The following is a 60,948-nucleotide window of genomic DNA, read 5'->3' as shown; positions in this document are numbered from 1 at the left end:
GGACACAAGCTTATCCTCAGGGTTCTCATCCTCATTTTCTGCGAACAGGGGATGGGGTGTCCGTCTGAATCCTCAGCGTGGCCTATGCACCAGGGTTCCCCTTCCTGCTCGGCCACAGAGCCAGGTTGGCCCACAAGGAGCTGAGACGGTGATGGCTGAGGTGGGTGGCTCTCTGCAGTCACCTCCAGCACCGCCCTTCCTGGGGGCGGCGGGCAGGGTCAGGGGACAGGGAGGGGTGCTAAGGGGTTGGAGAGCACAGGCACAGGGGCGCCCAGGGTCTTCATTGCAGTGGGGACTGTCTTGTTGCCTCGAGACTCTGAATCTTCTCCTCGGAGGCCTTGTCGGGGAGCAGCACCTCCACAGTGTAGCTGACCTTCCTGGCATGCATCAGGCTGTAGGTGTTGTCAAAGCGCAGGACGTCTGCAAGGACGGAGAAGTAAGCAAGCAAAGCGAGCCTGGCACATCTACACGCCCAGTGCCCTTGGGAGTGGGCCGCCCAGAACTGTGGGTGGGGCTGGAGGGTCTGCCCCAGCCCATCACTCCCGACTATCTCCTTGGCCGATGCTTGTGCCAACCAAAGGAATAATGGTAACCACCAGCAGCGTGCATCAGCCCCGTCTACGGGCACTGCATCGGTGCTCACAGCTCCCTGAATCCTCAAAGCAATCCCACAGAAGGCACTATCACCCCCATTTTATGGATAAGGAAATGGGCTTAGAGGTTGGTTAGACTTATGATTCCAGAGCAAGGGAGGGGAGGGACTGGGATTCCCTTATCCTGATGTTCCAACCCAGAGGGGAGCCCTGCTTTCCCCAGAAGAGAGGGCTGAGTTCCATCAGCCACATTCTCATCATGCCTTTTTTAGAGGCATTTTGTTTGACACCAAGGTCCAACATGAATGCTGGGACGTGGTGACTCATCCAGATTTCTCTGTCTCCACCCTTCTAATTCTCCCTTTGCCACGAAGATGAACTAGATGTGGATGAACTAAAGCATTAGCAGAACTCATTCTCTTCTCCAGGGGAGATCAGCTTTGGGTTTCCCTTCTCCTAGCTCTGTTCCCCACAGAGGTGGGAGGTCAGCAGTGGTCCTGGGCAACGTCGCTTCTGCTAAAGTGGACCAAACTGCATCTGGCCTGGGAGGCCTGGGAATGGGGGAACAAAAACCTGGAAGAGTCATCTCCTCAGGATTCCCAAAGTGGGGTGGTCCACACATGTGGACAGGCTGGGAGCCCTGATGCTGAGCCCATGGCTGTTTTCCAGCTGTCTCTTACTTAGCCTGTTGAGTGCAGTGAGGGGGCTTTCCAGGAGCTGAGTCCGCGGCTGTGAACCGTGCTCTCCACCATGTGTCTCTGCCTTTGTATCCACACCTGGGGGCCACTCATAAGATCCAACACCTGAAACCAATGTCCCTGGTGCCTGTGGGATCTAGGAGCTAGCGCAGACTCCCACACCCTCCCTGAGATCTGGAAATAGGAACAAACAGAGAGGTCAGACTGGCAAGAGACGTCAGATCATTTCTCCGCCATGAGGAGGAAAATGACTCCAGCGAACCCTATAGATCTTACTGACGCCGGCCTGGAGGCAGGTGAGGCTCCCGTCCTCGGGCACCAGGTGGGTGTTGTAGCGCTGGCTGGGCAGAACCTCCATCATCTCCCCGGCCCACTGCCACTCCCCCATCTTGGTCTTCAGGAAAACCCCGAAGCCTATGTCCACCTCGTCCGATGCGAACTGCCACCTATAGGGGACAGGGCCCCACTGACAACCACCTGCCTGGGCTCCGGGCCCCTCCCAACCATGCCCAGGTGTGGAGTGGCCGCCATCCCTACCTGAGCACACAGCCTGGGAACAGGATCTCGTTCTCCACCTGCAGGGAGGAGCCTTGGCCCACGGTCACCTGGTGCTTGTACCGCACCCTCACCTGGTTGCGCAGGTAGTAGCTCCTGGGCACCTCGCCCCCGTAGTTGATCTGTGGGCGAGGGTGGGTGAGAGGGCACTAGACCATGGCTGTCTCCCCTCCCTCCCCATCCTCTGGGCACCTGTACCTTGGTCAGGCACTTGGGGTTGCCATCGGTGTCAGTCATGGTCCCCCCAAACTCCACAGGCAGCTGGTCGGGGCTGGTGAACTTAGGCAGCTCTTGCTTCCAGCTGTCTGTGGGGGCGAAAGTGGGGTTCCATGTGGGATCGGGGAGGCTCGACTGAGGGCAGTTGGGCCAAGCCCAGGGCTGTCCTGTGCCGTATGGCTCCCTCCCCCTATTTCCCACATCCTCCTGGTGCCCCCGGGGACGGACCCCTCCTGGCCCCTCTGCCCTCTGGCAGGTGGACTCATTGGCCTCAACGTTGATGCCATAATGGAGTGGGTCCTCCAGAGCAGTGGGTCTGGAGGAGTGGGTCCCCGAGCCTGGTGCCCTCAGATGCAGGAGCTGTCAGGTCTGCAGAGGGGCAGCCCCCAGCTCAGGCTCTGGGCTGCAGAGGAGGCCAGAGCTGCTCACTCATCTCCAGGAATCACCACCTTCCTGTGCATCTCCTCAGTTATGTACGGCTTGATCAGGTTGAAGGCCACTGGGAACAGCTTGGAAGCTGAGAAAGGCACTGTTTCAGGGTCTCCTGGGGTCTCAGTTCCCTGCCTTGTTGCCTCCACATCCCCTGCCCCCCACTCAGCATATCCCGGGCTGGTTCACTCACCTCTCACAACAATTATATTCCTCAAAATCTCAGGGTAATTTGCCTCGAGTGCTGTGAGAAACTGTGAGGCCAAACTCAGGTCAGTGCACAAGCTACAGGTGCCTAAATGCTGCCCCCTTAAGGCTCCCAAGGCCCCCCAGACACCCAGAACCCACCCAGACAAGAGAAGCCGCTGCTTTCCAGTTTGTTGGGTCCCAGTCACAGACCCTCCTGAAGCCACTAGTGCAAAATTCTTGACAGATTTCAAGGGGGTGACCCCACCTACTGCAGAGTAAGAAAATCCCCCTCAGGACTCTGGAAGGTTCCCCTCCATGTGGTTTAGACAATAGTTCAGCTTCAGAAACAAAAACTTTTAGCATAAGAAAGATTCAAAGTTGTAAGACATACCTTTTTTTTCTTAATTGGGATAGAATTTACATACCATAAAGTTTACCCTTTCAAAGTGTACGATTCAGTAGTTTTCAGTATATTCACAGAGGTGTGCAGCCATCACCGCTGTCTAGTTTCAGAACATTCTCATCACCCCAAAAGGAAGCCCGTACCTGTTAGCAGTCACCACCCCCACCCTTTCCCTCTCCCTGCAGCCCTGGTTAACCACCAGTCTGCTTTCTGTCTCTATGGATTTATCTATTCCGGGTATTTCCTATCAATGGAATCACACCATATGTGGCCTTTTGTGTCTGGCTTCCTCAATTTAGTATGTTTTGATGATTGTTAAACTTTTTTAAAGTTTAGGTTCTCTGCTATTCTGGGTTGAGCAGAAAGAAAAGAAAAGGCAGGCTGGCTGCCCCGGGGGGCCCAGGTCTTGTCAGGGCCTCCCTTCCCTCCTTAGGGCTCTCAGAGCAGACTTGCTTCCAGCCGCCTCCCAGACAAAGCAGCAAATGGGATGGGGGGAGGGGCTCAAGCCAAGGGCAGCGGGTGGGGCCGGTAGGGAGGAGCGGGGAGGGAGTATGAGAGGGAAGGGCATCGACAGGGACCCTGGCAGGCCTGGTGACCATGTCCAGCAGGTCACCTGTTGTTGTGACCTGCTGGACTTGAAATGGTGACATTGGGGTGATGAGTATGATTTAGCACAGCCCCAAGAGATTGTGGGTTTGAAAATATCCCTGCAAACAGCAAGTAAGGAGCTGCAAACCTGTGGGCGGAGCGAGGACCCCCCCATACACACTCCACATCAGCAAGCGAGGGACAGAGGCCCAGGAGGGCGGACACCCTGCCCCCCTTGGTGGGGTTCCCTCACCTCCTGGGCAAACTCCACTCCTGGCTTCCACAGATGCCTCTGGCTCAGCCCCTCGAAATCGAAAACAGCTATGATTTTCTCCACTTTCTTCCCCAGGTGCAAGGGAATGATGGGAAGTGAGACCCCCATGAGGGTCAGTGCCCCCCACACCCCACCAGAGGTGGGGCCGGGCTTGAGCCCAGGGCACTGGCCTGGCTTATCCCGGCTCCGCCTGGCGTGGAGGTTTCACGCCAGGAAGCCAGGTGCAGGAGGATGGGGCCGTCCCAAGGGGCGCCCTTCCCACATCTGTCCATGGGAAGGCAGGTCGCCATGCCTCAGTTTCCTCCTCTGTCCAGTGCGGCTGAAATACCTGTCTTTCTCCATCAAATGAGGCCACAGAGAGCAGCGTGGCCTGGTGCGTGGAGCTGGGCTTTGGGGCAGTGAGCCCCAGTGTGGACCACTTAGCGGGTTACTGGCCTCTGAACCCTGTGTACGCTCAGAGGTGCTGGGAGGAGCCGAGGAGACCAGGGAGGTAGGTTCTGGGTGCCCAGTGCTGGGGGCTGCCTTGGAGGCTGCCAGGCTGTGGCTGCCCCGGGGGCTGGGAGGGCCCCGTGGGACCCTTGCCTCCTTGCTCCGCTGCTCGCACACTCCCTCAGGGACAGCCCACAGCTCTGGGACTTGGCCCTGAGCAGCTCTTGTCTGGAGATGGAGAGGAGGAGGCCCTTGAGGTCCAGGCCTCTGATGATGTGGTACCACATGGGGCTGCCCTCGTTGTTGTGGCCACAGGTGCCGTTGGCGTTGTATAGCCTGACAACCTGGATGCACGAGAGAGAGGGCTGGGGAGGGGGTGTGGGTTTGAGGGAGACCTGGGTTCCGAGGCGGCTGGGGGGCCGGGGATCTCACCTCTGGAGGCTGCCATGCAAGGTTGTTGTGCAGATCCTGTTGCTTCCGGAACTTCACCTGCTACAGAGACACGGGAGGAGCCGAAGACCCCCCCGAGCCAAAGGCCTCTGCAGGGACCCAGGGACACTTGGCCAGGCCCCTCTGCCTGCAACCACTGAGGGCCTGCCAGGGCATCTGGGGCTCCACGGGCACAGAACTGGGGATGTGGACAGGAGTGGGACAGAGGAGACGTGGGTCTGACATGGATGAGGAGGGAAAAAAATCTCAGAAAGGAACGGGTGAAGCCAACAGGTGCAGCTGCCTCTCCCTGCATCCTTCCACCTGCTTGCCACCCTCCATTCCCCACATGGTCTCCCAGGGAGTTCTGGGAGTCAGACTTCACCCCCTAGCTTCCAGTCCTCCTTAGTCAAAAACCTAGACTCCGATGGTGGCCTGCAGCCCCACCCCACTGCCACCACCATGGGCCTGCGCCACCCATGCAGCTGCATCTCTCCCCTTTCTCTCTACAACACAACCTCCTGTGCTCCTGGATTGCTCCAGCTTGCCTCCACCTCAGGGCTTTTGCACGGCTGTGCCCTCAGCCTCCGATCATCACCTGCCTGCCTCCTTTCAGGCATTCGTGACACAGCCAAAATGTCACCCTTCAGCAAGGAAGACCTCCCTGACCTCCCTCACTTCCTTCCATCCCACTGTCTTTGTTAAACTTTCCACTCTCAGGAAGCGTCTTGTTTACTTATTTATCTGGTTTCTTTTCTCTCTCTTTCTACCACTGCACTCTCCCCAGTGCCAGCACCAGCTAGACTCACCTTTGGGGCTCAATAAACAGTCATTGCATGAAAGAAAGAAAGAAAAAGAAAGGAAGGAAGGAAGGGAGGGAGGGAGAGAGGGAGGGAGCGAGGAAGGAGGGAAGACAGGAAGAAAGGAAGATCTCAGAAGACTTGGGGTAGGAAACAGGGCCGGTCAGGGAGGCGTTGCCCTCACCTTCCGCAGCATGTCATCGGATTTCTCCAGGTCAAAGCTCCGAGCTGCAACAAGGGGACAGGGTGTTGTTGTAGAATCCTGGGGGCCTGTTCCAGGTGTCTGAAGAAAGAGGCCCCACTCCACCCTCCCACCCGCTTTGCTCAGAGTGTTCCTTTCCTGACATGGGGAACCACAGTGTGGCTTGGGTAAGAGCTGAGGTACCCAGAGCCCCAGGAAGACTTGGGTATAGACCCCCTGAGTTCCTGGGCTGATGGCAGTGGGTGTGCCCCTGGGCGGGCCTTGGTGATGGTGGTAAGCAGAGAAAGAAGCCACCACCCAGGAGGGAGATAGGAAGAGAAGGTGTCCAGAGAAACAGCACATTGAGTCCCTGTCACACCCACGGCCACTACCAAGGCCTTGGGGACCCCAGCTGTGCCCGCGGCCCTTTTTCTGATGCTCCAAAAAAGTTGTTAAGAGATCAGACCCTGGGACTTCCCTGGTGGCGCAGTCGTTAAGAATCTGCCTACCAATGCAGGGGACACGGGTTCGAGCCCTGGTCAGGGAAGATCCCACATGCCGTGGAACAACTAAGCCCGTGTGCCGCAACTACTGAGCCTGTGCTCTAGAGCCTGCGAGCCACAACTACTGAGTCCGCATGCTACAACTACTGAAGCCTGCGCACCTAGAGCCCGTGCTCCGCAACAAGAGAAACCACTGCAATGAGAAGCCTGCGCACCACAACAAATAGTAGCCCCTGCTCGCCGCAACTAGAGAAAGCCCGCACGCAGCAACGAAGACCCAACGCAGCCAAAAATAAATAAATAAATAAATTTATTTAAAAAAATAATAAAAGTGCAAAAAAATCTCAGTGATCATTTTTATATTGATTACATGTTGCAGTGATACCAATTTGGCTCTGTCAGGTTAAATAAAATATATTATTGGGAATTCTCTGGTGGTCCGTTGGTTGGTACTCGGTACTTTCACTGCTATGGCCAGGATTCGATCTCTGGTTGGGGAACTAAGATCCCGCAAGCCGTGCTGCATGGCCAAAAAATAAATAAATAAAATATATGATCAAAATTGATTTTACTTGTTTCTTTTCCCTGTTCTCACGTGGCTACTAGAATATTTGAAATGACACATGTAGCTTGCATTTGTGGTTTGTGTTATGTTTCTATTGGACAGCGCCAGTGTGGACTCTGGCCACCAAGACCCTCAGAGCTGAGAAGCGACCCGGGAGTGCGGAGCTCAGAGGAACCTCAGGGGCCTTGGGGGCTACCTCTTCTGGGGCAGAAGGAGAAATTGAGGCAGGTGTAGGGCTCTCTCCCCCACCTCACCTGGGCTAGCATCCTCTCCTGCGATGGGCTCAGCTCACCCTCTTGCCCGCTCATTCTCCCTACAGTGGTGGGTATGGGGTCCAGCTGGCTGGTCCCGAGTGCAGGCCCCACTCTGTGGCTCCCTGCAGACCACCTGTCTTCTGCCCAGCTGGCAGCCCCGCCCATGCCTACCACTGCCCAGAAGCCCCGCCTCTTCCTGCCAGGCTTCTTGTCCCTACATGGCAAGGTCCATTCCTTGCTGGGTGCCTAAGGCACCAAACCTTGACCTGACTGGCCCAGATTCAAATCCTCATGTGTGAAATGAAGACAGCGATCTTTGCCCCACAGCATGTTGAAAGTGACACCGCCTGTTGTCACGCACACAGGGGCTGCTCTCTACCCTGCCTCTCAGTCCCCACCCTCTACTCCTGCAGTCCCATCAGATGCTTCCTTGAGCCAGGAAGGCCACCACTCATACCCAACAGAGGCTGAAACCACTGTCATTGTGCCCCGACATGTCCCAGGCTCCAATTACCACCCCACGTGTCTGGAGCAACTGCCCATGATTCATCACAGCCTTTAGGGCATGTGGCATCGGGGGTGAGGAGAGACTTCCCAGACCCAGACCCAGCAGGTGGATGGATGTGCAACCCTGAGCTGGGCCACACCCAGCCTTCAGGTGAGGGGTGACAGGAGACTCCTGGCTACAGTCAGCTCCCCCACCCCTGGACAAGCAGAAAGCCAGAGCCCAAGACGAGGACACGTGGGATCATGCTGCATGAAAGGGACCTGCACACAACAGGCACTTGTCTGAGATAAGCACTCCAGTGCAAGGAGCTTATTCCGGAGGTGATCCGGGGAAACACAAATAGGAGAGTGAGGAAGTGAGACAGAGGTGGGGAGGTGGCTGTACGGGGAAGTAATGAAGAAAATAAGGACAAGTCGATCCCAATGGAGATAATGGGAGACAGTGTGGAACGCTCACCTCAGAGTCCCGCCCAGGGTCTGAGGGTCTTTAGACACCTTTGCTTGAGGGCTGCTCCAGGGGCTGACGATCCTGCTGGCACCTGTGGCCCTGGAGGCTGGAGAAAGGCCTCGGGGGGTGGTGAGGTTGAGGGGATAAGGGCAGGGGACACGGGCAGGGCACCAGCAGCTTCACCTCTAATCTGGGACCACGTGTTGGGCTTTGTGCCTGCTTCTCGGACAAAGGCATCCCTGCTCTGTGAACCCCTTACTGTTCCTCCCGGAGCCTGGAAGATGGAAGTGGAGTGCCCGAGCCGTGCAGCAGTTGGGTGACAATCAGGACCGTCTGAACTTGGAGCTTACTCAGGACTCTGTCTCTCACATGCCGGCGCCAGGCAGAGCACACACCTGGGGCGCCTCGCTGAGCCCGAGATGCTCCCTCCTTAGCCTTGCACGGGAGTAACTGGAGTGGATCTGCCTCTCTTGTAGGGCGAGGTCTCCCTACAACCCCACAGACCCATAGGCTAGAGCTTTAGCCACAAGGGGCAAGTGTGGGCCACCCTCCCCTGCTCCTTCCCTGGCTCAGGCCCCCATTCCTCTCCCTGGTTCCCCACCCCAGCACCTCCGAAGCCCACCTTTGAGTAGTCCTGCGCCTCCTCCAAAGCCTCCCTTGGCTCCTTGTCACTCTCAGGAGAAACTGCAAACTCCGTAGCCTAGAGCGCAAGATCATTTGCTGTCCTTGCTGAGCGGATTTCTCCTGCTCTCCTCCTTATTCCAGCCCCCTTGCCTCTCCACTATTACCTGTCCAGTTTTTCTTATGCTGTTCCCTCTCCCTGGAATGCCCTTCCTTGCAACACCCTGCATCCAATCCCTGCCTCCCTCAAGGCCTATAATCAAAGCCCTCCTCTTCTGCAAGGTCTTTTCTAATTGGTTTTATTTGCTGGGAAGTGAGTCCCAGTCCAGTGAATGCGGTGGGCACGGGGCTTGCACACAGTAGGCACTTGTCTGAGAAAAGCACTCCCACTGTGGCACGCTGTACACAGTAGGTACTCAATAAGAGTTTGCCAAAGATGTGATGTCCAGGGAAGCTGGGAGTGGCCACCTCTCCTTTTTCAGTTCTTATATGGCTCTCTGTGCTCGTGGGTGCCCAGGGCCACCCACTCTCCAGACTCCCTGCCTCTACCTGCCCGTGTCAAGACTTACCTGACCTGTGTCCCGCCCCAGTGTCATGTGAGCCTTCAGCTAATGAACTCATTCCAGCACTTGTGTGCCTTGGCTAATCTATTATCTTTCTCAGGGACACAGGCCCCAGTCAGTTAGGACAAGTATGAAGAAGGCCCTCAAGGGCGAAATAGCTCCCTTTCTCCCCTCTGCCCTATTTTCACTCTCTCTTTTTTACCTGTTCCCTCCCTCTCTCCTTTCTTCTTTTCTCTCTTCCTTCCTTTTTTCCTTTCTCCCTATTTCCTTTTTTTCTGTCCTCTTTTTTTTTGGCCACACCACATGGCATGAGGGATCTTAGTTCCCCAACCAGGAGTGAGACCAGAGACCCCTACAGTGGAAGCACAGAGTCCTAATCACCGGACCACCAGGGAAGTCCCTTTCCTCTGTCTTTCAACATTTATTAAGAACTGACTGTGTGCCAGGCACTGGTCTGGGCACTGGAGGCCTATTGTTTCCATAAGACCCGGGCCGCATCCTGGAGGGCCTCTCAGACAAGCAAATCCACGGCTCTGGCCCTGGGCAAGCAGAGCTGAGATGGGGAGCCTGGTGGCCCTAAGCTAGCTTGCGGGCTGGGCTGTCAGGGAAGGACACCCAGAGGAAGAGGCAGAACTTGCTTTGAAAACACGTAGCAGTATTAGGCCTGCAAAAGTAAGGGGGCCTTATAGTAGAGGGAACAGCATGTGCGAAGCCCCAGAGGCATGCAGCTGCCTGGCTTTTCCTCAATGGAAAGGAGGATAGTGGAGGGCTTGGAGCAGAGGACAGCCTCTGGCTACAGGTGGAGGGTGGCTCCTAGGGGCGAGCCTGGGGGAGGGAGGAAAGGAGGGGTTCAGGTGAGGGGGAGATGCCTCACCCAGGAGAGTGTGTTAGTGTCCTGGGGCTGCTGTAACAAAGTACCACAAACTGGGTGGCTTAAAACAACAGTTTATTCTTTCACAGATCTGGAGGCTAGAAGTCTGAAATCAAGGTGTTGACAGTGTCACGTTCCCTCAAGCTCTGGATAGACTCCTTCATTGCCTCTTAGCTTCCGGAGGTGGCCATCACCCTTGGCGTTCCTTGGCTTGTTGCTATATCATGCCAACCTCTGCCTGTCTTCACATGGTTTTGTCCCTGTGTGTCTGTGCCTTCACATGGCATTTCCATCTCTTATCAGGACACCAGCCATATTGGATTAGGGCCCACTCCAATGACCTTGTCTTCACTTGATTATATGTACAAAGACCCTATATCCAGATAATGTCAGTCATAGGGGACTGAGGGTTAGGACGTCAATGCATCTTTTTAAGGGATACAGTTCAACCCATAACGGAGAGGAACATGTGGTTTCACTTAATTTCTCCCAGGGGGCAGCCTTGATCCCTGCCCTGGCTCTCATGTGTCCGGTCTACAGATGCCTGGTCACCATGGGCGCCCCCAGCTCCCACTGGCCAGGAAGGTCAGAACTAGGCAAGACCGAACTTGGTACCATGGCGCCTTCTGCTGCTCAGGTGTAGCAAGAGCAGTCTGGTTCCTGAAGGCTACCCCTGCAGAGCCCCTTGGAGACCTCATACTTCTTCAGCCATGGGACAGCCCTCAGTCCTGAGGCTGAGGTGGCCAACTGGAATGGCGCTGAAGGTCTGGAGGCCGCAAGCACCAGCCTCGGCATCTGACTGACCTAGGTTTGCATCCTGCCTCTATGGCTGATGGCTGGGTGACCCTGGGCTGGTTGCTCTGCCTCTCTGCATGTCAGTCACCTCCTTGGGGGAGCAAAGGGAATTGTGCATGTTCCCACATGGCACAGGGCTGAGCACAGAGTGGTTGCTCAGTACCTGGCAACTACTCATTATCAAAGTATTAATTACATTAATAAAGGAGTTAATAACTATAATGCTTTTAAAACAAACCAGGCAGATAGTAAATGCTGATGAAGTAATTTATGTTCTTAGCATCTACTAACTGCCAGAACTGTTCTCCTTGGATCTTGAAAGGACCTAAAAGGGCCAGTATTAATAATAATAAATAATGTAATTATATATAATATTATTATGGGCATTTCTAGGCCCTTAGGGGTCCAAGGAAATAGAATTATGGGGTTCCACAAACCCAGGAAGCTATCATATTGCACTGAGTCACGTCTCTCTTTGATTAATAAAAGGAGGGAGAATTCTCTAATAAATGTGGGGTCAGTTACATCTTTTCCTGCAAATAGTCTTAGATGTTGTCAGTTTTATTTTTGCTTATTTTTCTCCCTATGAATTAAATAAAGACTCCAAGGCTGTGCTAATTTCTTGCCACAAGGAATATTATGAGGGTGTAGGCAGTGGTCCCAGAGGGTTGGTGGGGTCAAACCTGTCCCATACTGACCAACTGTCTTAGTTGCCCAGGACTGAGGCACTTCCTTCAATGTGGGAACTTTCAGTGCTAAAACCGGGACAGTTCTAGAAAAGTGAAACAGTTGGTCACCCTAACTCCTTCCTACCCTCCTTGGACCAGAAGCTTCCTCCCAGGAGGAAGATTGACTCAAGCCCAGGGAGGTTGAGTGATCTGGCTGACTGATCTGACTTTGAATTCTGACCCTGGCCCTAATTAGCTGTGTGACCTTGGGTAGGTCACTCAACCTCTCTGAGCTTTGATCTATAAGCTAGGATGTTGTAGGTATTCAGATAAGTTATGTAAGCACTTGGCTTGGAACCTGGCACAAACAGGTCTCCAGTAAAGAATCTCCTGGCTGTGGTTTCTGCCTTTCATATCTGGCTGCTGGCTACTGGTTAGAGACTTGAGGAAGGGCCTCTGTTCCCCGGGGAGGCTGACGGAAGCAGATGGTTAGAGCTGACACACCCCTGCCATGGTTGATCATACCCGACATGCCTTGGTTGCTCTCTGGACATGAGCTCCAGGAGGGTCTAAGCCAACTTGCTGACTGCTGTCTGCTCAGGGCCAGCTCAAGGCTGGGGCGCACTACAGACATCTAATGAATATAAAATGTTTTTTGGATTAATTAAACTGAACTCCAGGGTGGAAGGGGAAAACCCAGGACTTAGGTAGGGTTAGAGCACAAGCAGATGGTGAGGCAGCCTGGAGTGGTCAGTAGGGGAAAGGGGGCAGGCAGGGATGGGTGAACAGACATTGGCTATGGAAAGGGTTTGGGTTCCCAGAGAGATGGCTTAGTACTGGGTCTGGTACATCTTGCAACATGACCTCAAGCATTTCCTTCCTGCTCTCAGAATGTCAAATCCCACATGTGTAATATGGGATGGTAATTGTGCCTACCTCAAAGGATTATTGTGAGGACTAATGAGATTGCACGAGGAACCGTTAGCCTGGGCCCTGGGCCTGCTGTTCACGGCTCCACCAAGTTCTCCCCACCTCCCTGTTACACACACACACACACACACACACACACAATCTTCCAGGTCTTGGTAGCTCATGGGACCCCTTCAACCACACAGGGCTTCAGCATGTGACAGATACACACCAAACCCTGCCATACCACTGGGCTCTGCCCCACAGACACGCTCAGGTGCCCATCATGCTCCCTTGGGTTCCCCCAATCCCGACCAGTCATCCCACACACACCAGGGCCCCGCCAGTCAGCACCACTGAGGCTGATTAACAAAAACACATCAAATTCTTTTACTTCTGAAGTCTCCCCTTTAAGGGGAGCCAGAAAATAGAACATTCTTTTTTGGAGGGAAGGGGATTTAATTTAAAAAACGAAAAACCAAAAACCAAAAACTATAATTAGTCAAATACTGATCTCAGGCCCTGTGTGCAGTGGGCCCAGTCCTTGGCTGGTCGCACCCCTGCAGTAGCCCCGCCTCACCCCAGGGGCTGGGGTGGCACCAGGAGGGCCGTGGGGGGAGGCCAGCGGGCCCCTGCTCAGCCCTCCTCCACGGGCGGGCGTCACCACTGCAGGAAGTCCCGGATGAGCTTCCAGAGCTTGGTGACCCACAGGTTGACGCCCAGGTCCATCAGGTACTGGATCTCGGGTGTGAGCATGCGCCGACAGAGCTGCGCGTGCCGCTGCCCAATGCTCTTCTTGAGGTTGTAGCCCAGGATGGATTTGGTGCCCAGCGGCTGCCAGGGCTGCATGGCCGAGTCCTGGATGGCGGTTGCGTCCACCGCGTGGCCGCCGTCTATGCAGATGCGGCGCATGCGCTCGTTGGCACGCCTCAGGGCGGCCACCTCGCGGGCCATGCGCTCGCGCCCAAAGGCCTCCACCTTGCGCCAGAAGCTGGCGTTGAAGTGGCGGTAGAGGCGGGCGTCCAGCACGTTCCAGGCTGTGGCGCGCCGGTACAGCTCGCCGGAGAGGCGCGGCACTGCCGAGGCGCGGCGGGCATTGAGCTTGAAGTAGAGCACGTCCTCCAGCTCCCAGCACAGCAGGTCCTTGAGCAGCACTAGCGACTCGTCGAAATACTCCTGCAGGAGCACGAGGTGGAAGCGGCGCTCCACCTCCAGGATGTGCTCCTGCACCTGCGGGCTGCCGGGGTCCAGGTCGCTGTCGTAGCCCAGGTCGAAGAAGAGCAGGTTGTGGAGGTAGTGGGCGTTGTAGCCGTGGGGGTCGTAGTAGCGGTCTGGGTCCTGCAGGAACTTGGCCAGCTTGTCGCGGCCCGAGAGTTTCCACGTGAAGGGCACCACGGAGCCAAAGTAGTGGAAGGAGGACTCGAAGAGGCGGGCGGGGTCACGGAGCACAGTGATGAAGGTGGCGTTGGGCGGCACCAGGCCCCGGACCTCGTCGTAGTGGAAGCGCATGTGGTTGCAGATGATGTTGAAGCAGGCCCCGGGCCGGTAGTCCTGCACCAGGCTGCGTGCGAAAAAGGCCGGGTAGTCGAAGTCGTTCCGGCCGTTGGGGAAGGCGAACTTGAGCCCGTGCTTCTGGCCGAAGCGGAACAGGATGTTGAGCAGCGTGCTGCTGGCCGTCTTGTGCGTCTTCATGAACACGATGTCGCGCCTCGGCTGGCAGCCTCCCACCGAGCCGTTGGCCGGGGTCAGTGCCTCTGGCTCACTCAGGGCCGGGGAGCAGGGTGCTGCGCCCTCGGGGGTCCTGCTTGGGATGGAGTGGTGGCAGAGCCTCAGGACTTAGCACCCTGGGCTCTGCTACCCCAGGTCTAGAGAGCGGGCTGCTGGGGGTGGGGTGTGTGGCAGGGGAGCCCAGGGACCAGATGGGCCTGCATTCAGGCTGCAAGGCCTAGGTCAGTTGTTTGGCTTCTCTGGCCTTAACTTTCCTCATCTGTGAAACGGGGACAATAAGCCTGTTCATGGTGTTGCTGTGAGGACAATAACACGTCTCATTCATGGCCACTGTTAAGTACATTTATCATGAATTAGCATTAGGTAGGACCACATGAAACTTTGCAGGCCGAAAATGGTCAGTTATTAGCAGTTTCCTCTAGTTCAACTTAATACCTCCAATTAAGGGCACAGGCTGTGCTGCGTCCTGGGCAGAACAGCCCTGTGGGGAGGTGGGGTGGACTCATGCTTAGGAGCCAGGCTTGGAGGCAGACAGACCCCAGTTTGAATCCAGGCCTGTGCCAGCTGTGTGCTCTTGGACAGGTCCTCCCCACCTCCTGGCCCCATTGGAGCCCACCGTGCAGATGGTGTTATTTGATTCTTATGCTCCATGTCAGGCTCTGTTACTATACCCACTTCACAGATGAGGACACTGAGGCCTAGGGTTCCACAGGGTGTTCTGCTCTCAGTGGGATTTCTGCCTGGCACAGCATGATGAAGGGCACAGGGTGGCCACCCAGGAGGTAACCGTGGTCACGGGGGCAGGAGCCAACCCTCCCCCACCCCCAGCCCTCAGCTGCCCAGCAGGGCCACTCACGTGGAGGCCAGGCCAGTGTGCAGCGGGGGGACGGCGTAGGAGTACAGCAGTAGCAGGAAGCTGGTGAAGAGTGCTCCCAGCACCAGCCCCTTGGCCATGGACTCCCAGCGCTTCTTCTGTGGCAGCGGCATCTCAGACACCTGTAGGGAGTACAGAGCAGGGAAAGCGTTAAGGGGCTGGCCGCAGGGAGCCCCCACCACCATCTCAGGCCTGGCTGGCTTGAGAGGCAGCCTTCAACATTGGGACCTGCCTTTGCCAGCCCTGTGGCCCCCCAGCAGGTCCAGACAGGGACAGAAAGACTCTCGGCTGCAGATGGACCCGCTGGGCAAAGCCAATGCAAAGAGAGGCTAGGGAGTGTGGCAGGGAGAAGGTTCTGCTGCCTGGTTCTGTTTTAACTTTTAAGCTGAGTGGTGGGTACGTGGGTGTTCATTAGTTTATTTTTTACACCTTTTGGGGCTTCATGATGAAATCATGTTGTAAGTAAAAAGGAAAAGAAGACCCTTTCCCAGTGCTCTGTCCCCCCAGGCCTGGGGCCAGGTTTGTCTACAGGGAGGGGCCTGAGCCCGAATCCCTCACCTTTCAGAAGGCCCAGCCAGCCCACCTGTCCCCCGTGCCACCCTTCCCAGCTTCCCAGTGAGGGGCCAAGGCTCCTCATCTCTCCTTACTGGCCCCCGTGCCCATGGGATCTGTAGGGGAGCCAGATGGAGAAACTGAGGCTCAGAGCGAGGAAGGAGAGGGCTCAGATCACACAGCCAGCCCGGCCTCTGCCCACATGCCCATCTTTTCTCCAACTGCCGGCAGGCAGGGTTAACCGGGTAAGTATGAATTTCAGATAAACAACGAATAGGGACTTCCCTGGTGGCGCAGTGGTTAACAATCCACCTGCCAATGCAGGGGACACGGGTTTGAGCACTAGTCTGAGAAGATCCCACATGCCATGGAGCAACTAAGCCCGTGCACCACAACTACTGAGCCTGCGCTCTAGAGCCTGCAAGCCACAACTACTGAGCCCGTGTGCCACAACTACTGAAGCCTGCGTGCCTGTAGCCCGTGCTCCACAGCAAGAGAAGCCACCGCAATGAGAAACCTGCACACCGCAATGAAGAGTAGCCCCTGCTCATGCGACTAGAGAAAGTCCATGTGCAGCAACAAAGACCCAAAGCAGCCAAAGATAAATAAAATTAAAAAAAAAACCCACAACAAATAAAACTTTTTTTAGTATACACGTGTCCCAAATATTGCCAGGGATATAGTTATACTAAAAATTATTCAATATGTCTCTGAATATCAAATTTAACTAGATGTCCTGGTTTTTTTGTTTGTTTTCAGTTTGGGGGGTAGTAGGTTTTAGGTCTAACTGTGGCAACCCTGTCGGCAGGGGGCTGAGGCCTGAGCTGTAATGGGGGCAGTTCAGGCTAAGCCATGGGGGGTCCAGGAGAGAGCTGGGACTTGGGAGCCTTCCCACTGCCCCTTAGCTACAAAGCCAAGGTCCAAAACTTTCCACTGCTGCTGTGGTGCATGCTGCACTAGGCCCTGGGCCCCAGAGGCCAAGAGAGATCACGCGTGCTGCCCCGTGATCACACGCATGGCACGTCACCACTGACCCTGCAGCCAGAGGTCAGCCAGTCAGCCTGGAGGAGGACCCTATGTAATTCCCCCTGGAAAAGTGACCGGAGGCACCCACAAACCTTTCCCAGAGAATGGGTACTCCAGGTCTGCCTGACTAGCCCCTGAGTTTTCCGCTTCTCATCTAGAAAGTTGTCCTCACAGGAAAGGACATGAAGAAGAAATTTGCAGAGGAAGGAACTATATAAGAGGGAATTTGGCTTCCCTGGTGACAATGACATATCTCTGTTCACTCTTAGGTGGGCAAGGTGGACAGGGTCAAGGGTGGACGAGAGTGTGAGAGAGTCTCCGGTACTCCTATCAAAGGAGGAAGGTACAAGCTCTTCCAATTCCAACTATTCTGCAAAAACACTTGGGCAAAGTCACCCATGCAAGGGTGTTCATGGCGGTTTGGTCAGAAAAAAGTTAGAAACAACCTCAGTGTCCATCAGTAGGGCATCTGTTCCACAAACCAAGGCCCCTTCCCAGATGGAGGCATCTGTACCCGCGTAACAAAAAAAAAAAAAAAAAAAAAAAGGAAAAGAAAAAGAAACAAGGTGGAGCTGAGTGGACTTGCTTGAAAACACACCATGATCTACTAATGTGGAAAAAGAAAGTTCTGGAACACTATGCCCCCAAATCCATATAGGCAATAGGTAAATATACATAGGCCCAGAAAGAAACCACTGTAGGGGCATATTCTAAGTTTTAACAGTGGTATTCTCTGCGTAGCTGGGGGAGGGGTATAAAAGGTAATCGTTTTCTATATTATGCATTTCTGTAAGGGTTGCATTTTTTTTAAGGAGCATGTATTACTTTTAATCAGAAAAAGGCAATAACACGTATTTACTATATTTAAATAGTAGATAAAGCTTGCGAGGTGGGTAAAGTCAGCTGGCGAAGGTCTGGTCACGAAGAGGCCTCAGGAGAGGGGAGGAGCCAACCTGGAAGCCCCGGGCCTGTGTTTCAATCACAGGAACCCCTTGGAGCCTCAGTTTCTCATCTGTTAAGTGGGGAAGCTGGTAGTGCTGGCTTTTCCTGCTGGCAAAACGACTAGCGCATAGTTACCGCTCAAAGAGCGTGGGGACCTGCTCTGGGTTCCTGTCTTTGTCGCCCTCAGGGTAGTCTCCCCCTGAACAAGGAGTGGCTGCCCCCAACCCGACCAAGCACAGACCTGCCCCCTGCCTCAAGTGACCCCACCAGCCTCCTGTTCCTCAGGGGTCCCAGCAAATATCAGGACAGAGCCCTGGGCCAGGCCAGAGGCTCAGATGTGAGCCCCAACCCTGAGTGGGGCCCTGGGCTTCGGTTTCTCTGACTTTAAAATGGGGAGGGATTCGGATTGTTGCCCTCTAAAAAACCCCGGGGCCCACCCCTGCCCCAGGAGCCCCACTCACCAGGACACTTTCTGGAACTCTGGGAGGCGGCTGGCAAGGCTCTGGGTGCAGGTCAGGCAGCAGGGGGCAGACCTGCCTCCCAGGACCACCAATCAGGCTCTGCCTGGCCCCGCCCAGGACCGCCCCCTCAACCCCCATCCCTGCTTCCCTCATTCATTTGTTCATTCCCCAACTTTGGCTTCCTCAAAACCAGCCAGGCCCTGCCCTGATAGGTGCTGGGCCCTGGGCCCTTTCCACCCTCTGATTTCACTTTTTTTTTTTTTTTTTTTTTTGCGGTACGCGGGCCTCTCACTGCTGTGGCCCCTCCCGTTGCGGAGCACAGGCTCCGGACGCGCAGGCTCAGCGGCCATGGCTCACGGGCCCAGCCGCTCCGCGGCACGTGGGATCCTCCCGGACCGGGGCACGAACCCGTGTCCCCTGCATCGGCAGGCGGACTCTCAACCACTGCGCCACCAGGGAAGCCCCTGATTTCACTTTTGAGCCCTGCTATGAGCCAGGCCCTGGGATGGGGTCTCCTCCAGAGCATCTCACTGACTCCACCCAGCTATCCTGGGAGGCAGACCCCACTGTCACATCTATTTTGCAGATGGGGAAACCGAGGCTCTGGGAGGTGATGTGACTTGCCCAGGGTAGCAAGGCAGCGGGCAGGGCTGGGATTCGAGTTCAGATCTGTTGGCCTGAAATGTGCATGTTCCTGTTTGTCCATGGCGGCCTCTGCCTGGCATGTCCCAGGCCCAGCCCAAGCCCGTGGGAAGGAGGGTGTGCACAGCTGGATGTTCCATCACAGAAGGCTGAGGCTTGCAGGCAGCTGACGGTCCCAGGTCTAAGTCCATGGGGTACCAAGGACAATCTCAGCCTGGCCCAAGCCTCACGGCCTGTAGCCTGGAAGACAGTGCAGCAAGGAGGCTGAGGCTCAGAAACGGCAGAGCCACCATCAAGGTCACACAGTGCAGCAGTAGCAAAGACAGGGCCAGAACCTGAGTCTCTTTCCTCTGCTATGGTGGTGACAGTCCCAGGCACTCAGGGCAGACCATCCCCCCTCCCTAGCTCACCCTATCTATTCCTCTCCTTCTGGGTTACCCTAGCCACATCACCCTCCGTCTGTGCCAATGGCTGGCTCCTGGCCAGGCCCAGCAATCCTCCTGTTTGGCTGGACCAGCACACTCCAGGGAACAAAGGAGAAACAGGACTCATCCCCCACAGCATGCACACGGGGAAACCGAGCCCGGGATGGTGAACCTTCTTGCCTAGAGCATCACCACCAGGCAGGCCTCAGTCCCAGGGTGTCCTGCTCCCCCCAGGGGCCTGTGCGCGAGACAGAGGAAGACACACTCACCTCCGGCCGTGTCTGGATGCCCCTTTCCTCTCCCTGACTGAGCCACATCTGACTCCCAGGCTGCCTCTGTGGTCACTGGGAAACAGGAACGCTCCAATGACACCCAGGAGTGTGCTGGCTGGCTCCCTCATGCTCTAGTGGGTGTGAATATTCATGAGTTCCCTCCCTGGGGAGAGCAGGTGGCATGTCCCTGTACCCTGCAGGTGCTGCCCTGGCCCTCTGCCCCCTGGGTGGTCCCCAAACCTCTCTGGACCTCAGCAGCCAGGCAGCTCCTTTATCCAATGGCTCAGCAAGGCCCCTGGCGTCCTTGGGCCAAGGACAAGCAGCCGCAGAGCCCGGCAGAGAGCCTGGGACCGGCTTGAAGGCCATGGGAGGGACAGGGAGGCAGGTGAGTTTGGGGGAGCTAATTTCTCCTCCAATCACATCTCATTTAAATCTCACAGCTACCCTATGAGTCAAGTACCATTGTTAGCCACTCCCCAGGTAAAGATACCAAAGCTCAGAGAGGTGAAATCACCTGTCCAAGGTCACACAGTTAGCAAAGAGCAGATAGAACCAGAGTCAAAACAGGGACTTCCCAAACTCTAGGGCTTAAAGATGCCAAGACACAACCTGAGACCAAGATTTGCCTAAAATCTGTGAGAGCCCAGAGAGCAAGCAACTCAACCTGGAAGGCCTGCTGGAGGAAGAGTACCTGACCAGGGCTGGGAGGTACTGAGTCTGATGAGATTCCACCTCTCTGACCTCCAAATCCTTTATCAAAGAAGTACAGTACGGAATCCTGCCTGTCCTGCCTCCACCCTGTGTGAGGGATGGTGGCACAGGACACCCTGGACCAGCCTTGAGGAATTTGGGCTGATCAGAGATGCTGATCCTTCCCAAGGTCTCCCTAGGAAGAGGCAGTTCTTGGGGCCAGAGGCCCTCGGGCTCAGCCCAGGCACTGGAATCTCTCGCATCCTGTTCTTTGCTGGGTTCAGGTCTGTTCTCGCTCAGCCTTGCCCATGGACAGAGGGTGCCCAGAAAAGCCCCCCACATCCTTCCGTCAGCACTGATGCCCAGAGCTCCCACCATGGCCCATGCGTGGGGCTCTAGGAACCCAGGTATCACCATCAGTTTTTTAATTAATTAATTAATTAAATTTTTAACATCTTTATTGGAATGTAATTGCTTTAAAATGTTGTGATAGTTTCTGCTGTATAACAAGGTGAATCAGCTATACATATACATACATCCCCATATCTCCTCCCTCTTACATCTACCTCCCACCCTCCTTTTTTTTCCTAACATCTTTATTGGAGTATAATTGCTCCAATTGTATAAAAGTATAATTGCTTTACGATGGTTAGTTTCTGCTTTATAACAAAGTGAATCAGTTATACATATACATATGTTCCCATATCTCTTCCCACTTGCGTCTCCCTCCCTCCCACCCTCCCTACTCTGACGGTCATTTATCCCACATCGAGCACTTTCATAGGATGAGCAGCTGCCAGTCCCTCCCAAGGAGCAGCAGGCATCTGACAGTGTGCTCTGAATGCTCTTTCCCCCAAAGCCCCACCCAGCCGGGGAGCAGCCCAGCAAGCACCCACGAAACAGGGGAGGCCCAGAGTCCTGATCTCCCTGAGTGCTGAACCAGGTCCAGGGCATGGGATAGAGATGTTTTATCTTTTCTGGGCTGAGCTAGCTTGAAGACGGATGCATGGGAGAAAGTTGGGGCAGAGCTGGCATCAAATAGCAGACATGCTGGTTTATGAGCGTGGACTCTGGACCACAGCCCAGTTCTGTGCTCAGGACTTCCCATGCATCACGCACCCTCATAATCTTTGCAGAGAGCCCTTTAGATCCCCCACTTTGTTGTATATAAGGAAGCTGAGGCACAGGGAGGGGACGTGACAAGCCCAGTGTCACAGAGGGGTAAGAACCTCGTCCATGTAGGAGTGGAGTGAAAGCTTTTGAGCAAGAGGTGAGATCGTGGGAAGAGTGGGAAGCTAGTAAAGAAGAGCCACATAAATATTTTATTGACACACATATATATCTGTAACAGTAATATATAGTTTTGAAAAAATTAAACATTGAAAGTTTCATATTTCTAAATATTGTTTTTGTCATAGTAGATCAAGGCCAACAATAAGGAAAAATCTATTTGTTGCTTCTGCTCTTAATATTTCTATTTGGAATTTGATCACTTCCTTTCCTCTTTGATAACAACCCTACTCTAGTAGCCAATGCATGCATTGCATTGTATACATTTTATTCAATTAATTTGATTCAACTGATTTTCATACAGTTCTTTATTAGCTGGCCTTTGGGGTTAGACTTACACAAGCACTAATGCTATGAAAACTTCATTTTAGAATGGCAAATGATCATCTAATAAGAGTTTTGCTAGGAAAATTATTTGAGGAATGCCAGAGGATGCCTAAGGAACATTCGGATCCAGTGACACTCAAAGTAAGAAGCGGAATATAAGATAAACTGGCAAAGATAGAGGGAAATTTCAGTGTAGCATAACATAGGCTTTTACTTTTTTATTATATATTCATTAACATCCAGAAAAACGAAGATGAAATTCTAAAGATGCAAATGCATACTAATGCTCTAATCCTATGTCAACACCAATTAATTTTGTATGCAATTTTTCTTCCAGAAATTTACATTTCCTCTCCCATAAAATTAGTCTAGAGGCTGGACAAGTTACTAGTAACTAGTTTTTCGATTATGATAAGTGACCATAGCCTAAAACTGGCTATAATACAGACATAACACTCTGAACAGCTTCCTATACACTACCAGTTGTAAGGCTTTGTACAGATATGCCTTACCATCTTACAGACATTCAGTTTTAAAATGTAAATGGTACAGGATATTGATAAACCAATTAGTGCTGATGCAAAGCAAATTCCTCTTTTATCTCAATTACAACATGATAATAGTTCAAGATAGTTTAAGTCTGAGACAAGGGCAACTCAATAAAACAACAGCATCTTGATACGGTAAAGAGGAAAATGTGACTCAATTACTGTTTTAAAAATATCTCAAGGGCTTCCCTGGCGGCGCAGTGGTTGAGAGTCCACCTGCCGATGCAGGGGACACGGGTTCGTGCCCCGGTCCGGGAATAACCCACATGCCGCGGAGCGGCTGGGCCCGTGAGCCATGGCCGCTGAGCCTGCGTGTCCGGAGCCTGTGCTCTGCAGCGGGAGAGGCCACAACAGTGAGAGGCCCGCGTAGCGCAAAAAAAAAATAATAAAAAAAAAATCTCAAGAACTTTGGCTCTTTTCATTGCTTTTATCAAAAGCTATGATATAAAACACTACTCTGATTTTTTACATATTTAGTAAGCAGTTTGGGGAAGTATGAAGAAAACACCTCAATAAAAGCATTTTCTAAAGTAAGAAATGTTTGGGATTAGAAGATGCAAACTATTATATATAGAATGAATAAACAACAAGGTCCTACTGTATAGCACAGGGAACTATATTCAATATCCTGTAATAAACCATAATGGAAAAAGAATATGAAAGGAATATATATATATATATATATATATATAACTGAATCACTTTGCTGTACACCAGAAACTCACACGACATTGTAAATCAACTATACTTCAATAAAATAAATTTAAAAAAGGAAAAGAAGAGCCACGTGAAGCCAAGCTTTCCAGAGTGGGAGCGTTGATTGCAGAACCTGCGCCTCCAGCCCTGCCAGAGGGGTCTCTTCCCCCAGTGTCAGTGACGTCGGCTCCGGCTGGTTCTGCCCCCACCGGAAAAAAATTGTTGTAATTATAAAAGCAGCACATGCTCAATGAAAAAAAGTTCAGACAATTACAGAAAAATATAAAGAGCTCCATCCCCAGAGGGCAGCACCCTTAAAGCTTCGGCACAAGCCTCCTCACATTTTTTCTATCAATAGAGGCAATAGGAGGTTTCTGTTGGGGAGCACATTTTGTTTTTTTCACATGTCAATAGATTATGGACATCGTTTTGTGATCACAATGAGTTTTAAATTGATCTGTTCTGCAGGTATTTACTGAGCACCTGCACTGTGCCCAGCACTGGGGTGCCTGATGCCCGGTGCACGGAGCTCGGGCTCTCAGTGCTGGACGTGAGAGAGGAGCAAGCTGACAGCTGCAGATGCTGTGATAGAGGACACACTGGCAGGGCTTCCTGGAGCACAGAGAAAACACCTGATCCAGCCTGGAGGCGGGAGGAGCGTGGCCAGGGAGACTTGCTGGGGTAGGGGGCCCCAGCGGCAGAAGCTACAGTGTGTTTTCCAATTTCCAAAGGCAGTTAGTTCCCTTTCTCCCTGGGTACATGGCTAAACTACATTTCCCATTCTCCCTTGCAGTTCAGTGTCCTCACGTGACTGAATTCTGGCCAGTGGAATATGAGCAGAATGAGCAGATAAAGGGCCTCCAAAGACATCGGCTACAGAATATTCTGTGGAACCACTGCTCCTGTGAACCATTCCCTGACTGATGGGCATCCATGCTGTTTGTTCAGTGCGCACACATAGGAACAGGGCTCTGGCAGAGATGGTGGTGGAGTGAGGGTGTCTTAGGGCTGTTTCCTGTGGCTGGAAGGGAATCTTACGGGGACAATGGAGGAGACTTTAAGAATAGAGCAGAAAGACTCTCCCTACAGTGCTTAGAATGCATATTTGACAGCAACTGTTATAGCTCTAAAAGTGTCCGTCCTCAGACCCAGCACTTCTACCTGTGGAAATTTGTTCAAAGAAGAAAATCTAACAAGAGATCTGAGACGGAGCATAAAGATGTTCATTGTAGTATTATTTAGCGAAGGGGAAAAATAGAAACAACTTAAGTGTCCAACAAGAGGGGATGGTTAAAAATATGTGACATTCATCCAAATGGTCTAATATGTCCTCATTAAAATGATGCCCATAATATATAATGAAGTAAAAAAACACATATATACACACATATATGTACACACATACACGCACATAAATATATACTTACACACATATAATTTTGTTTTACAAAGAGTCTGTATTACTTTGGAAAAAATTAAAATAACGATGTTTCCATTTTGAAAAACTGCAGTCTGGCTGGAGGAGGAGGGAAACGTGGCTAGTCTGAACCATGCCCCACCTTGTTGTGTGACCACGGCAGGCATGCTGCCCTCTCTGAACCTCAGTGTCCTAAAATGGGGAAGAGACAGCAAGGGTCTGGGACCAAGAAGAAGCTGGAAAGTGTGAGCTGCACAGTTGAAGGTGCAGATGGAGAGGTTGGCCCTCCATCCAGGAGCGCTGGGGGACTGACTTGCAAGAATCTGGAAGCTTCCCCCCTCTGAGACCCTCTGGAGGGGGTGCTGGAGTAGAGATGGGGAGGATCTCCCGAGGGGCACTTCAGCTTTCAGGACCACCTCCAAACTTGTCAAGGAGCCCTGACAGCTTGCTCCTACTGCCCCCTTGGCTGGGGGAATGGCTGCAGCTGGGTACCAGGCCTGGCAGCTGATTAAGAAGGCAGTGTTCTTTGATGACTAGAAAACTTTTTGATCTTGCAGGGTCAATCACCTATTTCCACGGTTCCAAATGGCAACCACACAGACACGCTTAGTGTCACCTGCTAGCTCATGTGACGGCGGGGACACCGAGGCTCAGAACTACGAGCAAGCCCACAGGTCTTGCCTCGCTGCTTTGTCCAGGCAAAATCACCACCCCTCCTGATGGCAGATTTGAGTCGCCCCAAAGTAGCTCTAACTGAAGAGTGGCAAAACACATGTTAAGCAAGTAGTCAGTCCCTTCTTTATTAGCTTCAAAATCACTGAGAAGCCCTCAGGTGAGTATGTGAGAGTTGGTAGTATCATTCTCCTTACCTTCTAGCATGACTGAAATGTTTTTTAAAGGGATATCATGCACTTGTTTGCATAAAAATATGTAAAATATAAAGGTTTTTTAAAAGGTGCTGAGCACTTGCTATGCACAATGCCCTGGATCTGCCCGCCCGCCTCACTAATCCTGGAGAGGTCTGCCTATAAATCCCAGCTCCCCAGCTGGGCGACCTTGGGCAGGTGACCTCCCCTCTCTGAGCCTTGGTTTCCTAACAAATGGGGATACTTCAACCTTCTCACGGGTTTGCTGTGAGGATCAAACGGGGTGAGGCATAAGGAGCCCTCTGCACACACCTCGGGTTATTATCATGACCCTTCTAGATCCACCTGGCAGGAGAGGCAGGACCCGCCAGTACCATCTCCTGGAGGGCCACCCTCCCCATCCAAGCACCCATACTTCCCATGCTCCAGACCCAAGGTCCCTGACTCCCAGATTTCACATCTGAGAAAATCAAGGCACAGAGAGAGAAGGACTTGCCTAGGGTCCCATGGCAAGTCTGGGCACCACTGGGATCAGATCTGGGGGTGCCCAAGCCACACCCCATCTCTGCCCTGGGGCTGGCAGGTAGGAAAGCATGTTTCCTCTGGAACCCCACTTCCTCTGAACCATCACTCCTCACCTGGCTATTCCCCTGACCCCAGCCTGCTGACCCCCATGGGCGCTCTGCTCCATCCTGCCCTCCCTGTCTGGAGTAGGACAGGGCTCCTAAACAGGGATGGTCCATATTCCTTGCTCAGTCTGAGGGAAGCAAGAAGCCCTTCACAAGCCTGTTGCCATGCCTGGAATTCCAACATCTGTGTATCGTTCTCCCAGGTTAATCATTGCCTCTTTCACCAGGGTGACACAATTAGTCCCTTAAAGCCTAGAGGGAAGGACACACTCCTCCCTTGCTGGATTGGACCCATGCCCTCAAATATCAGACCCATGCGCATCAGACAAGGGGATGCACAGGAGGCAGGCGTGCTTCTTTGTCCACAGGGATTCCTTCAGGCAGGGCTCTGCCCAAGTGAGAAGCAGGGAGGAAGCAGTCCGAGGTGGCAGCTGGGAACAGGGCTCTGTTGTCTCTGCTCCCAGGGTAGCAGCCTGCCCACCCCCGAGTGTCAGGCAGAGCTGGGAGCTAGGGAGGCAAGGGGGGAGGGGTCCTGAGCTGGGGGCTGGGGGCAGACATGGAAGGTCTAAGAGGCTAGGACCCCAGAAGGGCAGACAGATCTTGAGCAACGCTGGGGTCCTGAAATGGGGACTCGGGCAAGCCACTGAATTTGGAGTCAGTTTAGCCACATTTGAACTATGTGACCTTGGGCAAGTCACCGAATCCCCCTGAAACTCAGTTTCCCCCCTTGGATAATGGGTTAGTAACAATGCCTCCTCTGAGGGGCAAGGGACAATGCAGCAGCACATGGTCTGCTCCAGCTCAGGCCTGCCCATGGCCTTACCGTCTCTGGGCCTTATGTCACCCTCTTTGTGAAGGCAGAGGTTGGATTCTGGAACTGGACTGTCCTCCTGAGGATTTCCATGGCACCTGTCACCGGGGCAACCCAGGTGATCAGGTGTCAGGTCTGCCACCCTCTCTCCCTCCCTCCCACTGGTGTGGGTTACTGCAGCCAGATGTGTGCCCATCACCTCTCCTGCTCTAGGCAGGTGGGAGGGGGTCCCTGCTGGGAAGGAACCACAGCCTTGTTCTGTAATGTTACCAAAGCACCTTGGCTTGGCACCAACGGGGGCAGACCAAGATGGACCCCCTTTCTGAGCACTGGTCCAGGGAACAAGGGAACTGTTGGGTTACCTACGGGGCCATTCCTGGATACCAGAGTTTATCCCACTCCCACAAGCCTTTCCTTGGTGGCCTTGCCCCCTAAGCGGTAGAGGACAGGGCCTTCCCCAGGCAGAGGGGATCCATTATTTACGCTGATGCCCAGCCCCTGCTCTGACGGCCCCTCTTCTGGGGAGGGCTGGTGGGAAGAGGGAAGATCCCTGCCCCTCCTCCCCCAGGGCTCTGGCACCATGTCCAAGATTAATGATTAATGAACTCCCAGTTCCAGCCCAGCTCCAGCCCCACCCGCCCCAAGACCAAGGACTGGGTAAACCCTGGAAATGGGACCGTGGGGAAGAAACCAAGGGCCGGGCGAGCACCAACCTGCGCCACCCCCCTCCCCGCCCCCCCGCAGGCCCCAGCCTTCCCACCCTCTGTCAGCTAGGACAGGTGCGTGAGCCCCAAAGCGGTAGTGTAGCACGCCCTCACCACTCAGGTCTAGAGTCTGGCGTGCGCAGCCCCAGTTCCGGGCGTGGGCAGCGCGGGCTTGGACCCCAGGGGGTAGACTGAGGCAGGGCGCAATCTGGTGATGGGTGCTGGGCCCTCAGGACGTACCTTGTCCCCGTCCTTCTCGGCCTTGGCGTGCAGGCTCGGCCCCGGGCCGCGCCGCCCGGGCGCTTACTAAGGCGGCGGGGCGTACCCGCCGGGTCCCCCTGCTCGGCCGGGCCTGGACCATGTTCCCGCCCCCGCCGCCGCCGCAACCTCTCCGGCCAGGTGCTGCCGCCAGCCTGGCCCGGCCCCCCCGGCGCCGCGGCCAATGGGCGCCCCGGGGCCCGGCCCCCTCCCCTCCCCTCTGCGCCTGCCCGGGTCGCACAGAAGCCGCATTCAGCGCGCCGGGGCGCAGCGTCGCGCCCCCGCCGCTGGCCCAACAAGGCGCGTTTGTCTCGGATGTGCCAACGGGGCCATTGTCCTGCCGCCGGACCCTGAGGCTCGGCTGAGCTCCCAGCTCCGTAGAGGATTCGAGGGTGCCTGGGAAACGGGGTGGCGTGGTGATGGTGAGGGCAGCCCAGCTCTGGGAAAAGGGAGGAGGCTACACTAGCTGCTTAACTTTATTCACTGGAAGATATGGCCTGTGGCTCTAAAGTCAGTGCAAACTGGGGACACATTTTTAGCATCTGAAATGTGGATGAGAGGAGTAGGGGTGGTCACACCACCGGGAGGTCTCAGCTGACGCCCCCCCTCCAAGGTGCCCATCACTGAGCACAGTGCCATCAGGATGCAGGTGCCGCATTCAGGATCTGACTCTTTCCAGTCCCAGGCTTCCCTCCTTCACCCCAGAGGAGCAGGCCCAAGGATGGGGATTAGTGCCTGCCTGGAGCTGAGAATGCTCAGCTCCAGCTGTGGGCAGTGCAAAACCAGCTGGCCACCCAGTGGGGCATAAGCCACATCAGAGCCCCACTGCCCCTGCCATTACTGGGTGACTCCGGAATGGGGAAAATTCCACGTTAGCATGACTGCCAGGGATTTTTCCATATCTTTTTTTTTTCCTATTTATTTTTGGCTGCGTTGGGTTTTCATTGCTGCGCGCAGGCTTTCTCTAGTTGCGGTGAGCAGGGGCTACTCTTCATTGCAGTGGGCGGACTTCTCACTGCGGTGGCTTCTAACGGAGCATGGCCTCTAGGCACGCGGGCTTCAGTAGTTGTGGTATGAGGGCTCAGTAGTTGTGGCTCGTGGGCTCTAGAGCGCAGGCTCAGTAGTTGTGGCGCACAGGCTCAGCTGCTCCACAGCATGTGGGATCTTACCGGACCAGGGCTCGAACCCGTGTCTCCTGCATTGGCAGGCAGATCCTTAACCACTGTGCCACCAGAGAAGTCCAGGATTTTTCCATATCTGATGGGCCCGCTCTCTGGCCTTGCCCTGGCACCCCTGCCGTGGCCCTGGGATGTACATGCACCCAGGCAGGACCAAGTTATCCCCTAGGGCTGCAGACTTTGGCTCCAGAGACCCTGACCCTGTCCCTGACTCTAGAAGACCACCCCCCACACACACCATGAAGCATGTCAGAGTAGAACGTAATCTCTCTCTGATACCCACAGCACACCCACGGTGAGGCCCAGTGAGACAGGAGCCCTAGGTTCTCCACTCCCTCAGCCAGAGAGCCTGCCCAAGCTCTTGCCTTCCCCCTGCACAGGGTGGGTCTGAAGACACTGCCCAAAAGAGTTCTATAGAGCCTGGGCACTTCTACAGAGTGAGGGGCAGAGGGCCAAGGCCCTCAAATGCCTAGATTTGGCAAAGGAGGAGCCCAGTTCCAAACCCATACTTCCCCATCCTGTGCCCTGCTCCTGAGAGCACTCAGCCCACAGGAGCACCCTGGGGGGGCATTCAGAATCTCCCTGCCTGACCTGGGAGGGGTTGAGTGGCCCTGGCTCTGCCATGAGGCACCGGCAGTCCAGGCAAGGGCATGTCCCCTTGGGCCTCTGCAAGGGCACTGCCAGGGTCAAGTGGGAAGCTATAAGGATGGCCCAGCCAGGGTTACAAGTCCAGCTGCTGGCAAAGCCACATTGGGGGTCATTGGCAGCTCTGCCCATAAGCCCACAAGGTAAAGCTAGGTACCCTCAACTCAGGCCCCATAGATCCTTCAGACACTGGCTTTTACCTCCCACGCTGACTCCAGCAGGAAGTGATGACAATCACGGTTGGTGTTTGCTGAGTACTTTACCTACCAGACACCTGACACTAGTGACTCTCTGAAACATTATCAGTGAACCCTTCACACATGCCTGGGAGGAAGGCTCCAGAATTTCTACGCTTAGCTTACACGTGAGGAAGCATGTTCACAGAGGAAAAGTCTCTGGGCTGGAATGTGCACCTACCTTCTGGCACCCTTGGACCCCAAGGGATCCACAGGCAGCCAGAAAGCTCTGAGCAGTGACCGGCTCCTCTCAGTGAATACTGAGGGCTGGCCAACCTGGAGCACTAGGTGGCCCTTCTCCAACCCCAGAAAGGCTCACGAACACAGAATTCAACTGGCTGCAGAACTCCAGCCATTTAATAACAAATGCTTCCCCACCCTACCCCCCATCAGAGCACTGGGAAAATCGTGGGTCCAACCGTACGTGTCGGGGAGGGGATGCAGAAAGCCAGGGTGAATGGGAACAGTCAGTGAGGGGCTGGTCGGGTCCTGCCCCCTGTGTCGCTTGACCCCCGGGAGCATTGCGGGGTCAAGGAGAGGCAGAGGCCTCTCTGCCCAGCCACCAGCAGGGAGCTCCATCCGAGCGAGGCTGGGGCTGTCCATGGGCCCAGCCAGAGATCTTGAGAGGAGGCCAGGGCCGGCAGAGGGAGGAGAAGGATGAAAACAGAAAAGACCCTGGTCTGTCACCAAGCCCAGGCCCTCTGGGTCCCTGTGCCAAGTCCAGCCTCCGGGAGCTGGCCTCACCCATGGCGAGGCTGCCGCCACTCACTCCGGCCTTGCCTTCTTGGCCTTCTTCTCAGACCTCACAGCCTTATCGTGGGCCTTCCGCTTTTCCACCAGTTTGTTGGCCTGTGAGGAAGAAGGGGAGGATTAAGCTGTGATGGGGGGAGGTCGGGGAAGGGGACTCCCCCTTCTGCCACTCAAGGCCACCCCTTAAAAGCAGAGCTTCCAGGAAAGCTAACAGGCAAATTACCAAGGGGAAAAAGCAACCCCCTCTGAAGAGCCTCAGGTGAGGAACCGTGCCTTCACCCCTGCCTTTATGACTCTGTGAAGTTATGGGCCCACAGCAAATCAGGAGGATTGCAGGCTCCCAGAGCTGGAGGCAACTGCCCCACTGACCCCCTTCACCTGGGAAAGCTGGGGGCCATTCAAACCTTCACCAGGAGCTGCTAGGGTGGGGTCGATCTGGAACAGTCCTTCCCCGGGGCCATGTGGCACTATCTATTCCAAAACAGGTGGCCTTTCAACCTGGCAATTACACTCCTAAGATTTTACCCTGCAGAGACACTTGGAGGTAGGAAGAGAGGTGCTCAGGACTGTTCTCTGAGAATGACTATAAAAGGGAGACAACCTAATCCTGTCAGCAGGGAACAGGCCATGCACTGTATGATGCCACGGACAGTTCATGCTGTGGTTAAATAACAAACACACAGCAGAACAACCTACAGGCAGACCTCGGAGATATTGTGGGTTGGATTCCACCCACCACCCCAATAAAGCAAATACTGCAATAAAGGGAGTCACGCGAATTTTTTGGTTTCCCAGGGCATATAAAAGTTCTGTTTATGCTATGCTGTTGTCTGTTAAGTGGCAATAGCATTATGTCTAAAAACACCGTGCATATACGTTAATAAAAAATACGATACTGCTAAAAAAACCTAACCATCGTCTGAGCCTTCAGTGAATTATAGTCTTTTTGCAACAGTAACATCAAAGAACATTGATCACAAATCATGATGACAAATATAATAATAATGAAAAAGTCAGAAATATTGTGAGAATTACCATCACTGGTGACACAGAGACATGAATGAGCAAATACTGGAAAAATGGTGCTAAACAGATTTGCTCAACACAGAGTTGCCACAAACCTTCCATCTGTAACAATCTCGTTATCTGTGAAGTGCAATAAAGCTAAGTGCCATAAAACCAGCTCTGCCTGTATGTGTAGCACAATGCCCCCCAAGTAACATCTGTGTTATCACATGCACAAAGAAACCTGGGGGGCTGTTACTACAGATCACCCCAAGGGCAAGACTGTGAGCCACTTCTGCGTCCATTACAAAGTTCTGGCATGCACAGAACTCTCTTAAAAATTTTTTTCTTTTATATTGAGCATATGTGGCTCTGTGAATGAGAGGAAACAAAACAGAAGCTGAACCAAAACCTCCCACAGTCCTTCCAGCTTCACGCACTTCTGTGAAGTGCAGGCCCCGAGTCTGCTGCAGCAGCTCTGGCCCCCAATCCCAGCAGACTCAGAAACCACCGGGTGCAGGAAGGAGACTGACACCAAGATGCCCAAGGCAGGCAGACAACGTCAGAAAAATGCTAGAAAAGGGCCCAGAGACTGCCCGGGAGAGCCAGCCGGCCTCGAAGCTCAGCTGTGCGGCCCCAGCTGGAGCCTCAGGCGGCGGGGAGACTCACCTCGCGGATTTTTCGCCTCTTGCCAAACATGATCTTGTTGTAAAGGTACTTCTCCCGCTTCTTCATCATCATGATGGCCAGGCGCTTGGCCTCACTGTCCTCCTCCTGGGCCAGCCGCTGCTTATCCTCCAGCTTCACTGTGCCCACCATCACCTTGGGCTTCTGGGGACACAGGGGGGACACTTGTGGTTGCAGGTTGACCCCCACCCTCTACCTCCAGCCCCCTGGCTCCCACCCTTCTGGCACCAAGGTGGCCAGTGGGGCTGCTTCCCAGGCCGAGAACCCAGTCAACTCCCTGGTACCTTCCCCTCCAGCCTCGGCTCCTCCGGGGCCGTCAGTCGGGCCTCTTCCTCCCTTTCCGAACCAGCCTCCTTGTCTTCTTCCTCCTCCTCTTCTTTTCCTCCCTCTTCATCACCATCACCTTCATCATCTTCCTCCTCATCCTCCTCTTCAGATTCATTCAAATTTCCTACAAACAGCCGAGGATTACGAACACCCGGGAGCCTGCTCTTCCCCTTGTGGCGTGAGAACTGGCGCCAAGCACCACCCTCTTTGGCACAGACGTTCCAAAGGCAGAGCAGGGCCATCCTGACCACAGGCCCTCTGGCACCTCCACCACAGGCCCAGCTGCCTTCAGAGCAAACTCCAGGCCCCCAACCCCTCAGCTCTGCTGCCTCGCGTGGAACTTCCAGACCATTCTGCTCAGTCACTCTGGACATCAAGGAACACTGGATTATAAGACACAAACGTTTCCTCCTCCTAAGCCACGTTACTCCGATGAGAGTTTAAAGGGCTTTGTACCCCTGCTGCCCTGTTCTCTGGAGCTTGCCACCTTTGTAGCCAAGAAGGGAAACAGCCAGGTGAAGCCCCTGGAGCCGAGGCCAGCCTGGAGGAGCCTGCCCACCCCGCCCTGCCCAGCTCCCTTTCACTCACCTGGGTGCTCTCCCCGCTGCAGGGCCAGCAACTTCTGCTTCTCAGGGGGCACATAATCGCCTTCCTTCTCTGACACGAAGGGCGAGAGGTGTGGAGGCAGCTGCACCCCGGGAAAGTAGTCTGCCACAGGGAGGAGGAGCCGGGCGTTCACGGAGTCAAACACCCACTGGGGCTGCACGTAGTACCTGCGCAGGGTGAGGGCAGAGAAAGCCGTGTTGCCACCCGAGACCCCACTGCATCTGCAGGGGCCTGGAGACAGACCTCCGCCCCCAGAAACCCAAACAGGCGGAGGAAGACGAGGGCCTTGGGGGCCTACCTGCCGATGACGGGGGTCTGTTGCCCAGGCCGGTCGACAATCTGGTGGGTGATGCCAGAGTCTGTGACGTCGTATGTGGCCCCAATGCACAGAGATTTGTCCCAGGACACGTTCCCTCCAAAACTCCTACAGGCACAGGGGGAGCCCATGAGGGTACTGAGGCATGAGGTGCCCACCCTGGAACCCACTGGCCCACAAGCTCACGCTCCTAGGACACACCTGTCCCCTCCCCACCCCAGGAACCCCCCCTTCAATTGGCCGACGCCTCCAGTGCTGGCCCAGGGGAGACCTTCTGCCCTAAGCTGGTGAGGAAGTGATGCCAGCTGCCCTCTAATGGGTGCTTTCCACGTGCTTGGGGTGTGCTGAGTTTTCCACACCCATTTTGTTGAATCCTCACAACAGCCCTAAGCAGCGGATACTGACGCCAGCCCATTGTTACCGATGGGCGTCCAGGGCTGCGCTGTCTACGGCAGGACCCAGCCCAGTATGGCAGAGCCAGTGCCGTCAGGCTCCCCACCTGATGACAAAGGCCAGGGCCTCCCGGGGCACCTCACGGTTCAGGAAGAACTTCAGGCCCTCGAAGAGCTTCTTGTGCTTTTCCTGAGCCTCCAGCTCCTTCCTGCAGTCCTCCTGCACCACCATCTCCTGCCGAGAAAAGGGGCTGCTCACACTATCAGGCCTGCTTGCACCCCACTGGAGGCAGAGGCTGGAGACGAGCCCCTCCCCAGCTTCCTTCTAAACCCCTCAGTCCGCCCGCCTCCCCAACCCCCGCTTCCAGAGGGCAGCGCAGTCCTCACCCCGTCAGCAGGAAACTCATCCACCTCGGCTTCCTCCTCCTCCGCAGGCACCACCACACGGGCCAGACTGGCACTGAGAGAGGCCAGTTTCTGTGGGAAAGCAGCAGGGTTTCAGGGATGCTGCTTGCGGGTGGGGAGGGGTAGCGCTGGCAGTTCTTGGCCGGGTATCAGTGGGTTTGGGTTCTGAGGGTAAGCCCTGAGACCACCTGTCTAGCCATGACCGCCTCCACCCCCAGGCCAGGAACCACCCTTCTGGGGGATGCAGGGCCAACGCTGGAAGCCTCCCTCACCTCCATAGAGCTCTCGGAGTCCAAAGCATAGGTGTCCTCGCTGGCCTTCGCTTCTGCATGAGCCTGACCCTCGAGCTGGGAGGCAAGGGGAAGGTCAGAGGAAGAGGATGCCCCTAGCCCCCACCTCCATGTGGGGAGAGAGGCCGTGGCCTCTGCCCGGTGAGGAGAAGGTGCTGGGCTGGGCCGGGGCCTACCTTGGGAGGGTAGTGCAGGTTAAGCGACTGGTAGAGGCGGAAGTTGACGAACCCCAGCAGGGTAGTGTAGAACTCGGTGAAGGTGGCCATGACCCTGTAGTCCACGTCTGTTGGGTGCTGGGGACACAGAGACGCATCAGCAGTGTCAGTGCAAAGATGGCACTGACAACCCATGTGGGGTGGGGGCTCCAGGTGCCCAAGGACCAGGAGCTCCTCCAGGGTGGCCCCGCCTTCGGAGCTCTGCCCCAGGAGAAGAGGCTGTGTGGCATGGCCCTACCCAGGAGCATTCTGGGCACCAGTAAGGCTCTGGACAAGGGTCCCAAGGCTTGTCCTGGAGACCAGTGCCAGATCCCCGTGCCATAAAGGGGATGCTAGGAGTGAGAAGAGGGAAGCCTTTGTCACGAGGTTCCCGGGACAGGCTGGTGCCCCCGCTCCCTGCCCCAGCTCTCCCCTTCACCCTGCAAGGCAGACTTCTGTTCTTGCAGAGGCTGCTCACGCCTGCTCCCTTAGCCATTCCGTAATTTCCATTTACTGTCTTTTCTGGGGCCAGCCCATGAGCACCTGGGGGCCTGGCTGGGAAAGGTGGCCCTGGATCAGCCCATCTGCCTGGGTGGGGGTAGTGGGCGGGCGGCACTCAGCACCTACGAGCCCTGGCAGGAGCCTTCGGACAGATACTCAGAATTCAGCAACCCTGCCTTGGGCCCGAGCCGGAGACAAAGGCACAACCCGAGGACCCAGGACAGGCTGGGCAGCTGCCTGGCGCAGCCCCAGGGAGCTCCTGAGAAATGCTGCCTGCTTGGGGCAAAAACACAGAGCAAGCGGGGGACACGGGAGGGCTCGTCTTAAACCTTGAGAAGTTGATAAAACAAAACAGGGCAAGGATCTGAGACCCAAACCAAAGTGCCTCGACCCTTGAGCAGCACTGCCTGGCATACCAGAGAGGCCAGGCCAGCCTGGCCAACTTCTGAGACCTGGACAGGGGGATACGCCAAGCGATGATGAAATCAGTAATGATCACAGCATCCCTTCTGTGCCTGTGCGCCTGTGACGCTGAGCTGTTTCTACATCCTGCCAACAGGCAGTGACTGGGCTGTGGGGGTAAAGGGGCCAAGAGGTGCCCCACCTGTCCCCCACTGTTACCTCAGTCCTTCCATGAGCATCCACCAGGGCCTTCGACGGGCCTGCGAGCACGTGAGCGGTGTGACTGCCCCACAGCACAGCAGCCCCCTGGGCCCTGCTACCTGCCTGGGTCCTGCTGCCAGGAGCCCAGCACTGGCTGCACAGGGGCCCCAACTATGACCCAGGGCTGGTCCCCCATCCTCTTGCTGAGAGGAAGCAGTGGCAGTGAGCTGGCCAGAGAGGAAGGAGGAAGGGGTGGCCCGTGCCCTCCCCCGTTCCTCCAGGGCCAGCTGTGTGGAGGCCGGCCTCCACAGGGCCCTATTCACCACTGGCAGTACAGACAAAGACCAGTCTGAGCAGTGAGGGGGTGGGACATCAGAGAGAAGGAAGGAGAGGGAGGGGCAGAGAGGAAGGAGGGAAGGCAGGGCAGAGAAGGCAGGAAGGACAGAGGAGAGGAGGGACAGAGAGGGGAAGAAGGAAGAGCACAGACTTGCACACACACCTGCCCCCAGGGAGTGGGCACAGGGACTGCTGAGGGCTGAGCACCTCTCACCCACAAAGACCACAGGCTGCCACCAATTGTCACTGCTGCTCTGCACTCAGCGGGGGTTCCAGCCTGTGGCCCCCAGCCCAGAGTAATCAGCAGTGGCCCAGGGGACCCAGACCACCAGCCCCTGCTGCCTGGCCAGCAAACCTGCCGTCCAGCTGAGTCTCCACTGAAGGCACCAGTTCTCACTCAAGGCACAAGCAGGAAGCAAGGCCAAATGCAGGCCCACAGCAGGATAAGTCAGGCACCAAGCCTGAGACCCTGTGGGAGACTAGAGGCTAACAACCCCCATACGGAGGCCAAACCAAGATTTCTCTCGACGGATCCTGCCAAAAATTCTCACAGTCTTAAAAAGAAAGATGAGTAAGAAATAGTGCCAGTAATAAGTAGTACTCCTCTTGTGCTCATCCTCCCCAATCTCACACAGTCCCCAGTTCTGGGTGGGGCACAGGAGTGGGGGTGGCAGAGCGGGGTGAGCACCTAGCAGGTTGGAGGGCAGGGCCATGTATACAGGCAGTGCTCGGCCCCAGTGGCCGCTCACTGTTGGTTCTGCAACCCCCGAGGGCCAAGCACCAGGCACTTTTAAAGCTTTTTTTCCTCAAATCCTCACAACAAGGCTTAGAAGGTGGAAGCATGTTATTAACTGGGCACAGAGAGGTAAAGGAACACGTCCAAGGTCAACCAGCTAGAAGGTACTGGAGTCAGGCTGGCTCGGGCTCTTGTTACAATTCTGTACCACACCCCCCCCCCGCCACTGCCCTGTCCGGCACTCAGGAACCCAGCTGGTTCTGCAGGACAGGAAGAGCCCCCCTTCACCCACACCATTATCTCTGTCTAGGAAGCAGAGAGGGAGCAACGGTCCCTGCACAACCCTTCCCTGTGGGCACACTCACATCGTGGGAGAAGGTGTAGGGCGTGATCCACACGATGGGCTGGCCCAGCACCTCGGCCTGGTAGTAAATGCCTTTGATGGACAGGAAGACCTGCGGTGGAGCGGGGACAGCGTGGTGAGGACATGGGGGTGCGGGGCGGGGGGCTGGGCCCCACTGGGTGGCCCCGGGCTCACCTTGCGCAGGGCACGGGCGGCGATGACGTAGTGCATGAACTCCACGGCCAGCCGGTGGCACAGCTGGATGGTGTGCACGTGGCACTTGCCGGTCCGTGGGAAGGTGGAGAAGAGGAAGCACATGGAGAGGGCGTCGTCCAGGTCCCGCAGGGCATCTATGAACGTGGGGTACCTGCGTGGCCAGGAGGGTGGCGCTCGTAGGGTCGCACAGCCTGGGCTCTGAGGGGCCCCTGAACTCGTTGCCCCACCCCAGGCCCTGCCACCGCCATCTCCTGAACAGGGAGCTGGGCAACGCCCTGGGGCCTGGCAGCGCCAACCTCCCCACAGCTTCCGGAGGAACACGGAACCAGGATGTGCCCACTTGGCTCTGAGGTCAGAGAAATATGAGTCAGGAGGGGCCAGCCAGGTCTTCAGACACAGAGCAAAACAGAAGAAAGGTCCGCAGGGACCTCTCAGAACAAGAGAGGCACTTGGTTTCCTGGTTCAGAGGCCAAAGACTCAATCAGCCCCCTCTTGTGCCTCGAAGTTTCCTCGCTCTGCACCTCACAGACAAACCCAACAACCCGGGCCTTTCCTAGAAACGGCACTGGCCATTCTTTCTTAAGCAAGGGCTGAGGAGAAGGAGGTGACGCAGAATGGGAATGCCACCATACTGCCATCTAGTGTGCACATGAATCCAGACACTTGCTTTTTTCTTGCGCATTTTTTTTTTCATTTGTTCCACAGGACAGCTGTGTCACACGCGTCATCTCTCTGTTAGAGGAGGACCTGCTCGGAGCAGGAGCAGTTCGCGGACTGCCCAGCTCATGGCCACGGGCTGGGGTGAGAACACCTGCTGTCGAGCTCCCAGGCCAAGGCTGTTGCCCTGCTAGCCCATGGCTGGCCCAACTCAACGAAGCCAAGTCCATCCAGCCTGGAGCTAAGTGTTCCCAGGGCCAACAGCCACCAAGAGAAGGCAGACATTCAGTTAGCCCAGAGTTTCTGCACCTTACCACCACTGACATTGTGGGCCAGGTTGTCCCATGTCGTGGGGGCTGTCCTGTGCACTACAGGGTGCTGAGCAGCATCCCTGGCCTCTACTAATTAAATACTAGTAGACCCCCTGCCATCCAAGTCAGGAGAAGCAGAAGTGCCTCCAGACATTGCCAAGTGTCCCCACTGATTTAGTCAACGAATGACGGGGACTGCTGAGAAGGATGGGCAAGAAACAGTTGAGATCAGAGGTGTCCAGTCACGTCTTCCAGGACTGACCATGCACCCCATGCATACCCCCAGGACTCCGGCTCTCTCTCACCACAGGGCGTTTGCACTTGCTGTTTGCTCTGCCTGAACCATGCCTCTCCTGGCTGGCTCAACTGTCTCCCCCCAGAGACCTCCTTTGACAAGCCTGTAACTAACGTGCGTCCTCCAGCTCCCTTCCTGGAGAGCATCCCTCGTGGCACTCGTGTGGACTTGCAACCATTAGAACAACTTGGCAGTTTGTTTTCTGGTCTGCCTCCTCCAACAGGACGCCAGCTCTGTGAGCAGGGTCTCGGCCCCGTTCCCCACTGTACCCCCAGCACCAGGTCAGAACCCCCGGCTCACCGCTCCTTGACGATGTGGTCGAGCTTGTAGTTGGGCTTGTTGTCCTTCAGCCGCTCCACCGTGTTCCACTCACTCTTCCCATAGGCCTTCCGCAGCTTCCGGACGAACACCTGGGAGAGAGGAGGAGACCGCTGATGTGGGGCCAACGGCTCCCGTACACCCCTTCCGTGGAGGAGGGATGCTCGGGGCAGGAGGGCTCTCCGACCACGGCTGTCTGCCGGCACGATCTGCCCCCTCAGCCCGGGGTTTGCACAACAGCCACCTTCACGGAGCAGCGAACCTGACCCAGACTGACGACAGAGCCACCCCACTGCATCCCGCTGACAGATGAACAGGGATAAGCATTCAGACGGGCTGACTCCGCATGTTTACGTGAAAGTATAACGTTTTCAGCCCTATTTTCCAACTGAGAAGTGAGACAGACCAGGGCCAGGAGGCTGGGCCAGAAACACCAGTCCGCATGTGTGTGAAACGAGCCTCGGGCCCACATGTGGGGCTGGGCCACACGAGAAAATGCAGTTGAGGCCAATGGTGGCCCCAGAAAGTCCTCTAAACTGACCAACTGCCTCCCCCGAGCACTTCTTCAGAGGCTCAGAGGCCACCTGCGCTGAGACTGTAAACAGCAGCTCTGAGACAGCCAGTCCCACGAGGGGCCCAGTTCCAATGCAATGAGCTGGGGTGTCTGGAAAACCCAGCAGCAGGACAGGTCCAGCCGCCCACCTCGGCCAGCTCTGGCGAGAGGGCTACCAGCAGCTGTACCCCACAGCCTGGCCCTGCTGCTCGGCAAAGGCTACAGTAACAGCAGTCTACTTTCAATTATTTGCATTTGGTATAATTAAGTTTCTTCTTTCCCTGCAGTATTTAAGCATTTAATCGTTTCTATTTGAGGAATGAAAAGCTTGGTCTCCTGGGAACAATTCCAGAAAGAACCTGAATAGGAGTGGTTTATTTGGGCAGAAAACACACCAGAGAGCCCCTGAAAGACCACAATCTTTGCCTCAGAGGCAATACATTTACCCTTCTCCAAAAGAACCAGGGGAAAAGTATGACAGGTAATGCATTAATCATTGGTCAGGTTCTATGTAAATGATTTCCACACCTAAGATCTCAGTCAATCCCCCTGACACCCTTTTGAGGTAGAATTACCTCACCCTATGTACAGGCTTGCTCAGAGAGATCAAACGATTTGCCCAAGGTCAGTGTTAGTGGGTCTGCATAGAGCTGGGAAGGGCCCCATCCAGACCCTAGAGCCCAGGCCTCACCTTGTACTCCCGGAACTTGTTGACAATGGGTTCATGGAGGAGGAATCTGATGTCTTTGATAAGGTAAAAGGTTCGGGCTGCCGTGGAGCCCTTGTTGACCTTCTTCTTGTGTTTGGGTTCATGGGGATAAATGCCCTTCAGGATGCACAGCCGCCTGGAAGACAAAGGCCACTCCTTCTATCAGCAAACGTGCTGAGCACTGGGCACGCTGGGCCTGGAAAACTGCAGTGAACAGAGAACACAGGAGCCCTGCCCTTTGGAAAACTCACTTTCTAGTGCAGGAGTCCGACAGTGACAAGTTCCCGACAAACATAGTGCAGACAGTCCCAAGCACCAGAAAGGAAACAATCAGGATATTGACAGGGGCCAACTGGTAGGTACCTCTTTTAGCAAGGAGAGTCAGGAAAGGCCTTGCTGACAAATCAACATTTCAGCCACATGGAGGTATACCTCATTTTATTGAATTTCACTTTATTGCACTTTGCAGGTAATTGCATTTTCTTTTTTTTTTTTTTAAACAAATTGAAGGTTTGTGCAACCCTGCATTGAGCAAGTCTATCGGCGCCATTTTTCCAACATTTGCTCACCTTCATGTCTCTGTGTCACATTTTTGGAATTCTCACAATATTTCCAAACTATTTCATCATTATTATATGTTATAGCGACCTGTGATCAGTGATCTTTGATGTTGCTATTGTAATCATTTTGGGGGCACCACGAATAGCACCCATACAAGATGGTGAACTTCATCAATAAATGTTGTGTGTGTTCTGACTGCTCCACCCAACCTGCCATTCCCCAGTCTCTCTCCCTCTACTCAGGCCTCTCTACTCCCTGGGACACAATATTGATATGAGGTCAACAAATAACCCTACAGTGGCCTCTAAGTGTTCAAGTGAAAGGAAGAGTCCCACATCTCTCACTTTAAATCAAAAGCTAGAAATGATTAAGCTTAGTGAGGAAGGCATGGTGAAAGCCAAGACAGGTCGAAAGCTAGGTTTCTTGCACCGCAGCCAGCCAAGTTGTGAATGCAAAGGAAAAGCCCTTGAAGGAAATTAAAAGAGCTACTCCCGTGAACACATAAACGATAAGAAAGCAAAACAGCCTTATTGCTAATATAAAGTTTTAGTGGTCTGGACAGAAGATCAAACCAGCCACAACATTCCCTTAAGCCAAAGCTTAATCCAGAGCAAGACTCTAACTCTCTTCAATTCTATGAAGGCTAACAGAAGTAAGGAAGCTGCAGGATGAACTCTGAAGCTAGCAGAGGATGGTTCATGAGCTTTAAGGAAAGAAGCAATCTCCAGGACATGAAAGTACAAGGTGAGGCAGCAAGTGCTGATGTAGAAGCTGAAGCAAGTTATCCAGATCTAGTTAAGATAATGAACTAAACAACAGATTTTCGATGTTGATGAAACAGCCTTATATTAGAAGAAGATGCCTTCTAGCACTTTCCTAGCTAGAGAGAAGTCAATGCCTGGCTTCAAAATTTCAAAGGACAGGCTGACTCTCTTGTTATGGGATAACACAGCTGGTGACTTTAAGGTGAAGCCAATGCTCATTCACCATTCTGAAAATCCTGGGGCCCTTAAGAATTATGCTAAAATCTACTCTGCCTGTGCTCTATAAATGGAACAACAAAGCCTGGATAACAGCACATCTGTTTACAAAAAACAACGTCAGGGGCTTCCCTGGTGGTGCAGTGGTTAAGAATCCACCTGCCGATGCAGGGGACACGGGTTCGAGCCCTGGTCCAGGAAGATCCCACGTGCCATGGAGCAACTAAGTCCATGCGCCACCAACTACTGAGCCTGCGCTCTAGAGCCCGTGAGCCACAACTACTGAAGCCCGTGCACCTAGAGTCCATGCTCCGCAACAAGAGAAGCCACTGCAATGAGACGCCCACACACTGCAATAAAGAGTAGCCCCTGCTCGCCGCAACTAGAGAAAGCATGAGCAGCAATGAAGACCCAAAGCAGCCAAAAATAAATAATAAATTTAAAAAAACAAAACAAAAAACATGGTCAATGACTATTTTAAGCCCACCCTGGAGACCTACTGCTCAGAAAAAAGTTTTTTGTTTTTTCAAAATATTACTGCTCATTGACAATGCACGTGGTCACCCAAGAGCTCTGATGGAGATGTACAATGAGATTAATGTTGTTTTCATGCCTGCTAACAAAACATCCATTATGCAGCCAATGGATCAAGGACTAATTCTGACTTTCAGGTCTTATTAAGAAATACATTTCATAAGGCTATAGCCACCATAGACAGTGATTCCTCTGATGGATCTGGGCAAAGTAAATTGAAAACCTTCTGGAAAGGATTTACCCTTCTAGATGCCGTTAAGAATTTTCGTGATTCAGAAGAGATAAAAATATCAACATTAACAGGAGTTTGGAAGAAGTTGCTTCCAACCCTCATGGATGACTTTGAGGGGTTCAAGACTTCAGTGGAGGAAGTAACTGCAGATGTGGTGGAAACTGCAAGAGAACTAGAATTAGAAGTGGACCCTGAAGGTGTGACTGGATTGCTGCCATCTCATGATAAAACTTTAACAGATGAGGAGTACTTCTTATAAATGAGTGAAGACAGCGGTTTCTTGAGATGGAATCTACTGTGGAAATTGCTGAAATGACAACAAAGGATTTAGAATATTACATAAATTTAGTTGATAAAACAGCAGCAGAGTCTGACAGGATCGACTCCAATTCTGACAGAAGTTCTACTGTGGGTAAAATGCTGTCAAACAGCACTGTGTGCTACAGAGAAATGATTCACGAAAGGAAGAGTCAATCAATGTGGCAAACCTCACTGTGGTCTTATTTTAAGAAACTGTCACAGGGCTTCCCTGGTGGTGCACTGGTTGAGAGTCCGCCTGCCGATGCAGGGGACACGGGTTCGTGCCCGGGTCCGGGAAGATCCCACATGCCGTGGAGCGGCTAGGCCCGTGAGCCATGGCTGCTGAGCCTGTGCGTCCGGAGCCTGTGCTCCGCAACGGGAGGGGTCACAACAGTGAGAGGCCCGCGTACCGCAAAAAAAAAAAAAAAAAAGAAACTGTCACAGCCAGCCCAGCCTTCAGCAACCACCTCCTTGATCAGTCGGCAGCCGTCAACATCGAGGCAAGACCCTCCACCAGCAAAAAGCTTACCACTCACTGAATGCTCAGATAATGATTAGCATTTTTTAGCAATGAAGTATTTTAAATTAATGCATGTTCATTTCTTTTAGACATAAAACTACTGCACACTTAACAGACTACAGTAGAGTGTAAATGTAACTTTTATATGCACTGGGAAACCGCTTCATTGTGATATTCATTTTATTGCAATGGTGTGAATCTGAATCCACAATATCTCCAAGGTCTGCCTATAAAGGGCAGAGGGAAGAGAATCTTAAGAAGGACAGCGGCTGTAAGAGTGGGAAGTGCTGGGTGCGTTTGGAAGATGAAAAGTGAGCCAGGCAGCAGGACGTAGGCTGTGGAAGAGTCTGGACTGGACTCTCCAAGGAGCTGAGAACCACAAGCTGCAGGATCAGGGGTCACTACTGCCAGAAGGGAGAGGATGGGTGACAAAGACCCAGATAAGAGAGCAGCAGTGCATTGCACCAGTGGGCCCATTTTGATGACTCAGGGTGACACGACCCAGTTCTCCAGCTTCCCTGTGGACCACACCTGGCAAAGCACAGCTCACTAAAGCAAAGCCAGGCAAGAAAGAGAAGGAATAGCAGAATCCCAGACAGAGTTTGCAGCAGTGCAGTTAAGAGAGGGATGTGGCTGAGTTTTCACTGGCCAGGCACCCGAAGTCCCCCTCTCCTCTCCAACCTCACCTGAAGTCGGCCAGGCTCAGTTGCAGCTTCTTCCGGGCTTTGTTTCGGGTGATGTAGTTAGTAGCAGCGCCTCGTTCATACTTGGGGAGGATAAAATCAATTCTCCATTAGCAATGATTACAATGACGGAGAGCAACCTCTGGACATTGCTCATGCAAGAGGCGACTATTACTCTGGATAAATGGCCAAGAGGCTGTGGGGACGGAGCGCTCCTGCACTGTCCCTGCAGTTGTCAGCACAGAGGAGGACACACACATCTGCACGATGCAGGACCATGAGGTTGCTGTGGATCAGGTGCTATGCCAAGCACTTAGTAGTGGCTGTAAGTACTGACCATTATGATTACTGATTTGCACACATTATTCATTTAATCCCCACAACACTGTGAGGTGGGTGCCATTAAAATTCTCATTTCACAAGGGAGGAAAACAGGCTCAGTAAAATAACCTGCCCAGGTCACATAGCTTTTTAAGAGCTGGGGCTGGATTCAGACCTAGGTCCAAGTCCAGAACCTGAGTGCCTCATCCACTAAGCCAGTGTTCTCGACTTCTTTTTCATTATAACCACCCCTCCACCACCAGAGGCCTTTTTAGACCTTTTCTCCCCTTTAATCACCCTCTCTCACAGCCCCATAAAATGTTAATACCACAGGTACACTGTAGATGTTTCTGTAATGTGGTCCTTCTGAGGGCTACACATCATTGTAATGTCTAAGATGTCCCCCAACCAATTTCTGTTCCCTTCGGCATGACACCATCCAGTTGAAAATGCACACTCTAAGCCACACAGCCTCTCTCCTTCCTCATTCATTCAACAGACAATCACAAGACCTCTACTATGTTCCAAGTGTTTAGCTAGATGCTAGGAGGTAATAAAGACAAAAGGCCTGGTCTCTACCTGCACCCAAAGAGCATGTTGTGTTGTGCAACCATCTGGACATCTGTGGTGCTAAGACGCTGCCTCACACTCACACGTCTGTATCCCTGATAGAGCAGCAGTGCACTGTACCAGCTCCCTGCAATGCTAAACAAGCACGTCCTTCCCAAACGAGGTCTTCCTCTGGATTAAGACAGCATAGGCCTCAATGGCCAGGTCCAGCTCTAAAGGGACAAACCTGTAGCCTTCTGAGGGGTATGTTTATGAATAATCCCACAGTCACGAAACATGCCCTTCATTCATTCTTCCCTTTAGACATTGTCTACTGGGGATCAGGCCCGCGCCAAGTTCTGAGGGTACAAAGATGACTTTTAGACTGTCTTAGGGAAGTTGCTTTCATTCTTTCATTAAAATTGTTTTCTATTGCCCTACACTGTCACCATTCTTATTCTTTCAAACATTAAGGGGATAATTAAAGTCAACTGGGGTGACTTTACTCCCTGGATGTATGGCGGTGTATTCAGCATTTTGGGCTGTTAGATGCTATTGGCACCTAGGGGGTAAGAGGCCAGGAATGCTGCTAAACATCCCACAACTCACAGGACAACCCTCCCCACAACAGTTATCTGGCTCAAAATGTCAAAACGGTTGTGAAAGCCTGCTTTAAAAACTGTCATGATTTGTTGGGACTTCCCTGGTGGTCCAGTGGTTAGGACTCCGAGCTTCCATTGAACGGGGCCCGGGTTCCATCCCGCAAGACGCTGGGCGTGGCCAAAACAAAACAAACAAACAACAACGACAAAAACTGTCATGATTTGTTTACATATCTGCACCTGTACCTCAAAGTCAGGTTTTCAATGTTACATCTTTGTAGTTCCAATCACTAGCACTTAGCTCAACAGCTGGATTAAAAACAGATTGGCAGCAGGAACTTTCCAGCTGACAGAAACAATCGAGGCAACTACATCTTCCTCATCCTCATCCCCTCTCTAATCTCTTCATGCCATCAAGGTGATTCTCCATACAGCAACAAGAACAACTCCTTGAAAAACAGATATTACTCCCCCTTCAATTGATTCTTACTGCTTTTTGAATAAAATCAGTCTCCTCACTGTGCCTGACAGGCCTTGCGTGACCTGGTCCCTGTCCAACCGCAACTTCACCAGATGCCACTCTCCTCTTGGTTTACTATACCCCAGCCAAGCTGATATCCTTTAATTCCTTGCACACAGCAAGTCTTTTCCACCCGAAGGCCTTGGCACTTAGTTTCCGCTGCCAGGCTTGTTTGTGATCGTTTTATTTGGTTATTTACTTTAGTGTCCAGCTTCCCCACTAGAAAGTGAGCTCCACGAATGCAGGGACCACAACTAGTTGATTATATCTCCCATCCCCAATGTCCAGGACAAAGCCTGATTCAGCAGAAAAGGGAGTCACAAGTTTTAGAGATGATGAGCTCGAAATAATGGTGAGCTCTACGTAATGTTCATCACTTTCAGTAAAGTTATCCTCCGGCTCGGCCTGTTTTGGGGTGCAGCTCTGCTTGGTAACCTCAACGCTCTTTCACAGCTCTACTCCAGGGTTCTTTCCCCTATTTTACAGAACAAGTACTGCCGTCCTCGCCCATCCTCGAACCCCTTCTGCCTGCTGTCTCCTGTCGCGTTGATCCCGGCCGCTTCTGCACCCACGAGGATCCAAGGCCGGAGAAAGGCGCAGTCCCCGGGCTCCATCGCTCCCGTCTCCTACCTCCTGAGGCACCCCCGTCCCCCCTGCCCCAGACCCGCCCTGGCCTCTCGCCCATCACCTTCTTCTTCTCCAGGCCTCCCATGGCTCCACGCAGAAGAATCTACAAGCACCGCGTAGACACCACCAGTTCCTCTCGCACTTGCCCTGCCTAGGGCCCCGAGGCCCCCGAGCCGCCGGCCTGCGCGTGCTGTCCAAGGAGGTGCCTGAGCGAGTCTACTGAAAGATGGAATTTTTCTCCTGGAGATTAAAACTAAATCCTCCGGAAAAAAATCGCGAAGACATATCTTTTGGGCTCTTTCTCATCGGTGAGCCTGTTACAGACATTTTTAATGTTTAAGCATGGGCGTATATTCAGGCATTTCTATAATCATCCTGATGACGAGCGTTTGACGTTATAAGCCCCGTTGCCTGTTGGGATGGAAGGGGGCGGAAGACTTAGAGGCGACGCAGCGCCTTCTGGGATGCAGAGGAGAGAAGCACTCAGAGGTGTGGGAGTACGAGTCTCCCTTGTCTGAGAGGCCGCCTCGGCGGTGAGTGAAGCTGGGCGCGCTTCGCCGGTGACTATTGGCTTTTACGTTTGTCCATTCGCTGTTACCGGGATAAACAGAGCAAAAGCAGACTTTTTTCTTCACAGGGGTGGAGAGACTCGAGAGGCCACTTATATTTTCTGAGCCTTAGCGGAGGGTTGAAAAATGACGAAAGACCAAGCAGAATTACAGAACTCGTGGTATATTTAAAATGCACATTTAAGACGTTTTGAGCTTTTAATATGTATACACAAATTTCGTAGTGTGTTCCTCAAAGAATAATTACAAATTTATACAAATATTCACACCAAGTGGTGTGGTCTGGGAAGCAGGTAAAATTTGTAAAATTTGATGTTTTCTTCTTTCAGGCCTCTAAACTCCATTTGGAGATTGCCTCAAATTTTTATTTATTTATTAATTATTTAAGTTATTTTTGACTGCTGCGGCACATGGGATCTTCACTGAGGCATGGGGGATCTTTCGTTGTAACTCACAGGCTCCCCGGTCGTGGTGCGTGGGCTTCTCGCTAGTTCCGGCATGAGGGTTTTTCTCTCTCTAGTTGTGGCGCTCTGGTTCCAGAGCGTGTAGGCTCTGTAGTTTGCGGTACATGGGCTCTAGATGAGGCGCGAGAGCTCCATAGTTGTGGCGCACCGGCTTAGTTGCCCCTCAGCGTGTGGGATCTTAGTTCCCCGACCAGGGATTGAACCTGTGTCCCCTGCATTGTAAGGTGGACTTTTTACCACTGGACCACCAGGGAAGTCACAAGATTGCCTCATTTTTTTTTTTTTTTTTTTTTGGTACGCGGGCCTCTCACAGCTGTGGCCTCTCCCGTTGCTGAGCACAGGCTCGGGACGCGCAGGCTTAGCAGCCATGGCTCACGGGCCTAGCTGCTCCGTGGCACGTGGGATCTTCCCTGACCGGGGCACGAACCCGTGTCCCCTGCATTGGCAGGCGGACTCTCAACCACTGCGCCACCAGGGAAGACCCTGCCTCAAAATTTTGAATTTGAGGCCCTGTGAATGTGACCTGACCCAAAGTTGTAGTGATAGAACTCACCCTTTAAAGGTAAATACAGACATTAAACACTGGCTAGTGCTTGTTTTGAACAATGTGCATTTTATTATGTACTTTCAATTAAAGCTAAAGTAAAGTAAAAACCTAGTGATTCTACAAACAGCGAAAAATGAAATGAAATGAAAACCAGCTAGGGGAAGGTGAGCTGGCAGAACTTTGAATGAACTTGCCAGAGAGGTGTGAGGAAAACCAGGGTCATGTGGTGCTCCCAGCAGAAGACCAAGGAGTGTTCCAGAAGTGGGGCAGGAGAGAAGGAAGGATGGCAAAGATTGGTGCCACCATGAAAGTTATAAAAGGTGCAGAGGTGGTGGTCTCTATCACACCTCTGTTTAATTCATCAGTCTGGTGCCTGCAGAAACTGGATTGATTCTGGAGAATGACTATAGATTACTGTGCACTCAAGCAAGTAATAGCCCTGATCACAATTGATGCGCTTGAAATTGTTTCATTGCTAGAGCAGATTAATAAGGCTTGAGGTATATGGTTTGTTGCCATTGATTTAGCAAGTTCATTCTTTTACATTCCACTTAGAAAAGAGGATCAGGACTTCCCTGGCGGTCCAGTGGTTAAGACTCCACGCTTCCAATGCAGGGGGCCCGGGTTCGATCCCTGGTCTGGTAACTAAGATCCCGCATGCTGCGTGGTGCGGCCAAAAAATAAAGAGGATCAGAAACACTTCTCATTCTCATGGAACTGACAATAATATTCATTTAGTTTTACGTTGGGGCTATGTTAACTCTCCTGCCCTCTGTTATAATACTAGTCTGAAGAGATCTGGATCATCGGAACAGCTCACAGATGTGACACTGATCTGTTACACTGATATCATGCTGATCAGACAGGACATGTAGAGAGGGCTCTGAAGCAGGTCCTGGCTGCAGAGCAAACCGTGCCTCACTTGGACCATCGGATCCAGCAGACCCTATGGTGTTGGTGGAGTCAGCGGAGGGAAAGATTCAGTATAGAGCTTATGGCAAGCCCCAGTGGGAGAATCACAATGCAGAACTCTGGAATTCTTGGGCAAGGTCATGCCACCTACTGCAGAGAAGTGTACACCATTGAAGAAATACCTGCAGGCTTGTTACTGAGCCCTGGTATAAAACAGTTGGCCATTTGTCATCAAGTGACCAAGTTCAGAACTTCCAATTATGAGTTGGGTTATTTTGGACCCAGTGAGGAATAAAAGTAAATGGGCCCAGCAGAGGTCATTGTAAATATAATCAAGCCCTCCTGGGACCAGAGGGCACAAGTAAGCTGCATGAGCGAGTAGCCTAGGACCCCTATTGCACACAACAGTTGCTCCAAAATCCCTTCCCTGTTTGCCCCTAAGCCTGTATGGAGGTCCCACATGACTAGCTGAAAACGAGGAGGAAAAGACTCAAGCTTGGTTTATGGACAGGTTGGCTCAGTGCACAGGTGCAAAGCAAAAATAGACCACAGCTACATAGCAGCCACTTTCAGAGTTGGTCTTGAAAGACAGTGGAGATGGAAAATCTTCCCAATAGGTGGAGCTGCAAGCAGTCATCCGCTTTTTATGGAAGGAAAAGTGACCTAAGTTGAAAATACAGATAGGTTCCTGAGCAGTGGTCAGTGGTCTGGCTGTCTGGAAGGGGATCTGGAAGGAAAAGGACTAGAATGTAGAGATAAGGAGATCTGAGGTAGAGGCATATGGCTGGATGAGAGAAATAGAGAAAACACTGAGCCCCCAGTATGCCACTATTCCTTGAGGAGACCAACTGGCCACTTGACAATTCAGCTACAGTGGGCCTTTCTGTCCTGGAAATGTCACCAGTTTGTCCTGAGAGAGAGAGATACCTAACCTGGGCAAGGGTCTGCCTTGTCTGCCTGCAGACTCAGCCAGAGCCACTATTCAGCAGCCTATGGAATGCCTGATCTACAAGCATGGAATCCCACGTATCATAGCCTTCAACAGGGACCTGTTTTACATGCAGGGAGGTGTAGGAGTAGGCCCATGGCCTTGGGATCCCATGGATATACCACCTACTGCACCATCCAGAGACATCCAGCATCACAGAATGCTGGAACAGCCTTCTACAAGCATAGCTGAGGTACCAGCTTGGAGGAAATACTCTGTGATAAGCTAACCCACTTACTCCCAATGACTCACTGGGAGAATATTGTGCTTCCCATTCCTGTAACTCTGAGCTCTGCAATGTTGGAGACCCTGGTCCTCAAAGAGGACATGCTTTTCCCAGGGGACACAGAAAGGGTTCCATTGAATTATAAGTTGTGGCTACCACATGGGTACTTTGACCTTCTTGTGCACAGGGACCAGCAGGTTTGAAGAATTTTTCGCACGGTTTGCTCTGCAGCCAGGACCTGCTTCAGAGCCCTCTCTACACGTCCTGTCTGATCAGCATGATATCAGTGTAACAGATCAGTGTCACATCTGTGGGCTGTTCCGATGATCCAGATCTCTTCAGACTAGTATTATAACAGAGGGCAGGAGAGTTAACATAGCCCCAACGTAAAACTAAATGAATATTATTGTCAGTTCCATGAGAATGAGAAGTGTTTCTGATCCTCTTTATTTTTTGGCCGCACCACGCAGCATGTGGGATCTTAGTTACCAACACTGAGAGGCCCGCGTACCACAACAACAACAAAAAGACACATGCACCCCAATGTTCACAATGGGGATGGGACAACACGTGCAGAACCCAGGTGAGCTGCTTGGGAGCCTCCTGGCACTCCATTGCCCACTGCAACTGAGAATGGACACATGAATTACCCCTGGCATGAAAAGAGTTAACATACCAAGGGTTCACGACCCTCAGCAATAAGGTTTGGGTTATGCTATCAAGACCTGCTGAGGTAAGAGCTGAGACTCAGGTGAGTTTAGGATGGATGGTGGAAGAAGATGAATACCAACTGCAGCCCTGAGTCACGGATCAACCAAAGCAATGGAGGTTATGGTTTATTCTAGTAGCATCCCTTTTCTTAGGTTCCACTCAGGAAGCGAGGCCCATGGAACTATCTCTGAACCTGTGTGGAGAAGTAAATGTATGTGGTGCAAGGGGTAGACTGTAGTGGCTTCAAAACATGTCTCTCAGGCCTCCTACTGTGGGGAGCACAATTGCCCAATCGCCCCAGCTGTGCTCTGAAACCCATCGAGTGCTAGTGCAAAGGCTGTGCTTCCCATGGGCTCCCAGCCAATGACTGAGCACAGCAAGGATACTGATGGAGGCCTGGTCCTTGGAGTCACAGGGCTCCTCTGTTGGGTGACTGTTTTGTGTCAGTCTCAGCCTATCATCGATAGTGATGCTATTGGCTAGGAGTGCCTGGGGGGCCTGTACTACCAGTGGGAGCCCCCCACACCCCAGACGTTTCCCCAACTGGAGCCAGTGTCGTGGACAGACTAGTCCTTGTGATTGCAAGATACACCTCAGCAACAACCATTAGGGAACTTTGGGGGGAAAAGAAAAGGTTTATTACAAGTCTTGGAGGGTACCTGGCACGTCTGGGGCCACACAGCAAGGTCACAGGTAGAGAGAGAGAGAGCATGCACCTGGGGTTTTGCCTTTATTGGGGTTGAGGATGAGGTGCCTAGGGTTTCACAGGTTCACTCTTTATTGGCAAATTTAAAACAGAAGAGCCAGAATTAGGACACAGGAAGGGAAAAGTGGGGTCACTCAAGCAGTCAGTTATGTAGGTTACCCAGGACTTTCTAAAAGGGGAATTTTGGGGAATTCCCTGGGAGTCTAGCAGTTAGGACTCTGCACTTTCACTGCCGAAGAGGCAGGTTCAATCCCTGGTCAGAGAACTAAGATCTCACAAGCCGCTGGGCTAAAAGAAAAAAGTGGGGGAGGGACTTCTTGGGTGGGGGCAGCCTGTCTCCTTATCTATTTGTTTAACTAGTAACTGTGTTCCACAAAATGTTTGAGGTGCGTGTCTTTGAAATGAATGCCTCAGCAATCGAAAGCTTAATGTCAGGCACTTAAAATTAAAAAAAAAAAAGCTTACTGTCAGGCACTTACACTACAGTAACTTTTTTTTTTTTTATTTATTTTTATTTTTGGCTGCATTGGGTCTTTGTTGCTGCGCTCGGGCTTTTCTGTAGTTGCGGTGAGCAGGCTTCTCATTGGGTGGCTTCTCTTGTTGCAGCCCACGGGCTCTAGGCACGTGGGCTTCAGTAGTTGTGGCTCGCAGGCTCTAGACCGCAGGCTCAGTAGTTGTGGCGCACAGGCTTAGTTGCTCCGCGGCACGTGGAATCTTCCCAGACCAGGGCTCGAACACATGTCCTCTGCATTGGCAGGCGGATTCTTAACCACTGAGCTGCCAGGGAAGCCCCACTACAGTAACTTTGATCCCAGGGCTTGCCGTAGGCCTTGCTGAAAGTTTCTTAAATCTCTACAGCATTAATTATTAGAGAAATGCAAATCAAAACTACAATGAGGTATCACCTTACACCGTTCAGAATGGCCATTATCAAAAAACCTAGAAACATAACTAATAAGAACCTGCTATATAAAAAATAAATAAAATAAAATTCAAAAACAAAAAAAATCTAGAAACAATAAATGCCAGAAAGGGTGTGGTGAAAAGGGAACCCTCCTGCACTGTTGGTGGGAATGTAAATTGATACAGCCGCTGTGGAGAACAGTATGGAGTTTCCTTAAAAAACTAAAAATAGAACTACCATATGACCCAGCAATCCCACTACTGGGCATATACCCAGAGAAAACCATAATTCAAAAAGACACATGTGGGCTTCCCTGGTGGTGCAGTGGTTGAGAGTCCACCTGCCGATGCAGGGGACAGGGGTTCGTGCCCCGGACCGGGAAGAACCCACATGCCGCGGAGCGGCTGGGCCTGTGAGCCATGGCCGCTGAGCCTGCGCGTCTGGAGCCTGTGCTCCACAGCGGGAGAGGCCACAACACTGAGAGGCCCGCTTACCACAACAACAACAACAAAAAGACACATGCACCCCAATGTTCATTTCAGCACTATTTACAATAGCCAGGACATGGAAGCAACCTAAATGCCCATCAACAGACAAATGATTAAAGAAGATGTGGTACATATATACAATGGAATATTAGCCATAAAAAGGAACGAAATTGGGTCATTTGTAGAGATGTGGATGGATCTAGAGACTGTCATACAGTGAAGTAAGTCGGAAATAGAAAAACAAATATCGTATATTAACGCATATATGTGGAACCTAGAAAAATGGTACAGATGAACCTGTTTGCAGGGCAGAAATAGAGACACAGATGTCGAGAACAAACGTATGGACACCAAGGGGGGAAGTGGCAGGGGTGGTGGTGGTGGCGTGATGAATTGGGAGATTGACATATATACACTAATATGTATAAAATAGATAATTAATAAGAACCTGCTGTATAAAAAATAAATTCAAAAATTCAAAAAACAAAAACAAAAAGACATGTACCACAATGTTCATTGCAGCACTATTTACAATAACCAGGACATGGAACCAACCTAAATGTCCATCAACAGATGAATGGATAAAGAAGATGTGGCACATATATACAGTGGAATATTACTCGCCATAAAAAGAAACAAAATTGAGTTATTTGTAGTGAGGTGGATGGACCTAGAGTCTGTCATACAGAGTGAAGTAAGTCAGAAAGAGAAAAACAAACACCGTATGCTAACGCATATATGTGGAATCTAAAAACAAAAACAAAAAAAATGGTACTGATGAACCTATTTGCAGGGCAGGAATAAAGAGGTAGACATAGAGAATGAACTTGAGGACATGGGGTGGGAGGGCGAAGCTGGGGTGAAGTGAGAGTAGCATTGACATATATACACTACCGAATGTAAAATAGCTAGTGGGAAGCAGCAACATAGCACAGGGAGATCGGCTTGGTGATTTGCGATGACCTAGAGAGGTGGGATAGGGAGGGTGTGAGGGAGGCTCAAGAGGGAGGGGATGTGGGGATATATGTATGCATATGGATGATTCACTTTGTTGTACAACAGAAAGTAACACAGTATTGTGAAGCAATTATACTCCAGTAAAGATCTATTAAAAAAAAATATCTCTACAGCAGTCTCAGACCTCCCTTACCTATTTCCTTCCTTCCCTCTCTCCTTCACAGGGGTCAGACCTGCACCATAGTCTGACAGGTCCACTGGCTTCCTCTGGTTCCCTTTCCCTTTATACTCATAGAATTTTCCCCGATCAATCCTATGCACATCTAATACCATCTTGGCATCTGCTCTTGGAGGACCAGGACTAACACAACCAGTCATAGATTTATAGCTTGATTTTTCACAAACCAAATACACCCATATAAGCAGTACCCAGCTCAGGAAACAGAACGTGACCAGCGCCCATGAGCCCTCCCTGCAGTGCCCCCTTCCAGTTCCTATCCCTCAAAGAGAATCACTAATCAAATTCCCACATCATACCTTAGTTTTGCCTATTTTTCAACTCTCTGTGGACAAAAAAATGTCACCTGCTGTATCAGTAAAAAAAAAAAAAGGATGTTCCTGCCATCAGGCCATCAGCCACTGCAGCAGCCTCACTGGGCATCCTTGCTACGAAGTCCAAGCTCATACTACTCACTGCACGACAGGCCAATAAATTGAGAGATGAGTTGTTGGGGCAAGGAATAGCGACTTTATTCAGAAAGCCAGCAGACCGAGAAGATGGTGGACTCATGTCCCAAAGAACCATCTTGCCTGAGTTAGAATTCAGGCTTCATTTATACTAAAAGGGGAGGGAGTAAAGTCAAACATTTCCTGGTTCTGGTCAGCCTCAGGAGGGGATGTGTTAGTTTCCTCCTTCCTGTAGTCATTCACAGGTGGGCCTGGTCTGGATGTGAGCCAAACAAAGGGATTTTAGCTTAGTGCTCATCACCTGGGAGGCAGGGGTCCCAGAGGAGGGTCATTATAATTCAAGCTTATAGGCAACATCCCTTTAGTGATTAACTTGTAATAGAATTCCCTATTACACCCTGAAGGGATTCAGATGGAGAAAAACAGGATACTAGCCCTAGATAGCTAAAGTGCATATCAAAGGAATGATTTCAATGAGCCCAGACTCTTGCATCTTCCCATACATAGAAAAGCACTAAATTCATTAACTTGAGATGTCTGTTTTCTCTTTAATTAACAGTAATCTTTTGATGTTCCAACTACCTGGGCTTTTTGTTGTTTTTCGTTTGTTTGCTGTTTCTTTGTGTGTTTTTTGTTTATTTTTTTGCAAAAACTCCTCTATGTATCCTGGCTCCTCCCTTACCTCTTCAGAACAGTCCCTTAGAGTTATCTGAGAGGCTGTATCCTGGGCTTAAGTCCTCAGAAAGTCTGCTGAATAAAACATAATTTTAGGGCTTCCCTGGTGGCGCAGTGGTTGAGAGTCCGCCTGCTGATGCAGGGGACACGGGTTCGTGCCCTGGTCTGGGAAGATCCCACATGGCGCAGAGCGCCTGGGCCCGTGAACCATGGCCGCTGAGCCTGCGCGTCCGGAGCCTGTGCTACGCAACGGGAGAGGCCACAACAGTGAGAGGCCCGCGTACCGCAAAAAAAAAAAAAAAAAAAAAAAAAAATTCGGCATGGGGGAATTCCCTGGCAGTCCAATGGTTAGGACTCTGTGCTTCCACTGCAGGGGGCACAGGTTCAATCCCTGGTCAGGGAACTAAGATCCCTGTGTGGCACAGCCATAAAAAAAAAAAAAAAAAAAGAAATTGGGGATGGGGTCAGTTGACTGTTTCTGTCTATAAGTCTTATGCAGTTGAAATCATGAAAGCTGGAATAGTCTGAGGGCTGGAGAAGCTGGGGGCTGGCTGGACATGCTTCTGTTTCTTCAGGTAATCACAGGGCTTCTTCAGGTAATCATGTGGATTACTTTCCTGGGCCAATTTAGGCTTCCACCCAGGATAGCAGCCTCAGGGTGGTTGGACTGTTTACACAACAGCTCTCAAGTGTTGCCAAGAGCAAGGTGGCAGTGCATTATCTTTTCTGACTTGAAGTCATATATTATCACTTCTTGTATATTCTGCAACTTACAAGCAAGTCACAAATCTGCCCAGATTCAAAGGGAGAGGACTTAGACTTTGTGAATGAATGACAAAATTATAGAAGACCACAGTGGGATGGGGTATTGTTGCAGCCATCATTGCAAAATACAATCTGATATATGCTCTTTGTCTCTATTAATGCTTTTTGCCTAAGACTATTTGATCTGATAATAATATAGCTAAGCCAGCTTTATTTTGGTTGGTATTTTTCTGGTATATCTTTTTCTAACCTTTCACTTTTAATCTTTTTGCATTTTTATGTTATAGGAATTTCTCTTGAAAACAGAATATAGCTGGGTATTTTAAAAACCAACCTGATAGTCTTCGCCCTTGAACTGGATAGTTTAATCCATTTATATGGATTGTGATGGCTGATATATTTGGGTTTCTGTCTTCTGTCTTATTTTTGTTCTACCTATTCAGTTTTTCTGGGTTTCTTTTTTCTCCCCCTCCTTTTTGTTTTCTTTTAGATTAAATTCTCCCCACAATAATTCTGTTTGTCCTTCTACTAGTTTACATACTGTTTCTGTTCTTTAAATGATTATCCAAAATTTTTAACTTACACTTAAAATCAATAGACCCTCCAGAACATAGGATTATTTATTTAAGGACACCAGCAAAATACCTTCAAAGTCCACAGAAATGATGAGATGATGATTTTAAGGACTCCTCCTTTTTTTTTTAAAAGAAGTAGACTTTATTTTGGGGACTTCCCTGGTGGTCCAGTGCTTAAGAATCTGCCTTCCAATGCAGGGGACGTGGCTTCGATCCCTGGTTGGGGAACTAAGATCCCACATGCCACGGGGCAACTAAGCCCACGTGCCACAATTACTGAGCCCACGTGCCACAATTACTGAGCCCACGTGCCACAACTAGAGAGAAGCCTGCGAGCCGCAACTAAGACCCAGTGCAGCCAAATAAATAAATAGATAGATAGATTTTATTTTTAATTTTTCCCCCGCGCCACACCACACAGCATGTGGGATCTTATTTCCCCGACAAGGAATCGAACCCACACCCCCTGCATTGGAAGCGTGGAGTCTTAACCACTGAACTGCCAGGAAAGTCGCCAGGACTTTATTTTTTAGAACAGCTTTAGCTTTACATAAAAATTGCGTAGGTAGTGCAGAGAATTCCCATATATCCCACAGTCAGTTTTTCTTATTATTAACATCTAACATTAGTATGGTACATTTGTTACAATTAATGAACCAGTATTGATACTTTATTATTAATATACATTATTCAGATTTCCTTAGTTTTAAACCTAATATCTTTTTTTTTTTTTCTGTTCCAGGACACCACGTTACATTTGTCATGTCTCCTTAGGCTCCTCTTGGCTGTGACAGTTTCTCACACCTTCCTTATTTGTGATGACCTTGACAGTTTTGAGGAGTCCTGGTCAGGTATTTTGCAGGATGTTTGGAATTTGTTTTTTTACTCATGGTTAAACTGGGGGTTGGAGGGACTTCCCTGGTGGTCCAGTGGGTAAGACTCCGCATTCCCAATACAGGGGGCCCAGGTTGGGTCCCTTGTTGGAGAACTAGATCCCAGATGCATGCTGCAACTAAGACCCAGCATAGCCAAAATAAATAAATAAAATAAATAATAAATAAATTTTTTAAAAACTGTGGGTTGGAGGAAGAAGACCACAGAGGCGAAGTGCCATTTTCATCACATCCTATCAAGGGTGTATGCTGTCAACATGATTGTTCACCTTGGCTTTGGTCATTTGGTTGATGAATTGCTTGTTGGGCTTCTCGATTGTAAGGATGCTCTTCCTCCCACCCACTTTCCGTACTGTATTTTTTGGAAGGAAGTCACTCTGCACAGCCCACACTTAGGGAGTGGGGAGTTATGCTCCCCCTCCTTGAAGGCAGAGTATCTGCATATATTATTGGGAATTTTTCTGCATGAGAGATTTGTCTCTTATCCATTTGTCTTAGTCTGTCTGGGCTGCTATAACAAAATACCATAGACTTGCTATAACAAAATACCATACCATTAGTAGCTTGCAAAGAACAGAAATTTGTTTCTCACAGTTCTGGAGGCTGGAAAGTCCACTACCAAGGTGCCGACAGATTGGGTGTCTGGTGAGGGCTTGCTTTCTGGTTCATAGACAGCCAAATTTTCACTGTGTCTTCACATAGCTGAAGGAGTGAGGGCTCTCTCCGGGGTCTCTCTTTTTAAAAAAATTTTATTGAAATATGGTTGTTTTATAGTGTGTTAGTTTCAGGTGTATAATAAAGTGATTCAGTTATTTATATAGATATATTTATAGATATATTTATATATATATATTCTTTTTTTTAACATTCTCTTCCATTATAGGTTATTACAAGATATTAAGTATAGTTCCCTGTGCTATACAGTAGGTCCTTGTTAGTTATCTACTGGGGTATCTTTTATAAGGAGTCTAATCCCATGCATGACGGCTCCTAATTACCTCCCAAAGGCCCCACCTCCAGAAAACATGGCATGGGGATTAGGTTTCAACACATGAATTTGGGGGGACACAAACATTCAGTGTATGTCAGTGTTTATTTATTTGTTGAATCATTTATTTATATCAGTATGTAAGCATGGATATTTATTTTTTACTTTGGGTTATAGTCTAATATCACTTTTGTTGCTCAAATTATTCCAGCTTTGGCCACTAGGGGCCCCCCTTCAGTTTGCTCCTGTATCCCTTTGACATGATCAGTGTGGGTGCACGTGTGCATGTGTGTACTTCCTTACCTTCTGGACCTATAAGATGCTCCAGGCTCATCTTGCATATTTCTTGTCCCAGTCCTAGTATCAGTCATATTAGGGGAACCTGGTTCCTTTTATTGGAGAATGGTTATTATAAATCAAAATCTGGGCACTCAGTAATCTTATTGCTACTGTGCTGTCTTTGCTTCTAGACCCTCTCAGCTGACAGCAAAAAGTATGTTTGTGTATACTGTTCTGTTGTGTACACACATACCTATAACTATTTCTGGATGTAACCATCTTTGTCTGTATTTAGCTAAACATGAATTCATGCTGATGTCTCCACCACACCGTCACCACACAGATCATTCTAGCCTCCTCCCCTTGCTTGTCTGTAAACCCCGACTCCAACAGTGAGAAGCCTGACTTCTGTAACCTGCCATCCATTTGCTTAATTGTTCAATTCCAATACTCATGTCTGCTAGCATCAGAATTATTAACTCTCACCCTCATGATGTAGTGCTTATGTGCAGATCTTCTTGCCTTTATTCTACAGACCCGACTCATCATCACAGTTTCTTAGGCCAGCACTCTTTCCCCCACTCTTTTTTTTTTTTTTTTTAACAAATTTATTTATTTTTGGCTGTGCTGGGTCTTCTTTGCTGTGTGCGGGCTTTTCTCTAGTTGCGGTGAGTGGGGGCTACTCTGTTGCGGTGTGCGGGCTTCTCATCGCGGTGGCTTCTCTTGTTGCAGAGCACGGGCTCTAGGCGCGTGGCCTTCAGTAGTTGTGGCTCGTGGGCTCTAGAGCACAGGCTCAGTAGTTGTAGCACACGGGCTTAGTTGCTCCACAGCATGTGGGATCTTCCCGGACCAAGGCTCGAACCCGTGTCCCCTACATTGGCAGGCGGATTCTTAACCACTGTGCCACTGGGGAAGTCCTCCCCCACTCTTTTGGTGAGGTTGCTTCATACATTTGTAATACAATTAGATTGTTTGTCACATTCTGCATTCTATCCTGGGATCCCGTCGTCTCCTGAATAATATTTTTTTAATTTGCATGCGTTAAGTTCACTGTGTGTGCTGTAAAGTTCTATAGGTTTTGACAAATATGTAGTATTATATATCCACCATTATACTCTCATACAGTTTTGCCATACTTGCTTCACCTATTCAACCCTCCCTTCCCCTACTCTTTCCCCCCAGCCTCTGGCAACTACTGATCTTCTTACTATTTACCATAGTTTTGCCTTTTCCACAATGCTGTGTAATAGGAATAATCGGAGACCTTTCAGTCTTGCCCCTTTCTTCCCTCGGCAATATGAATTTAAGTTTCACCCCTGTCTTTTTGTGGCTTAATAGCTCATTTATTTTACTTTTAAATTTTTTTTGGCTGTGCCACTCAGCATGTGGGATCTTAGTTCCCTGACCAGGGATCAAACCCATGCGTCCCTTGCATTGGAAGTGTGGAGTCTTAACCACTGGACAGCCAAGGAAGTCCAATAGCTCATTTCTTTTTTTCTTTTTTTTTTTGCAGTACGCGGGCCTCTCACTGTTGTGGCCTCTCCCATTGCGGAGCGCAGGCTCCGGACGCACAGGCTCAGCGGCCATGGCTCATGGGCGCAGCTGCTCTGCAGCATGTGGGATCTTCCCAGACCGGGGCACGAACCCATGTTCCCTGCATCGGCAGGCGGACTCTCAACCACTGCGCCACCAGGGAAGCCCCAATAGCTCATTTCTTTTAATTGCTATTTTCAGTTATATAATATTTCATAGTATATATGTACCAGAATGTGTTTATCCATTCACCTATGGAAAGACACCTTGGTTGCTTCCAGTTTTTGGCAATTATGTATGAAGTTGTTATAAACTCTCACATGCAGATTTTTGTGTGGATATAAGTATTCATATCTGTTGGGTAAACAGCTAGGAGCACGATTGTGGAATCTGATAG

At 51.7% G+C, this 60,948-nt stretch overlaps 4 protein-coding genes across 15 annotated transcripts in view; 1 reads left to right on the top strand and 3 right to left on the bottom strand.

Moving 5' to 3' along the window:
• Positions 1-280: 280 nt before the first annotated feature.
• LOC115855545 (putative SEC14-like protein 6) lies at positions 281-5,826 on the bottom strand. 2 transcript variants are annotated; one of them, XM_070046969.1, is made up of 10 exons: positions 5,788-5,826; positions 4,807-4,866; positions 4,530-4,718; positions 3,925-4,020; positions 2,685-2,745; positions 2,492-2,579; positions 2,045-2,147; positions 1,829-1,968; positions 1,568-1,737; positions 281-420 (listed from the first exon to the last, which is right to left on the bottom strand). In XM_070046969.1, the coding sequence occupies exons 1-10, from the start codon at positions 5,797-5,799 to the stop codon at positions 281-283; spliced, it is 1,059 nt and encodes a 352-aa protein (XP_069903070.1). In that variant the 5' UTR covers positions 5,800-5,826. The 2 variants fall into 2 exon arrangements, with proteins under 2 accessions (XP_069903070.1, XP_030716814.1); XM_030860954.1 differs by having other exon boundaries at positions 388-464; positions 5,788-5,799.
• A 4,357-nt stretch (positions 5,827-10,183) lies between these two features.
• On the bottom strand, positions 10,184-27,789 carry GAL3ST1 (galactose-3-O-sulfotransferase 1). 4 transcript variants are annotated; one of them, XM_060310842.1, is made up of 4 exons: positions 27,629-27,789; positions 26,697-26,782; positions 15,073-15,212; positions 10,184-14,289 (listed from the first exon to the last, which is right to left on the bottom strand). In XM_060310842.1, exons 3-4 carry the CDS (start codon positions 15,201-15,203, stop codon positions 13,149-13,151), a joined length of 1,272 nt encoding a protein of 423 aa, XP_060166825.1. In that variant the 5' UTR covers positions 15,204-15,212; positions 26,697-26,782; positions 27,629-27,789; the 3' UTR covers positions 10,184-13,148. The 4 variants fall into 4 exon arrangements, with proteins under 4 accessions (XP_060166825.1, XP_060166824.1, XP_060166826.1 ...); XM_060310841.1 differs by lacking the exon at positions 26,697-26,782; XM_060310843.1 differs by lacking the exon at positions 26,697-26,782 and having other exon boundaries at positions 27,503-27,633.
• Positions 27,790-30,034: 2,245 nt separating this feature from the next.
• Positions 30,035-46,904, bottom strand: PES1 (pescadillo ribosomal biogenesis factor 1). Of its 2 annotated transcripts, XM_030860808.2 has the most exons (15): positions 46,746-46,904; positions 44,069-44,148; positions 40,238-40,391; positions 38,976-39,085; positions 37,392-37,563; positions 37,219-37,308; positions 34,660-34,776; positions 34,466-34,540; positions 34,176-34,265; positions 33,896-34,023; positions 33,379-33,504; positions 33,063-33,247; positions 32,432-32,598; positions 32,130-32,291; positions 30,035-30,554 (listed from the first exon to the last, which is right to left on the bottom strand). In XM_030860808.2, the coding sequence occupies exons 1-15, from the start codon at positions 46,767-46,769 to the stop codon at positions 30,471-30,473; spliced, it is 1,764 nt and encodes a 587-aa protein (XP_030716668.1). In that variant the 5' UTR covers positions 46,770-46,904; the 3' UTR covers positions 30,035-30,470. The 2 variants fall into 2 exon arrangements, with proteins under 2 accessions (XP_030716668.1, XP_060166546.1); XM_060310563.1 differs by lacking the exon at positions 44,069-44,148 and having other exon boundaries at positions 46,746-46,853.
• Positions 46,905-47,122: 218 nt separating this feature from the next.
• The window catches only part of TCN2 (transcobalamin 2), a 31,830-nt gene continuing 18,004 nt past the window's right edge, over positions 47,123-60,948 (top strand). For 3 of the 7 annotated variants that reach the window (XM_060310560.1, XM_060310561.1, XM_060310554.1), the window contains exons 1-2: positions 47,123-47,217; positions 57,601-57,709. The gene's annotated coding sequence lies outside the window, so the exon portion shown is untranslated. Of the gene's footprint in view, positions 47,245-57,600; positions 57,710-60,948 lie in introns of all 7 variants that reach the window. The other 4 variants (XM_060310556.1, XM_060310557.2, XM_060310559.2 and 1 more) reach the window with 4 other exon arrangements.

Source organism: Globicephala melas, chromosome 13 (assembly GCF_963455315.2).
Source record: "Globicephala melas chromosome 13, mGloMel1.2, whole genome shotgun sequence".
Lineage (NCBI taxonomy): Eukaryota > Metazoa > Chordata > Mammalia > Artiodactyla > Delphinidae > Globicephala > Globicephala melas.
The sequence above is the reverse complement of the archived record's forward strand: the minus strand, read 5'-3'. Positions and strand labels throughout refer to the sequence as shown.

What these genes read in the sequence shown, in the direction of transcription:
- PES1 (XM_030860808.2), bottom strand. Translation starts at nt 46,769, where the DNA reads ATGGGAGGCCTGGAGAAGAAGAAG. An exon ending in GAGGCCTGGAGAAGAAGAAG is followed by an intron (nt 44,149 to 46,745) that starts GTGATGGGCGAG and finishes ATCCTCCCCAAG; the next exon opens with TATGAACGAGGCGCTGCTAC. An exon ending in CAGACCCCCGTCATCGGCAG is followed by an intron (nt 33,248 to 33,378) that starts GTAGGCCCCCAA and finishes CACCCTGCGCAG; the next exon opens with GTACTACGTGCAGCCCCAGT.
- LOC115855545 (XM_070046969.1), bottom strand. An exon ending in GAATATAATTGTTGTGAGAG is followed by an intron (nt 2,580 to 2,684) that starts GTGAGTGAACCA and finishes TGCCTTTCTCAG; the next exon opens with CTTCCAAGCTGTTCCCAGTG. An exon ending in TTCCCAGGCTGTGTGCTCAG is followed by an intron (nt 1,738 to 1,828) that starts GTAGGGATGGCG and finishes TGTCCCCTATAG; the next exon opens with GTGGCAGTTCGCATCGGACG.
- GAL3ST1 (XM_030860807.2), bottom strand. Translation starts at nt 19,455, where the DNA reads ATGTGGCTCAGTCAGGGAGAGGAAAGGGGCATCCAGACACGGCCGGAG. An exon ending in GCATCCAGACACGGCCGGAG is followed by an intron (nt 15,213 to 19,407) that starts GTGAGTGTGTCT and finishes TACTCCCTACAG; the next exon opens with GTGTCTGAGATGCCGCTGCC. An exon ending in CACACTGGCCTGGCCTCCAC is followed by an intron (nt 14,290 to 15,072) that starts GTGAGTGGCCCT and finishes CATCCCAAGCAG; the next exon opens with GACCCCCGAGGGCGCAGCAC.